Raw genomic sequence first — 72,089 nt, forward strand, 5'->3', positions numbered from 1 at the left:
TGTGTCCCTATCTCCGTCTACAAGAGAATCTTTCTTACTTTACATGCATTCCTAGTTCAATCATCCTATCTACATTCTTTACAAAAGAGGGTATCCTTGTTGTCTCAACCCTTGAAACTCATTTAGAATCCAGTCTTGCATTGTGTGAGATTGGATCTTGTGGGTTTCAACCCCTCTTTTGAATGTAAAGTCTCTCCTAGGTGAAAACCGTCAACCCTAGTGACCTCCTTTCTCTCTCTATGGAGTGGGGGAACATCTAGGGTTCGATTTTCCGCTTTACATTTTGGTGAACCCGACGTGAACATCCTAATTCTGATTATTCATGGTTAGATCTGAAAAATTTGCTTCCTTAATTACATTTCCATGTTTGATCTTTTGCAAATTTTAGAGGTTAATTGCATAAAAACCCTAAAATTTTCTTTTTAGTAATTGAGCTTGTGAAATGTTTAATTGTTAATGCTTGTTTTAGATCTACCCTTCTATTGCAAATTGTCAATTCATATTTGTGCTTTAATTCTGAAAATTAAGTGGTTAAGTGTCAAAACCCTAATTTTTAAAGCCCTCTTGATTCAACTTTTGGCTGATGATTTCACTGATCAAAACACCTCCAAATCGGCTGTAACTTTGGATTCCGCAACAACATCACAATATCTCTCATCCCTGAAAATTTTGAAAAAAGTTGCGAGGACCGTGTGCACCCCGAGCGCCATCGTCCCCGACATTTTTTTCTGGAATTTCGGGAGCTATATCTTACTATATTTTTCTGTTAAAATCTAGAATCTTGGCTGATTTTATCAATTCTAACACTTTCAAAATTAAAGTCAAAGTTGGTCTAGTGATTGCTTGGATTAGGGCTTATAATCATTCAAAAATTGTTGAAATTGAAATTTGTGTTAAAATTGTGTTTCTTATAGTCCTAAATCTGAAAAGTGTGTTGGCATTCATTCAAAATTTTAGTGTTTTATTTAAATTCTTGCAGTTTGTGACTTTTGAAATTAAGTGTTTAATTGCAACAACTTTGATTTCTGCTTTGAAATTTGAATTTTGCATGAAATCGAGTCAACTTTTAAATTTCAAAGCTTGCATTGCTTTCAGTATTCCCTCTAAAATCATAAAATTCAAAATTTCAGTTTCCCTCTCTTTTTCAAAATTCAAAATTTGCATTTTTCAACAATCTTGGTAGGGTTCAATTTTGAGATTGCAACTTTAATTTGGCTTATCTACAGATCGTAAAATCACTCAATTTTTTTAGATTAGCTTTAAAATCATCATAGCTTTCATCCCTGAAAATTTCGAAAAAAGTAGCGAGGACCGTGTGCACTCCGTTCGCCACGGTCACTGACATTTTTTTCGAAATTTCGGGAGATTGTCCTGATTGTATTTAACAGCTTAAATCTAGGAGATTGGCTGATTTTATTGAAATTTGCTACCTCTAAAATTCAAAATCTTCTCTCTCTCTCTCTTTAGTGCATGAGTTTTACAACAATAAGCCCTACTTACACTATTCCCGTTAGACGAAGCCTTAGAATTAAGTCTTTCCAAGGTTTAATTACTGAGGAGATGGAACCTAATTTGAATGGCCTTTTTAACGAGGACATGGGTTATTCCTCTAATCCTCTTAATGATGAAGAAGCTCTCCATGAGGTTTCCGTAGAACAACTTTCGAAATTGGATAACCAATTTGATGATTTTCGACAATGGATGTCTCAAGAATACCCTGATAGTTAAGCTCTTTCATTAATTGAGGGTCTAAAACGTATGGTTCAAAGTGATAAGAATGGAATTGATATTTTGCATAGTATTGCACACATTGTGGATTTGAATGTGATGCCTATGAAGAGTTGTGCCGAAACTTTAGGTTATACACAACCTCCTACTCAAGTTAATCATTCTATTCCTTTGACAACTTCTATTGCTAGTATACCTACTTTTACATCAAACATAATGACTACTTCAATATTCCACCTATGATCACCAGTCATGGGGGCAATCTACTTCTTCATTCATTCCTTCAATGAGTGTTCCTATTTCATCTCCACAAATGAACATGACGCAAGGGGGCAATTCATTTAACCATTCCATTCCTCCTTGTAGTGTTCCTTCTTTCCAATCATCTCCTATGACTAACTATCATAGTGTCCCACCACCTTACTCTCAATCAATACCTTCTTTCAATAACATGATACCTCCATCACAATCTAACACGTCTAATATGAACTCTTCGACTGAAGTGACCATTAACAATCTTGCACAAACTGTCTCTTCTTTACAACAGCAAATTGCCTCTATGAATCAATCTAAGTTTAGTGTGCCCACATTTGATGTTGCGAGCCCACTTTCTCTTGACATTGTTCGAGCTATCCCCCCTAAACATGTTGAAATCCTGCAATTGGAGCTTTATAATGTTTAAGGTGATCCTCTAACACATGTTAAGACCTTTCAAACAATATGTACTGATTTTGCTCATGACCAAAGGTTGCTTGCAAAACTGTTTACTAGAACATTAAGGGATAAGGCTCTACAATGGTATTGCTCGTTGCCTTCCTATTCTATTACTTCTTTCCAACAACTTGCAAATGCTTTTATTCAACAATTTCAAAACAATATAAGTCCTAAAGTTACTTTGATTGATTTAATGCATTGTAAACAAGGTGTTAAAGAAAAAGTGATTGATTTCATTGGTAGATATAAGCATTTGTATGCTCAAATTTCTTTTCCAGTACCTGACAATGATATTCAAAGAATCTTTATTTCTAATTTACAAAAAGATATTAGAGAAAAACTTTTGTTTTTTGAGTTTACTTCTTTCCAACAGTTGTGCGCAACTCTTCACAATTATCAACTGACTGTGAGCCAAATGGAACAAGCAAATCCTATGGCTCCGAGTGATAAGGGTGATAGTAGTCAACAACCATTTGGGAAGTTTAAACCGAACAGAGAGTCCATTAAATTCAATGAAAACATCATCAACAACAATGTGAATGCAGCATCAGGCGTGCCTCCTATTTCTAAGTTTTTCAAGAAAGAAAGAAAGTTTACTCCTTTGAATGAATCATTGCATAGTATTATGAATAAGTTATTGGAACAAAATGTGCTTACTCTTCCTCCTATAAAGAAAATAGACCCTACAAAGATTAATTCACCCTATTTTGATAACAAATCTTTTTGTCAATTTCATCGTCAACCTGGGCATGATACCGAAAAATGTTTCGCTTTAAAGGGTAAAATTCAAGATTTGATTGATAATAATACTATCTCTGTTTCTGGTGTGAATGATAAAGGCAACACATCTGTAGCTCCTCCTAACCAAAATCTTAAGATTTTTACTGATCCATTACCTTCTCATACCTCTAATGTGATTGAGACTAATGATTCCTCTTTCTCACCTGATAGTCTTGTGTCTATGACTCCGAATGTAATTAACTTTGTAGAGTAGCATAAAATCCCTAAAGAACCTTCCATCACATTTGATTCCAGTGAAACTATCAGGGCACCTGATGGTCCTTTATATATAGTTGCAAAAGTTAAGAATACACCTTGCCGTGGAGTGCTTATTGATCCTTCTTGTATGGTTGATGTCATTACTGAAGAATTTCTTTTTACTTTGCAATTGAATCACGTGATCTATGACGAAACAAATGTGGTTGTTAAATTATTTGATGCATTTTCTTCTCCTGCAATTGGTTCTATTACATTACCTATTGAGGTCCATAACAAATCTCTTGATGTGAGCTTTGCTATTATTCCATCGTCCGAACAATTTCGTGTGAAGCTAGGCTATCCTTGGCTATCTTCCATGAAAGCTATTGCTTCTCCTATTCACAAGTGTTTGAAATTTCCCCATAATGGTGAAATTGTTACTGTCAATCATAGTCTCTTTAAACCAGCTGAAAGAACTTCTAGCGTTCCTATTGATTATTTTTGGCCTAAACAATTCCAATCTCTTCCACCGCGGAGTGATCATCTTTTCAAATCTTATCAAAAGTGGAAAAAAGATATGATCCTATCTCTAAGTGAACCTAGAACACCCAAATTTGATATTCCTATCATTCTTGAGAAGGAAGTTCCTCCTTTGAAAGATAAAACTAATGTCTTTCCTCAAGAAGATTCCCAACCCATCCCTATGAATGTGACTATGTCTATATCTAATAAACTTCCTAAAGGTAGACCTATACCTCCTCGTCATGATGGACTTGGTCTCCTTCCTAAACCAAATATTCCTCCTTTATATGGAGCAGTTCCACCTCCTTCCTCTTATAGAGAGAAGAGACCTTCCTCTTCTCCTATTATTCAACCTAAGAGACCACAACCTAAACACCCAAGTGATAAGGATGAGAACATTCCTCCTCCTCACTCTTCTCAACTTCCTACTAAGACTAGACGAAATCGTTCTGCACGTGAACGCCGATGAAAGCGTCGTCTTAGAGCTCAGGCAGCTGCTTCTCAAACTTTGCAATCCCCAAAAACACCTTCAGCTAGCATTATTCCATTTTCTCCTCAGCCGAAAATTGAGCCAAAATCTCCTAAACATAAGATGCATGATGGTCTTGATCCTATGCGAGTTAAAGATCCTATTTTTATCCTAGCTCCTAGACAAGAACAACATGGCGTGGAACATGAACATAGCCCTTGTTTGGATCTTGTGATAGCTCCATCTGCTATGTTGGATGTTCCTCCTCTAGCGTGTTTCCTGCCTTCCCGAAATATTGATCAGCAAGATCGGGGGGTGGATGACGTGCTAGACTAGTAACATTAGCATAGTAGACTCTCTCCTCCTCTCTTGATCTCTTTTGTTACTTCTTCTATGTGTTACTCTCATTCTTCTATTTATTGTCCTTAGTGTTGTCTACTTGAGGACGATGCAAAGCATTGAGATCTCTTTTGGTCTCTCTCATGTTGACTCAAAAGACACATGTGTTCCCTTCTTCTAGGTGACCTTCCTTGATTGGGGAATGAAGAACAATTATGCATACATACATATGATATACATGAATTATCATACAACATACTGACCCCGAGGAAAGCGAAGTCACCTTGTGCTTTGTGTCTATTATCCTTGGGTTTATCTCACACTTGGGGGCTAAATCTTTGCGATAACGTGCTCCTTTCCCTTCTCATTTCTTATATGTATCACTACCTTAAAGCAATCACCCCCGATGAGGCGTGTACGATCGCTTTAACGTAGGGGGGCATACACCCCGTTCATATCTCTTCAAGATACTTGAAAATTTCTTGGCGAATTTAGCTTTGCCTTGAAAATTTTTGGTATTTTTGTTGCATGACTCATAGTGAGGGAACCTTACTACTGACAGTCATGGTTCTCCCTTGTGATCTTACCTTTTACTTTGTCAATCGAATTTGTAAGATCCTTAGTCCACTGGGGGCTTGGTGTATCTTGCCTCCTTGACGTGGTGAAAGTCTTTCAACATTGTTTCCTTGTACTTTACCGGAAGTATGGGCGTACGCTTATACTCCCGCTAAAGTGGGGGCTAAATGTAGCGTCCTAAAATTGTGACACTTGCAATTTCGACTGCATTTGGGTCTTTACGATGGCGGCGCAACGTTGAACCTGAATGGAGACCTCGAAACCTATTTGCGACATCAAAAACTGCATATTTCTGCACCTTAGCCTGATCCTTCCTTGCACCCTGCTGTCCCAGGAGGTGGGACCAGGGCGCTGGGCGCCCTGGTCCCTAGCCCTATTTTGGGCCCGGTCTCTTGTTGGGCATCGGGTCTTTAAGTTTGCAATTTGGAAAACAATGTTTCTAGGTCGGCCTAAGGTCGAAAAAATCAGTCTCTCAACCCTAATTGACAAGTATATAAACTACTTTTCCTCTCCTAGAAAGGGAGGAAGGAAATAAGCAAGAGCAAGAGGCGGAAGCGATATTCAAACATTCAAACATTCAAGCATTCTTTCACGCAATTGAGTATTCTAAGTCTCCATTCAAGGCTAGGTGTTGCATTCAAAGACAAGGATTCAACCATTGAAGAGGAGATCATTTACAATATACAACATACAACATCCTTACACCTTCGCATGTAAGAATACAAACATTCTTATAACAAGGTTGCAGGTACGCGGCTGTAATTGAAGATCTGGAATCCTTGTGCAGAGACGAACAGATCCCCCTTCGTTTCGTGGATTTTTCGGAGGACCGTGTGCGCTCCGGGCGCCATTGTCCCGTCAACTTTTGCTCAAATTTGTAGAACAACATCGTCTCGACATTTTACTGCTAATTTCAGGTCCGTAGCTTCATCCTATGTCCCTATCTCCGTCTACAAGAGAATCTTTCTTACTTTACATGCATTCCTAGTTCAATCATCCTATCTACATTCTTTACAAAAGAGGGTATCCTTGTTGTCTCAACCCTTGAAACTCATTTAGAATCCAGTCTTGCATTGTGTGAGATTGGATCTTGTGGGTTTCAACCCCTCTTTTGAATGTAAAGTCTCTCCTAAGTGAAAACCGTCAACCCTAGTGACCTCCTTTCTCTCTCTATGGAGTGGGGGAACATCTAGGGTTCGATTTTTTGCTTATTACAATCAGTCGAATCTAGGAGGATTAATGTTGAACTATGCTATTAAGTATATTATTTATGTCTATATATATATATATAGATAGATAGATAGATAGATAGATAGATAGATAGATAGATAGATGAGTAATCAAATCAAATCAAGGGGGATTGATCAAGTAGGAATCTGAATAAATAAATAATATTCATTCATACAATTCTTGTATTTTATAAGGGATTGGGTATGATGCATACTGCATAGACCATGATATTACTGATTTGCTATTTTGTCGTGCATATAGAAATGGATGTAATTAACATATTATTGTAAATATATATTTATCTCTCTCTCTCTCTCTCTCTCTCTCTCTCTCTCTGTCTCTCATTTCGTTATGGAGGGAAAATATGGGCATAAAGAGGGAAAGTAGCCTAAAGTTTTGTTCGAGTTAAGTAGGAGTCTGAATGACAGATTACTTCTGTGACCTTGAACTTGAAGGATAGGCTCAAGGCATCTTGTATGATCTCCCATGGGTTTCATAAGGTGGATGAATTATTGAGAATGCCAAACAAGAATCCACATGCACATTGTGTAAGTTACAATGATGATTAAGATAATGTTCCTAACCCTAGTAGGAAAGGTTGATCTTATATCGAACGTGATTAAGGGGTCTCAATCAAGATCTATTTGGTAAATTTACACCTCTAACAATCATACATCTCTTAGTTCAATGAAAATTGTGATTATAGTGAAAAAACTAGGGCATTTACAAAATGGGACATTACAAATGGGATCAGAGCATGATCCTGCGATTTTGCAGGGTAAAGATGAATCAATGAATTATTCTACTCAATAAGAAGGAATCTAACAATACATGTATTCACGTGTATGCTCCATGTTTGCATATATCCATGTGTATGCATCATGTTTTTATGTGTGCGCCCCATGTTTGGTTCATATCTGATGTGTTTGTCTACTCCATGAGTGTCTATAGTCTATAGACATTTATTTAGGAACATTGCATTTTAGGTCATAGATATGTGTTATGCTTCTAGTCCTCATCTAGATATACAAGTTCTTTCTTTAATGTCAAGAGATATCAATGATATGATGCAAACATTGGGACAATCAAATCTAAGTGACGAGAAACAAGGATGAGGGAAACTTAAACCCCTTGCCAACTCTAGATATTGTTACGCGTCTTAGTTAAATTAGGATAACAACAGAGTTGCACATCAGAAGCTAATTACACCACAAGCTCTAAAGGTTGGTTTGGATTATGAAACTAACTTTTCTTGAGGACAAGTAATCTCAGGAAGGGAGGATTGTCATGTCCTAGCGTAGAGAAGATATCAATAATCAAGAAAACTGTTTTATTTATAAGACTTAATGAGTTTTTGTAGAAAGCCAAAGATTATCAGAAAAATGAGACAACTGATGAGATGTTTTAAGAAGAAAAGCATTGCATCTAATCATCTAAAGGAAAAACAAATAACTCCTGTCTTGGCCTGCCCCCTTTCTTAACATGCAAGATAACTAATGAAGATTAATATTGATACAAGTACATATTAATTGCCTATGATAATAGTGTTCAAGTCTAACGAATACACAACAATTATTATGAGTGATGAGTCTAATGTAGGCAAAAATCATGTTTAAAATAAACATCAATAGAGATCAATACAAGGTAACAACTGTAATGCAACATTTGACTTCATTGGAAAGAGTGCTATGCATTGACTATAATACGGTATTTGGCTATTGGGAGTGATTATATTATAATCACCAAATGATGTGATTTAATGTACATATCAATAGCTGCAAATTAATTATAATTAGTAATGCTGCTTTATAAGGTGTGGTTTAAGTTAAGTAAAGGGAATAAGAAGATACGTCTCATAAATGCTCAAAGGGTATGACTCTTTGATGTAAAGATTACAAATGGATGAATATAATTAGTAATGCTGCTTTATAAGGTGTGGTTTAAGTTAAGTAAAGGGAATAAGAAGATACGTCTCATAAATGCTCAAAGGGTATGACTCTTTGATGTAAAGATTACAAATGGATGAATATGAAAAGGGGAGATTAGATTTAGATAAGCATTAGAAGGTATCCGATATGTTGTAAGAAAATAAGGACAAAGATTTTTCTTATTACCATCAACCAAATCTAGGAGGATTAATGTGGATTTATGATGTATTAAGTATATTATTTATGTTTGCTGAAATACTCTCTCTCTCTCTCTCTCACACACACACACATGCACACACATGTTGAAAGAACAAAAGAATAAGAACTTAATCAAATCAAGGGGGATTGACCAAGTAGGAATTTGAATAAATAAATAATATTCAGTCATACAATCCTTGTGCATTTTATAAGTGATTGGGTCTAATGCACAATGCATAAACCATGATATTGCTGATTTGTTGTTGTCATCCATATAGAAATGGATGTAATTTTTTTAATGGTTAATATATATATTAATTAATGATGATGAAGATTTCTTTAAAGCTTCATCTAATTTTTTCGTGTCTTTATGGAGGGGAGATGTGGGCATATAAGGAGAGAAAGTAGCTTGAAATTTCATCCAAGTTAAGTAGGAGGCCGAATGATGGATGTACTTTCGTGCCCCTTAGGAGGCCGAATGACAGATGTACTTTTGTGCCCCTGTACTTGAATAAATGATAGGCTCAAGATGCCTTGTATGATCCCCTGTGGCTTCATAACATGAATGAGTCATTGGGAAATCCAAACAGGAATACACATGCACATTATTTAAACTACAATGATGATTAAAATATGCTCCTAATTCTAGTAGGAAAGTTTGATCCTATAACGAACATGATTAAGGAGTCTCAATCAAGATCTATCTGGTAAAGTTATGTCTCTAACCATCGTACATCTCTTAGTTGAATGAAAATTGTGATTATAGGGCCAAAAACTAGGGCACTTACAAAATACGACATTACAGTACATAAATGTAATAAAATGATAATTAGCGAGAATGTATTAAAATATATGTATCATGAGTAAAGCTGGGACAAATGATGAATTCAGGAATAGTTTGCACAAGAATGCACTATTTGCTGATATGTAGATGTATTAATTTATTCTCGTAAAGTGGGCCTAAAATTAAATGGGAACTAGCATCTAGGTATGCATATTTCACCATTACAATAATAAATCATTTTTCAGTAGAGGTTGGATAAAGATAGGGGAGGTCAGAGTAATGAACCCTCCAATGTGGACCTATATCAAGGACTTGGTATATCTTGATGCATGTTACGACAATATTAAGTTGGAAACACTACTTAAATTATGTATTATACATAAATATTTTTACTTACAACTTCAATAAATGTATTTTTATCCTAATTACTAAACTACACCATAAATGAATTGAACTTGTCCTAAATGATATCATGACTCTGGGGTAAAGGGATTCATCTAGTTAATATAATATTTGAGAAAGCAGACAATAAGATAATTGGGAAAGTGAAACTTTATGAATTAGAGAAATTTGTAAATCGAGAACTTATGATAATTGACTTGATTTAAAAGATCACTGAATAAATTTGTATATGTATTTCCGTTGTCTTAATGTGGACTTGCATGTTGATTAGTTATCATTCAAAGTCTTGAAGCTTTTCAACGTTTGTAAGGCTATGTTGAAAGTTGCATAAAGTTGAGGAAGCCTAACAACCTTGTGTATGTTAGGTTTCTATTGTATACCTAATAATTGCCTTACGAAGTATTTTCTTTACACTAGTACTTGATAATTTCACAATGTTTGCAAAAATAATAGTTTTTGATTGTATAATGCTTGTTCTAAAACACATGGCATTTGTTGATTAAATGCTTACATACCAAATTCTTGACATAAATTTGATAGAAATGTTTGTATTAATAAATATATGCAATCGAGTTGTTAAAGTTCCTACCTTCATAAATACTTGTTATGTTTTCGATAAAATGCAACATAATAGTGCATAATAGAAGGCTCTAAAATAGAGGATTTGAGTAATCTTGTGACTTTTGTTTGATAAAAAGGTTTTTTATTTTATTTTTGGGCCATATATAATAGGAATGGTAATTTTTTTTGGGATGTCAATTTGAGAGGTCATGTGACTAAATAGTCCTTATGATAAATGAAAATATTATATTAATTACTTTGCTTGTGGAGTTATAAATGAATTAAGTGGATGATTGTTGAAATTAAATTTACCTTATAAGATTGTACTATCTTATGTCTATGTGTGTAGCTATAAGCCACTTTTATGTGGTTATAATATGTTACTCATTGATAAACCAAACTTCAAAATTCTATAAGTCTAAAGTCATAGTTTAATTAATAATGTAGCAAGATCAATCAGTCCAAGGTGTGAACCCTTGTTATAATATTAGTTAGATTCCATTGACATGTACCATTTAGTTACTAGAAGTGAGAAAGATACCAAAGTTGACTTCTTGGGCATCAAAATTATGGTTGAGAGATAGACACTATAAGAGAATAGGTAGAAGACAATCATTCTCTTACAATGTATCTCATCTTACTCATCCCTAGGTGATCGAATAGATTGTGAAACACATGACTTGTCCATAGATAAGCTTATCATTGCTCTAATTTGATAAAAGTAATGAGTGTCTACTACCAAAAGATATATATATATATATATATATATATATATATATATATATATATATATATATATATATATATATATATATATATATATATATATATATATTGGATTTCACCAGCGACATGTAGGTGATGGATATCAAGATCTACACACTTTTATAATATTTAGTCAAGCTTTTGCCACTTACATCTAAGAAATTGATGCCACATGAGCTATATCTATGTCAAGAGTTTAGTATAAGGCTTGTGTATTAAAAGATGTGTGTGATGCTAGTGCTATCTCACGCTTGATGTATTTTTATTTATGTTCTAGTTATTAAACCCATTTGGGTGATTGATAGCATAACCAATAGTTCTAATTGCAGTAAAATAATAAAACATCAATAATTATGTTTTTCTAGCTATAAAATAATTTTATATGTTAGAATTGAGTCTGATACAAATATGATATAGTTCGGCTATCCTACAAAGATGCAAATAATAGATGATAAGAGAAATAACTATCATATCTTAGAATTTAGCTGATTTTCACTAGTAGGATATACAATTGATAGATGCATGTCAAGATCCAACAACTCAAGGTTCAAGGTGTTACATATATCTTATTGATAGCGAGATGTGTTGTTTGTTGTAACATTTATGTCTAAGTAGGTGGCTATGAACCAAGAAAATGATGGACCCATTGCTTCATATGAGATGCACTAGTTTTCTTTTCCCTTTTGTCATCTTATTTTAAAAGGCTTATGTGCTAGTGAACTAGGTAATGCAAATAAGCATGTAGTAAAATAACACATACCAACTATTTTCAATTAGTCACCATGTTTAAATGTGATGTATGAATGAGTTGGTCATTATGTGGTTTTGTGTTAGGATATTGCTGCTTGTGTCCTAACATTTATCTAAGACACACTTGTTGCCATACTATTGTGTATGATCTATATTGTAAGTATAAGCTCAATTAATGGTTGTGATTCAAAAGAGAGGCTAGAGATCTCATTTCCATTGCAAGAATTGAGTCTTTTTTATTATTGTGTGAAAACTACAGAGCCTCTAGTTGTCTTATGAATATGTAGGCAAGGCCCAAGAATTGGTCCCTCAAAGAATATTTCTAGGTCTAGGGATATGTCACGTGCTTACCCCTTTTAGTGTAAGAATGCAAGTTTACCCCTTTTAGTCTAAGAATGTAAGTCTTTGTCTTAAACTTATTGTCGTTTCCATATTTTGGTAAAAGTTTAATGAAATTATTTTTTGTGCAAAAATTAGTAACAAATGGTGATTATTACACTCAATATCCTCCTCATAGGAAGGGGGTGGACTCCTTCATTGCATGGTGATATTGTTTAGTATTTTAGGTTAGCATTAACATTGGTAGGCTCATGGGTGCACTATTTTGGAGGTTTTTGTACCTCTTATTGTCTAGGACTGAAGATGGTAGGTGGCTCCCCAAACTCACCTAGATAAAACTTTTCATTAACTCTTATAAATAAGAAAATTCACCATCTTCTCTTGATAAAATTATGTATATTTAGTTAGATGATAATATTTTATCTCTAATGTTTTTATGCTATTTACTTAAATTTCCTTAAATCATACATAATAAAAAATATTATAAACCTACATATATATTTTTTATATTTTCTTAATTAATATGTATATTTATAAAACACTTTTTATAAATATGTAAGTTACTAAATATACTTAGAAAATCGTATACAAATCAAATAAAGACAAAAAAAAATATTTTTAAAAAAATTGATAAAAAAGCTTGCCCATTACATGATTTAGATTCTAACTTTTCTTGTAAGTTTATTAAAGCATTCACAATCACAAGGAAACAGTCGAAAAACTGTTTGGAGCTGATCATATGGGTGGAGAACAGACCTTACGAAAGACTCTATAGACAGAATGTAAATCAGGTCCTTAGCGGTGCTGGAAATTCAAGACCTTTATACAAAAAGCAAACATAAATGCAAAGAAAAAAGTGAAGCCCAAAAGCACTACAGCTACAACACCCATAAAATCATTATCGAATCCATAATAGTCTGCTAAATACTGATTCAGCGGCGTTCCTGTCTTTTTTCCATCTACCTCTATGAGCTCGGTTATGTCTCCGTACTGTGAAATGATGAGTCCATAAATTGTCCATGATACTGGGCAGATCCAATAATACCAAACCCACCATTTTGGAAGTTTCTGTATCAATACAGAGGAAATCAATACGTTTTTCATGAGGCGACATCTTAAAAGCCAAATAAAAGATGAGATAAATCTTTAGTTTTGAATTTATTGAAGCCATAATAATATGAACATTTTAGAGCATGTATTTGTTTTCCTTATTATTTGAATTTTTTACTAGTGAAAGAAGTTGATTAACCTATTGAAAAAATAATTGATTACCTTTTTAGTAACGTAAAACCCTGAAAACAAAGCGAAGAGAATAAAGAAAAATCCAGAAACAATTGCAGCCGCTTGTGCGTTTGGTGTGATTGAGACACCCATCATCCCATAATAGGTAAAATAGAGAAATGTAATGAAATTGACGAAAAAAAACCACAGGAACTTCTGAACTGTCCATTCGAAACCAATCATGCTATAGAGTACAATGGCATAGACAAGTGTTTCGAAAATGGCGTATGGAATCTCAATGATCACCTGCACGGCCAAGATAAGCTTATTAACAAAGCCATATGTTGCTTAATTGTGAAATGTTCGATAAAGTGTAGAATGTGTTGCAAGATTTCGTGTTAACATAAGAAAAATCCCAAGAAAATTGACTTACTTGTCCCAAAGCATAGGCCATTGCGGAATACATTCCTGCAGCTCTTTCTCTGTAGAAAACAGTTCTCTCCACTGCAACCAAAGGCTGTACTGTTTGACAATTCATTACTCCTATGAACAACACTCCACAATACATGCCCCCTATGATATTAAAGAGGTCTATGTTGTTATCCCTGATGCAAACACATTTGCTGTTAATATCCTTGCAATTTCTTGAGAAGCTAGATTGCCTTTACAAATATACTTAATGTTCATATGTTGTACAACGGTGCACATACCGTTTTCCTCCAACCTTCCAAAATATAGCTCCAAATATCACACCAACCAAAAAACTAGTTAGTATTCTAACGCTGTTGTAACCTGGACTTCTCCAATACGACCAATTTTGCTTCCACAGACAAAATTTAAACTGTCCAAAGAAAGATTGCGAATACTGGGTTGGAAAATAAAGATCTTTTGCACCAGATGTTGGAACAGATAGCTCCTTTACTAATGATATATTCTTCCTGCATCATTAAGGCATCCATCGTCATTTGATTATATTGAAAAATCCATGTGTTACATAGAGGTCCTGAACTGAACTGGCACTTACTCATAGAGAGTTGAGTTCTTGTAGTATTCTGCAAAGTCCATTCCTTGAAAAAGCTCAACAGTAGTAGAGCTAACTTCTAACATCCATGTAGCAGGATTTTGCTTATCCTTTATCTTTGGTACTCCAGCAATAGCCTATAACAAACCATAAAGATAAAATATAAGACCTTGAAGTTATCTCTAATACATTTTATGTTGTTAAAATTCTAAAGACACCACAAATTCATTTCTACGTTTTTCTCATCCATACAAATTGATTTCTATTTGATCTTCATAATTTATCGCTTCTCTACTTAGTCATCTGAACTTTAAGTTCTCTTGTTTATTGTAAGACCTCAATACAATTGTTTTGCTAACTAGTTACCTTTTATTTATTAGATCTCAAATTCTAAAGGATTTATATGGCAAGATATATCGTCTCATATAAATATTTATATTACAATTTTTTAACAATTTAATGTACTTGTGAATTTTAAATTCCACTTGTGTTCCTCAACCGTTGATTCAATAGTATTCTCTCTTATACGAGATTTTATCTTCGATAACTTTAATAACAAAGTTAATTTAGTTTACTTACACCTATTTAAAAGTGCTCTAACATAGATGAACTCACCTCAAAATACTCAACAACGTCTCCAGAGTTTTGACCCAAGGGTCCTGAATAGATGACTTGACCACCTCTCTTCATTAGGAGCAACTGCACCGCAAATGGACCCGTTATCGATATCTAAGTATAATTAAAAATAGAAAAAAAGCGTCAAACAATCATTTCAGACTTTTTCTACCTCATCGAAAGATTCAAAAATGTCAATGCTAGGCTGGTGGATGGTACAGACAATGGTTCTTCCTGTATTAACTGTATTGCGTACAGTTCTCATGACAATAGCTGCTGATCTGGCATCTAGTCCTGAAGTTGGTTCATCCATGAAAATAACAGATGGATTGGCAACAAGCTCCACAGCAATTGTTAACCTTTTTCTTTGTTCTATTGACAAACCAGTTACACCAGGAAGACCCACCAATGCATCCCTTAAACCATCTAATTCTACCAGCTCCATAACCTCATCTACAAAGGCCTGTGGTAGTTCAAATGAGTCGATTCAGTGAGGGCTAAAGAACCGAATCATATCAAACCATGCAAGGATTGAAAATGCAAAACAAAATTTGAGCTTGGGACTTACAGTTTTGGTGTTGTTATCATCCTCTTTTGGAAGACGAAGAAATGCAGAATATAGTAAGGACTCTCTCACTGTCACTTGTGGAGAATGAATATCATTCTGCTCACAATAACCAGAGATACGAGCAAACGTTTCTTGCTTTTTGGGAAATCCAGAGATTCTAATATCTCCTTCAATATATCCTCCTGTTTTCCTTCCAGCCAAAACATCCATGAGTGTCGTCTTTCCAGCCCCACTAACCCCCATCAACGCAGTGAGAACTCCTGGCCTAAACGCCCCTGTTACATTACAAAGTAATTGAAGTTTATCCTCTGTTTCTCCGTGTTCTTTCATTTCCTGCAGAAGGTTCAATGGCAAAAGGTCAAATATTACTCAATATGAACCATCTTATCCATTAATTTAGGGATACATAAACAGATTTAGATACCTATAAATACTCAAATCAATGTTTCAAAACTCAAGCAAATACAGATAATTATCAACTTAATAAGTGGAGTAGAAGAGTTAAACGCGGGTTGTACCGGAGGCATGTCAACGAAGTAATTGACATTAGTAAAAGACATTGTCAATGGTTGGAAAGGAAGGACCATTCCTCGTTTTTCCAAACCACCCGTTTCTACATCGAAATCTGTTGAACTGATTCCTGTTTTGATTGACCGCCTGTTCATCTGATGCATCTGCATTTCTTCTGCATAAGCAAACACTGTTGAGCAAACCGGGAGAGATAAGATTTTACCTTGAAAGAAATATATAAATGCTGTACAAGGCAAATAAGAAAATCAGATTCTTTTATATTGCTTATCTTCTAGTTTTGAAGTTTCAAAATGCCAGATCATTTCTTAAAAGAGAAAAGTTAAAAACGTCTTACTTGTGCCTTTTCCATTTTTGTTGGGAGATGTTTTAGGTGGTCCTTTTTTAGATTTTGATTGACCACGCTGGGGCTCTTGGCCTTGTGCGAGCTTGTCTTTTGGTATTACAACCTGATGCTTGCCAAGAGCTTCTCAACACAAAAATCATTCTTAGCATGCAGAAAGGCCCAAATTTTGAATTGATTAAAAAAAAGGTATAGAATAGTGAGTGAACTCACGATTTAGATATGTAAGCGAAATTGTGAATAAAAAATTGAAGAGCACTAAAAACCCCAACAAAGCAGCAGCTCCTATCCAATACCAGTACGCTTCGCGCTTGATGTTACGCCTTTCAAGTACACCAAGGGCCAGGTTTGGTGAAGATTCTGTAGTCTGTAATTCAATATAAACCCAAAATCAACGAACTAATTTGAAAAATCCAAAAAGTAAATAACTAGTTAAGCTTTTCTTTTAATTACTAGTAACAGCTTCGTATTATAATCAATGCACGGCCGATTATGTTTACTGTCCCTTTGCATTCACCTCTTGAGTTGCTAATTTGTTATTCGTACAACTAAATTGCTACAGCATTTAATATATAATTAGATTAGTCTTTATCGATTGAAACTTACTTTATTCCATCTGGGATCAAGCATCTCATTCAAAACAATGGAAGTTTGCGCATACAATAGCGGAGAGCACCAATACCCCCATGCCAACCACTTGGGAATGCTATCTGCAGAGAAAATAAAATGTTCAAGAGAGATTGGGCAAACATTTTTCTTATTTTAGTAAGTTTGAGAAGGATGACGTACCTTTGGTGATAATGAATCCTCCAAGCAGTAAAATTACTATTAAAGTGAGTGATCCTCCGCTATTGGATACAGTCGTTGATCTACAAAGTCCTGCTAGAAATCTGAATAGGGAAGATGACATCTGATGTAGCAGAAATAGTATAAGGAATTGCCTGAAAAACCTGTATTGCCAGCGACACTATTAAATGTAAATATTCTGAAAAATACATTCTCACAAAGATAAAGACCCTAAAATTATTTTCAACTCAGTGGATACTTCTCATGAAACTTCCACTCTCCTAGAAGGAAGTTCTAAAAAAGATATTAGTAAAATGAAAACAGAGAGTGGTTAAGACTTGAGAGTGCTCAGCTATCAATGTTAATTCAATCTCCAACCCTACCTGACAACATCAGGAGCAAATCCCATTCCATAGTACGTCATGGCAACCCAAACACCTGATTCCAGAAATGATATTGGAATACTCAGCAATAAGGAGGAAAGAGAGAAAGCCCATGGAGGATATAGTAGAAGGTCTCGTTGTTTATAAAATACTGGTAGTCTAGCAATTGTGAATGGAAGCTCAGACATGCCATTGAACATATTTGTAATGATGTTAAAAAACATAGCATTAAGATAGGAATTTGCATCGTCTTCATTTCGTTGGTGCATTCGTGTTCTGAAGAATACTGTGGTTCCTACAAATGCTGTGAAAATAATCTGCATAATAAACAACTTTAATGAGGCCTATTTACAGTAAGATTGAGTCATTATAGTATAGAGCTTCTCAGTGCACATAAAGGCTTACTTGTACAGTCTTGAATATGTAGATGGGGGCATTGCGTTTGAGAAGGAGCCATTCTTTAGCAAAGCAGATTTTGAAGATCTCCATATTAGAAATTAGGTGTTTAGTAAATACCAGAGATTTTTTATGGCTAGTAAGCTTGTCGTATCGTACAGATAATTTTTTGGAGAGTTTTCTGCCTACCCGAAAACTCTTGTACATATCCACAAATTCCTTCACAGAGATATAATGATATGGTTTACTCCTGTCAGCCCAATATTGCTCTTGATCTTTCTTTGAAGTCACCTGCAAATCATAACCCAGTCACGTGTGCATTTTGGAAAAATACAATGAAGGTGAATATTATGCGATAAAAAATAGTGTGGTGCCTGGTAATGATTTATATGCTCGGAAAATGAGGGCGGTGTTCGTTGTTTTTGGGTGGCGCTGTTTCAGCATTATGCCCTGCAGAATCGATGGACTCTCAGGGAGACTTCCTTAGGTCGTTAAAGGGAATGTGGTCTTCCACTAGTATTACCATAGCTTAAACTTAAGTAATACCCACGCTTGAGAAGAAACTATACAAGCTGTTTACCTCTCTTTTAAAAGATTGAATTGCCAAATAGATAATAACTGTTAAAAAAGATTATCAAAATTATACACCTTTAGAATTTTACTAATCGCACAACAAAATTAGGAAAATAAAAATCCAATCTAGACAACAGTAAGTTAAAATTGATTATACAAGGATTTCAAAAATTTGTTTACCTCCTGCAAGTAATCTGCAGCACCCTTTCTTTCGGGGCATCTGAATCCACAGCTTTCGAAAAATTCAAGCACGTGTTTTCTGGCCCCGTGGTAGACAACTTGTCCTTCTGAAAGAAGTATTATGTCGTCAAACAATTCATATGTTTCTGGTGCAGGCTGAAGCAAAGACATGAGAATAGTTGCATTCATATGGGAACAAAATTGCTGCAGGCATTTAACAATTTGATACGTTGTAGAACTGTCCAGGCCCGTGGAAATGTCATCCATAAAAAGAGTAGTTTTCGGTCCAACAATTATCTCGCCTACAGCCAGACAAAAGAATCATTTACAAATTTTACAGTCGGCCCATAAAAGCGTGGGAAAAAATAGCATTTGAATGCATTATTTAATATCTATACCAGTTGTAAGACGTTTCTTCTGTCCACCCGAAATTCCTCTAATCATTTCATCTCCTGCTATTGTATCCGCACATATGTCTAAACCAAGAATCTGTTTCCAAATTGGAGTTAGTCAAGTCATTCTTCGATATATTTCCTCACAAAATGATATTTCTGTTACAGCAAGAAATTATAGGCTTTTCAATAAAGAAAAAGAAGGGAAAAGATGAATTTAAGTGATCTCTACTCATGAAGAATTAGTTTTGTTTGGAATTCCAAGACAAGAATACTCGTATTGAATTTGGTAGTACATGCAAAAAAAAATTATATTTACTTTTCTTGTTTCTATAATGCAACCTCATGATGAAAAACTCACCCACCTTCAGAGCGTAATCTGTTTGAAGGTTATTTTCTATATCTTCCACACATGTTGCCTGCAATCTCAACGTAGTATTATTAATATCAATATTGTAGATCTACCCTCGTCAAATACTAACCTTAAACCTTGAAAAATATGAAAATGCCAAGGAACTTTAGTATGCCTAGTTTTTGGATATAAGTGTTTAAATATATTTTGGATGCACTTGTTGGATAACTTAGGACGATATAGAAGAAGTTAATTTTCGGTTGTTTTTCTACAACTCAAATATTTGTCTTGATCAATAATAATATCCCTAACAAAGACTACGGAAAGAGAATAGGAAAAGCTCACTTTCATGAAAAGATCTACTTCAGGATCTGGCAAAATTCCAGCTTCTTTCTCCCTTTTATCCAGCTCGGAGAGCATTTCTATTAACATAGTCAATACAACAAAAGTATCAGTTGCGACTAAAAAGATAAAATGCAGGTGACTCTAAATTTAGGAAATGTCTTGTTTCATACCATATTTACTACCAACACCCTGACACTTTGCAGAGAAATTCATTGTCTCTCTAACAGTCATCACCCCTACATGCAGATCATTTTGACTTATATAGGCAGATGTCTTCTGAGGGACAAACTCGTCCATTGAATGCCCATTGTAAGTTATGGAACCGGTCGCCTGTTGTTATTATAATTGTGTAAGTAGAAAATCCAAAATTGTAGTATAATTTAAACTCCTGTAAATTACGTGAATGGTAGAATTTGTTCTGACCTTGAGTTCCTTGTCCAATCTTCCTGCCAAAGCTAAAAGTAGAGTAGACTTTCCAGATCCAGGCTGGCCTAATAACAAGGTAAGTCTGCAACAGATACATCCGGTCTGATCACAATCGCTGAAATTTCTAAATAGATCTGTATGTCAGGCTATAATGTTTTGAAAGATCTTAAGCAAATTTTACCTGGATGGCTTTATGATCCCGCAAACGTCGTTAAGAATAGTTAGTTTTGTCTTCTTAGTCGATGATAATCCAACCATTCCCAACATGCCCTGCATTCATTCATTGTCCAATCCTAAATTGTCAACCACTAATTAAATCCTTTTCCGAGAACTAAATACCATTGACATTCAAAAATCTAGGAACATGAAAAACAGCGATAGCCAGTCCTCAGCTGAGCTTTTCTGCCTTAGAAAAGCTCAGGCAGAAAAGCTCATTATGAATAGGAAATAAGCAATATTGTATGTTTCTTAAAATTTTGAACTATAATAGACATGGGTTTTATTTAGAAACAACTATAATAAAATCATATAAACATTTCAGTGTATTCTCCACCAATTTGATTAAAATCTATTCTTTAGTTCTATATTGCACTTTCTATTACATGGGTTATGTTTTTTAATATGTGACTTATCATATGATAATATTTATAATCTTCTATGAAAATGAAAATAAACTAGCAATCACATTTTGGTGTGCAATAGGTACATTGAAGAGGTGGGAAAGATCAATTAGGAAAAAATTTAGTCAACTTTTTGCATGTGTTTGTGTAGTACATGAGGTCAATTGGTAGGGCATTTGGCAAATGATGTTTGTTAAAAAAAAAGTTCTGAATGGAGAAGTGATAGCTTCAAGTCAACTATGCATCCACTTACAAGGATCCTCAAACACAATTGAAACAAAACCTCTAAATGAAGAAGATAATCAAGATCCATTACCAGTACACTCATGTTATGTTTACAATAGTATTACTTCATGAAAACTACAACTAGCAAGTGCACCTTGGTGTGCAATGGGTATGCCGAAAGAGGTGAATTAGGAAAAACATTAGTCAATTTTTTTTGCATATAATTGGGCAATACATGAGGTCACTTGGTAGGTCATAATGTTGTTTGTGTAACAAAGTTCTCATTAGACAAGTGATAGCTTCAAATTAACTATGTATCCACTTACAACGATCCAATCATAATTGAAACAAAACCTTTAAATCGAGAAGAAAAACAAGTTTCATTACCGACAAAATATGGTGAGAGCAAGAGAGAGGTTGAGATAGTGCTAGAAGGAGGGAGAGATACAAGGGGGACGAGCGAGAGAGAGATGGGTAAAGAGATAAAGATAGAGATAGAGAAGAAGAAGAAGAAGAAGATAGAGATATAAATAGAGTTAGAGACAAAGATGGAGAATAAGGAGACGAATATGGAGAGGAGGAGAGATATATGTAGAGATAAAAGGGAGAGGGGAGAAGAATTGATAAAGATGAAAAAGAAAAATAAAAAGAGAGAAAGGGAGAGATTAAAAAGATAGAGATAGTAAGTGATATATAAAGAGGAAGAGATATAGTGGTAGAGATATATAAATATAACTCGACAAAGATAGAGGGATGATGAAAGAAGTGATAGAGAGAGATAGATATAGAGAGGGAAACAAATATGGACATATAAAGGTCTAAAAAGAGAGAGGACAGAGAGAGAGGGAGAGAGATGAATGGATAAAAGGAGGCATGTCTAGAGATCTATAAGGGAGAGAGGAAGATATAGGTAGAGATGAAGATAGAGTGAGAGAGGAAGAGGGAAAATGGATAGAGAGAGATTTGTAATGGAAGAGAGAGAGAGATACAGATAAATAGATGGTGAGATAGAGTGAGAGATAGATATCTAAGGACATATAGAGAGAGGGGCAGAGGGAGAGAGATAAAGAGATTGATAAACAAAGAGATCTAGGGATAAACAAATAGAGATGGAAAGAGGGCGAGAGAAATATGGGAGATAGAGGGAGAGATGCACATATATTGGAAGAGAAATAGAGAGATGTAGAGATATACATGAAGAGAAAGAGAGAGACAGATAGAGATAAAGAGATAGATAGGGAGAGAGGGAGTGAATGAAGAAGAGAGAGATGGGGAGAAATAGAGAGTAGGGGAAGATAGAGAGAGGGAGGTCTAGGGAAGAGAGAGAGAGAGAGAGAGAGAGAGAGAGAGAGAGAGAGAGAGAGAGAGAGAGAGAGAGAGAGAGAGAGAGAGAGAGAGAGAGAGAGAGAGAGAGAGAGAGAGAGAGAAGAGGGCAACAAAGACAAGTAATAGACAAAAACGTTTAGACCTTAGAAATAGGGAGTGATAAGGAGGAGGGAAAATAGAGAGATAAAATGATAGAGATAGGAAGTAAGAAATAAGGACTCTATGCGTATACATATTAGAAAGAGTAGAGATATAAAAAGAGGGCGCGATGGGGAGAGAGGAAGAGATAAGATAGGAAGAGGGAGAGAAGGATGTATAGGGATAGAAATATATGGAGACAGGGATAGAAAGATATGGAGATAGGGATAGAAAGGAGAGAGAGAGAATAGATAATTTGTAAAATATAAAGGTGGTGAGAGAGAGAGGAAGAGATGGAAGGAGATAGAAAGATGGCAACAATGAAAGAGGGGGAGATAGGAAATGATTGGATATAGAGAAAGAGAGTAGGAGAGATGAAGGAAGAATAGTTTATAAGATCTAGAGATAGAGATAGAGATAGAAAGGGAGAGGGAGAAATAGAAAGTATGTTTTTGTGTGAGTGAGAGAGATATAGAGATAGAGATAGGGAAGGAGAAATATGGAATGTGTGTGAGTGAAAGAGATATAGATAGAGGGAGAAAAACATATAAATAGATATAGTGAGGGAGAGATGGAGAAAGAGGATATAGAAGTAGAGATATATAAAAAGAGGGAGTGAGAGGGAGAGGGAGAGATACATAGATAGATATAGTGGGAATGATAGATGGGACAAAGAGAGAGATACAAGGAGAGGTAAGGAGCTATAGATAGCTCGAAGAGAGATATAGATGGAGATAATAATCAAACGACATGTTACCCTTAGTATAACTCTTCGAGGACACATCTATCTATAAATTACTGGGATGAAATGACTAATCAATACTTAGTTTCTGTCTCTTGCTCTCTTGTTCTAAACATCTAATTTAGGTTTTAAGTTGGAATTTATTTTATTATATAAATTAAAATAAATTTCAAATATTTAATTACTCTACAATAAACAAAATTTTAATAACACAAAAATACAAGTTAGATTAATTCTAATATCTTTTAATTATTATTTGTAATTCGAAGAAGATATAAATAATTAAAATTAAATTTTAACTTAATAAATAAATAATCTTGAAAAAAGAAAAGTAGAAGAATTAAAATAAATTAAAAATAGAATGTCTAGTAAAAGAAGGTAACATTAAAAATTTTCTCATAAAAGAAAATAGTAATAATATAAATATTTTAATTCGAAATATGATTATTATACAATAACTAGCTTTTTTTGACAAGAGAAATAATTAAAGATGAATTAGAATAAAGCTAGTTACCTTTTTTTAAATTATTTTTTTGTAGAAACTTAATAATATATTTATTTTCCTACATTTAAGTATCTGGTTGTGATCAATTCTATAGTCTTGCATCCTTCTCCTCAAATTTGAATCGTTGATTTGTGAGTGAAAAATTTCATATAGGGTATGCCTTCTGCATAATAATAATAAAATGGACATATCTCTCTTTTAAAATAAAAATCTAATATTAGATCAATAACAACTTTAAAAAAGTTACTTAAGCAAAAATTAAAATAACAATGTAATAATTTTCTAATTTGTTGAAAAAGAGAAATAAATTTTCTAAATTTTTAATAAGAAATTAGAAACACAACAAATATTGTGATAATGGCAAGAGAGATTTATGGTTGTCAAAAGATGAAAGTTTAATTTAAAAAATATGACAATTTTGAACTTTATCCACAATTTTCTATAAAATAGGAAATTTATCAAATTTTGTTTTTTTTATATAATTTTATAAATATAAAACTTTTTCAAAAAATTATAAGTAAATAGAATATATTTTAATCTATGATATTTGTTAAATGTTTTTAAAAATGAAAATATAAATGATTTTTTTAGTTTTAGAGTATTTTAAATATTATCTTATATATTTTTCAATATCAATATAGAGAATTATTTTTCAACTTAATAATAAATATAATATTTTATAATATTTATTAGAGAAATACATAAAAATTTTAGATTATAATGTTTTTTCTTTTTTAAGATATTTTAAATATTAGGTCATTATTATATTTTAATATCAAGTTAGAAAGTTATTTTTGAAATGATCTAATTTAATATGAATATAGAAAGAATATTTTAATTCAATAGTTAATTTAAGAATTTTGTTTTGTATGCAAGTTCTTTTATCATTTTAACATATTTATTAGGGAAATACATACTAATTTACAATATTTAATATCAATTTAGAATTGAATTCATGAAGTTTTGACAGTCTACGTTGCCAACATTTTGAATCAAATACCATGATCCATATTCCGCTCTCTTGCTCTTTCACTTGCTTTATTACCTTGATGATGGATCATGGTGTTTGATCCGAAATGTTAGCAACGTAAAAATCTACACAGTTGAATCCGAAAGAATAACAAACAAACCAATTTAAAAATTTATAATTGAAATAACTTGATGACTCTAGACATTGCAATTGTCTTGCAAGTCTGTCCATAAATATAAACCAATGTTCAAATCTACACGGTTGAATCCGAAAGAATAACAAACAAATCAATTTAAAAATTTATAATTGAAATAACTTGATGACTCTAGACATTGCAATCGTCTTGCAAGTCTGTCTATAAATATAAACCAATGTTCCACGAACGTTAAGCACGAGGAATGATGACTCTAGAGATTGCAATTGTCTTGTAAATCTGTCCATAATTATAAACCAATGTTCCACAGACGTAAGTTTTGGAGACAGGGGACGTGGGCCTGGAGGGAGATGCGTCCCCGTGGAACAATGATGTAAAATCACATAAATTAATTATGAATCACGATTTAATAAAAAAAATCACAAAATAAAAAACAAAACACATGATGAATTGAATGTGAGCCTTCTTAAGCTTCTTGAACCTCTAGAGATAGCAAGCTCTGCTGCCTATCTATGATGGATTAACTTTACTGAAATCTAACTTACCTCTAAGAAGTTCTTGGCTGAGTTCGTAAGTGTGGGAAGTGCTCTCCCACCAACTAAGCACTCGGCATTTACTGTCAGATTTTCGAACCGAACTTCTACAGTTGGGATCCTCATCCCTACTCTGTACATCATCATAAACATTTGTTAATCAGAAATATATCATTGTTAAGAGATTTTCACAATTCATCATACAAAAAGAACAGCATTTTTTAAATTTAATTGCATTCAATATTTTAAAATGTATTAAAAATACATCCGCAAACTAAAAAGAAGTTGGTCATCTTATGTATTAATAACTACATATTTGTTCGTCTTAGTAGTCTCACTGCTCGCACGAGTTATTTCTTATGCATCTGTTTGACGATTATGTATCGATAACGAGCCTATCCCATTTTTTAACAAAACAATTGAATAGTAACACTGAGCAAAAACAATTCACATGTGTTATTTCAAAGTTCCAGTGTCTGTAAAACCCACCTATCTATACGAGCTCTCAATTTTCTCAAGAACTGATCATTATCTTCTTCCACCACCTTGAAAACTTTCTCAATAAACTTCTGTCTTTGCTTGATTCCCATGTTCCGAACATCAACTTCTCTGATAATTTCCTTACGATGGCCTTCACCATCTTCACTAAAACTCTCAAACATGAGACCAGTTCTCAAACGGTGAAATGCTGGCAGCTGCTCAAGAGCTGCCATTTTTAAGGCAGCTTCATCATCCTCCACATCTCTTCTCTCAAATGGACTTGATCTGCCAGAAATACTCAATGGACTTGCCATTCCCCACATTCTGCTATTTGGGCTTCTCATTGCTCTGCTAATTTCTAATGATGCCATCCTTCTGAATTCAAATCTACTCTGTACCATGCAAGTTAATAATTAAACCATCTCCTTCCTATATAGCTACTCATGCTCTGTAACAATCGAAGAATAGAGAATTGCATGGTAGGAATCTCTAATCTCATTTCGGCACTTGTTTTATTTTACAGGAGGCATATTCGTAATCTTCCTCAAATTCTTAAGCTAAGATTTCATCAGTTTTCTACTTTGTATTTTATACTTGTCTTCTCCATAAAAATGTATACGATCAGAACATCAAAATGTTCAATTGTTTGGTTACAGGGTAACTTTTAATTTTTCTGCTCCATATAAATTAAATTTTGGGGATGTTTTTCTCCATTACAAACATAAATCAGAGATCCTTCTCAATATAAAATAATAATAATATAAATGGAAGCTGTTACTGCTCCTCCTCTGTTGATCATTCTTTTATTTGGACTTTCGTTTAATCCCGTGGCATTTGTTTTTTCTGTCTTGGTTTCAGCTAAACAATCTTAGGATTTTTCAGACTAAATGTTTTATCAATAGAGTGATGTATACATTTTAATAAATAATTTTATTTATAATTTTTCACTTATTATCAATTTGAATCATTCTCTTTTGTTTGAGAATTTGTTTATAAAAATGAATACAACCTTATTATAATAATGTATGTATTTGTTGATGTCATTACTATTAATTAAGTTGTTAGTAATCTTAAGAAAATGTGTAATTTCATTTTCAAAGTGTTTTTGAGTTTATTGCCTCCTTTCTAATAAATATTTATTAGATGTTTTATCAAATTTGTAATTGTTTGTACTTAATTTGTACAATAGAAAAATATAACTTGAAATGTGATAGAAATATATTGATGTCTCATTTCAAGAGGGAAACCTCCTAATCCATACCTCCAATAGTCTTCAATAATAAGACAATACTCAACATGATGATAATTAGCCACTAACTTCTATATATATATATATATAACAATGTCTTGGCCAATGATCGAGACCAACTTAGGTACTTAAGAGTAACTTCTAGGATGAGCTAAACACATATACATGATTATAATAATGATTATGTAACTTATGTAAGAAAAAAACCAATATATACTATAGGGTTACGACATAATATTCTCTTCTCAAGTTACAATAGTGTTGTCCTCAATGCTAATTGATTGTGGATGCGTTGATTTATATTATAAAATATATTTTTTAATAAATAATTATTTATAAATTTTGACTTAAGTTTTTAATATTAAAATTGATTGTGTATTATCAATTTGAATCATTCTCTTTTGTTTGAAAATTTGTTTAAAAAAATTAAATACAATAAACATTTATAATGTAGGCATTTATAGATGTCATTACTATTAAATGTGTTGTTAGAAATGATTGATACTAAGAAAATGTGCAATTTCATTCTCAAAGTATTTCATGAGTTAATCAAATTTCTAATGATCAGCTCATGAAATACTTTGATAATGAAATTGCACATTTTCTTAAGATCAGACATTTCTAACAACTCATTTAATAGTAATGACATCAATAAATACATACATTATGAATGTGGTTGTATTTATTTTTATAAACAAATTCTCAAATAAGAGAGAATAATTCAAACTGATCATTACACAATAAATTATATAATAAAAAAATGTAAGTCAAAATTTATAATTAAAATTATTTATCAAAAAATATATTTTATGATATAAATTTATATAAAACACCATTCTATTGGTAAAATATTTAGTTTGAAATATTTATTGGATATTGTATTAAATTTGTACTTAGTTTGTATTAAAACAACTTGTACAATAGAAAAATGTAACAAAAAATGTGATAGAAATATATTGTTTTGTCATTTCAAGAGGGCCACCTCCTAATCCATACCTCCAATAGTCTTCAATAATAACACAATACTAAACATGATGATAATTACCAATTGACTCCTATATATACCTTATTATGTCTTGGTCGTCATCCAGGCCAACTTGGAATGCCTTATTTCTATTTGCCACTTTTTGTGAAGACTACAAAGAAAAACTATTAGTGGATAATACAACCTCCATATATATTGTGATGTCCCCACTTTGAAAGAGAATTTATTGAATAATAATAATAATAAAATTAAAATTCGCAAGAATAAAAATAAAAATAAAATGTAAAAGATTATAATTAAATATAATCAAGTTAATGAATGATCAAAAGACATGGAATGAAAAGTTGTGTCTCCCTCAAACATGAGATATAAAAGGGAGAAGAGTACCTCATTTGAGGGGGGATAATTTGAAAACCAAGAAGTGCATATTTGGTTGTGAAAGGTTGTGTCCCTCTGAAATGACAAAAATAATGAAGAGTTGCACTGTTTCAAACGGTGCTAATGGTGAAAGGGTGTGTCTCTTTCCAAAGAGCATACATGAAGAAGAGGTATGACCTCTCCCTCTCATTAAGTCATACAAAGGAAATGAATCAAAAGCCTCCAGGGTATCACCATCGATCAGATCATATCATAATTGTTATTAAGTTACAGGCAGAAACATCCTTGTTTTTGGTGGTATGCATAGGGATGTGCTTAATATATGACGCCTGATTACATTTTTATGTAGGGGTAAAAGCACAATGTTATGTCACACTTTTATAAAGGAAGTGGCCAACACAACTAAAATTGTTTAATTTTGACCGCATAAAAGTGACATTTCTAAATTGAATTTCAAAATAATGTAAACTGATCAAATATAAAAATATTAATGAAATTTATGTCTGTTATTTTTCAAAAAAAAATTGTCATTTGTTTTATATATTCAAAAACAAATTTTTTATTGCTGAAAATTAGAGGTTCTAGTCGGCGTCACCAAACAAAATGAAAACGAACTTATTTGTTCTCTGATTTTAATTTTCCAAATAGAGGACATATATATTTAGTGTTAAAAAAAATAAAATTAATTTTTGATGTATATTTTTCTCGTAATAATATTTTAAAGTCCAACATAGTTGAATTTGGTAGTTTTCATTCAATGTCACCTTTTGTCTACTAAATTTATGATTATAAAAAAAAAATTATACCCATTTGGAGAAGATTCTTTCATCTAATGAAAAATATACATTTTCAAAATTTTTTAATATCATTTAACATTTTAAATTTTTTTTTCTAATCAGCTTCTTTTTGAGCTTAAAAACCTATTCACAATGTTTAATTAATGGAAAATATTAAAATTAATCAAAAAACACTAAAAAAATTATGTCTAGATTCGTGACTTCGAGCTCTACAAAAGGGTATTTTTTGTTTTTTGTAAAAAAATATTCTACCTGAAGAAAAATTGAGCAGAAGTGAAAAGTTATAGAAATAAAGACAAAATGGGTGATTTGGTTGCCACATCACCTGCCACATAGGTGAGTTTGGCCGAACTCTATCTGGTCGAACTGAGTTCCGACCAAACTATTTTGAATTTTCTTGAAAATTCTAAGCTCAACGCTCACAAAAAGCAGGATAATGTAGCCAAGAGTTCGACCGAACTCTTGGAGCCATTTAGGCGTCACACCAGCGACACGAGGCACCACGTGGATGGGTGGTAGTTCGGTTGGACTACCCCTAGTTAGCCCAAGTGCGACACAACTTCACACTTTTTCCCATAGTATTTAATAGTAACATTAGTATAGATTGTCATATCCCTGCCATGACACTAGACCAAAACAATAAACAAATCTTAACCGTAATATGAAATTATCTTATGCAAGTAAGACTTCACAATTTCATTGATCGTAGAACATGCTACAATTATCTATCCTCAATAGTCAGAGATATTGCAGGGCATATATGATTTAAGATTTGATATGTAGTAAATAATATTTATATGAAAGAACCGATCCTCTTCTCTTCTAGTAGCGATCTTCTCTAGGAAGGAATGAGGGATTAGTTAGAATAAACAATGATACATTAAAAAGAGCGATTATATCATGAAAAGACATAAAGTTAGTAGCAAAGGAACACATCCCATTCCAATGGTCACCACTTTGAAGGAAGGTTGTAACTCTCCAAGCCCGATGGAGGATTATAAGAAGACAACAACCATGTATTCAAGGCATCATCAGGTGAGATGAGATTTGGCATTTATAAGAAAGTAAATATACAACAATTCAATTCTATATAGTTGTTGTGGTATGAGTTTCCCATACATTAACACGATGAATACTATTTATATTTGCATACTATTTATTGATAACATATTATTATTTATGATCAATATTGTAGTGGTAATTAATTATTTATCAATGCTTAAGTATCGCATTGGTGTTTGGGGATCGAATAATCTCAAAAAAGAGGAGCATAAAGAGCATATCGAAACTACAACTATCAAGGAGATACGACAATACTCTGGGTTTTTTCTATTAAAGAGACAAAGATATTCCCTCTCTAATCCACCCTTTATAGTTAAGAATTACAACCTATTGTAGACTAGGGTATTTTATAAAAGGGGACATTACATATATCCCTCTAGCTGCCATGTACTATGATACCAATTTTTCAAGAAAGACAAAGTAGATCTAAAAGCCACAAATTTACAAGTTAATGCATGCTTCGATAAATAAAGAACATTTATGATGACTCTTGGATGAATAACCATAATGGGTCATTCCACACTCTTTTGTAAACATGCATTTGATCTAGAACAATTCTCCATTACGTGATTTGATGGTACCCACATTGTTGTAGGTTCCCCAAACCTAACCAAATTGGAGACAACAAATGGAGAAGGGAATTTGTGTTGCTAAAAGTAATCCACACAATCTTCGCAAGGGCTTGAAATCTCTTGCTATCGTTATTAAGATCTATGTTGTAGGTGCAGTAGTCTATTGTTACAAGAACAAGAATCTCAATTGTAGGAACACTAATCTTAGGCTACAGGGATTTGACAACATAGCACCAATGACAAGATAACCTCGATACTCACACACACATAAATAATTAAATTTCTAGGGTAGTAAGAACTCACAAAAAAATCACCTTTCATAAGAAAAATGTACATTCGTAAAAAAAAGAAAAGTTTTAAGAGATAGTATTTGATTCATTTTGTCTTAGATTGATATTCATTATCACACATTTACTTCCCTTTAGAATCCTAGGCCAAAATTAAGATTTCCCTATTTTTCCTTCCTCTTGAGTGTTGTTCTCTATTTACACCCTACTCTTTTTTTTTCCTTGGTTCCTTTTTCTTCTCTCTATTTTTCACTTTCTTTTTTTTCCCCTCTCACTAAAATCCCTCTAAAACTTGGAAGTTTTTGCATAATCTTGTCTAAATGGTTGCAACACACAAAGTCTCCTCATAAATGCTCAACACCTCATATTTCTTCTCCATTTTTTCTTTATCTTTATTCATTAATATACATATTTTACATACTCCTAAACATAATGCATAATTTACATGACAAAATTCACTACATTAACATGACCCAAGGTCAAACCTTAATCCATTCAAACAACATTTTAAAATGAAAAAATCAAAGCTTGAATCTGAAGCCATTCAAATAAAATCTTTAAATGAAGAAAATCAAAGATTGAACCTTAATCCATTTGAACAACATCTTTAAATGAATATTGATAACAAAAAAAATGTAAACAATTCCAATTATTAGTAAAACCCAAAATGAGTCCTCCCACATTCAAACACATACAGGTCAGCAACCACAAAAATCACCGGAGAAGTTCAAATGATCTTCCAAAAAAAAAATCATAGGGCTGAAATGCAGCGACATCAGAAAACGAGGCGAAGAAAAGAACACAGTGAGTTACATGCTTTGGGTTTTAAGTATTACATTAGGGGTTTACGTTTCAAGTTTAAAGAGCATAGAGAGCACGACACAAGGTAGTTTTTTGGGATCAAGTTAAGTCATAGGGAACACAACATAGGGAATAGAGAACACGTCGGGCACAGGGCACAGGGCACAAATAAGACACGTATAGGGCACACTGAGGACAAACATAGCAATGACAAGAAAAGAGGGACAAATAGACAAAGTTTCAGTGCTTAAGAGGTTTGTCGGCAACTTTCCAAGACAAAAGGGGGTCTGGGTTGTGGGGCCAAACCAAAGGCTATCAAACCCAATAAAGTTACCAGGGATTTTTAAAAATTCGGTCTACTTAAAAACATGGGAGGCCCCACCCAAGCAGGTTAAAATTTGTGGGTCCAAAATAGACAAGGATTCAAGGTGGGGTCTAGAGAAGACCATTGCATGTAAGTTTTGACATATTTCCTTTCTAGTGGTGGATTTTGTGAATATTTCAGTTTGTTTATATGCACTTTTTTCAAATCAAATCATTTCAAATTTCGGGCAACAACAACACAAACAAAAACTGAAAAATAAAACAAACAAACTCTGGCAACTATGTGGATAAACCCATAAAAATCAAAATCAGACAATATGGTGGAAAACATCACAAAGTAGGAGGTGGATCTACTAATAGATTTCTTAGAATATGTAGGGGATGAACACATTGTCTCATTGGAAGAGTTAGAGAAAAGTTATGTGAAGAGGATTGGGAATAATCATACGAGTGTGCCTTAGATAGGAAGTATGATGCCATACACTAGCAAGGAGTCTAGAATCTCATGGATGTGGTCAAAACAACATCCCGAATTTAAAAGGACTTACATTTGTCAATTCCAAGCAATATAAGAGGATTTTATAGCGAAGGCAAGCTGAATTAGCCAGGAAGTTAAGGTGGCTAGGGCATACCAAGTTTATCACTATCTTACCAATGATAGTAAACTTCAACCAAACAACAATCATTCATAAGGTGTAACAAGAGAAAGTAAATGCAGGGATGGAAATGCAAGCGGATCATGAAGTTCAGGTTGGAAGAGCACGCCAACAAGAGCATCAACTCAAGTGTATTGATGGAACAAAACAACAAATAGAAAAAATTGGAGAGGAGATGGAAGATGATTGTAAGATGGACCAATACAGCCCTAATTCAACACCTCTAACTTGTTCCTCAGATGTATACATTCACGAACTGGTGGAATTAAAGAGAAGGATTGAAGGCTTGGAAGCATTGGATCAACTAAAGTATAATAAATGACAAGAGGTAATGGAAACCAATCATAAAATAACTCAAGAAAAAAAGTTCCTTAAAGAGGAAATTGTCAAACTACAAGCTAATATGGAAATAGGGCAGTAAGAAATCATGGCCATGAAGGAGGAACTAAGGTAGATTAAAAATAAAATTTTTCCTACAACAATGGAGGAAAGAGTCACCTCACACCTACAAGAGCTCCAATCAGCAATAGAAAACATAGAGATAAAAGAAGCTAAGTTGAAGGAGCAACTAGAAGAGGCAAAATCGTGGGCACAAGTAACAAAGGGTTCAACAGAGAGTCAAAGGGAACTCATAGAGAAGGAGGTCAGAGTGCAAATAGGGGAAGAAAGACAACGAAAAGATGAGACAACAAATATAATAACAAAAGGTTTGAAGGATTATGGGGAAGGTGAGCATATCGATAGGTTAATAAAATACTTTCTAGCAAACAAGTTGGAGTGGATAAGGCATATTCATCAAGCAAGTAGAATTGGGAGTGTGTCATGAGATGGTAGAAATAGAAATGTAAGAGTACTATTGAAAAGTATTGAGGACAAGAATAAAAGTTTGAGGAACAAAAGGTTTCTCAAAGGAACACGTTTCTTCATAGATGAAGATTTAACACCTTTACAATTAGAAGAGATAAGGAAAGAATATAAAAAAGTCGTAGCAGCAAGAAGTGCAGGTAACGAAGCATAGATGTATAGAGGGAAAGCCCAATTCAACAACAAAACAACACATAGTGGTGGGAATGGGCGTGATTGTCCTCCTCAAAACACATGAGCATGAAGGATGTAGGGTTCCAAACTTTGATGGTTATATAAAGGTATCAGTATGGAATGATCTAACTGAAAGTGGAAAAGGCCATGGAGGAGTAACAATCTTAGTGAAAGATTCTTGGGAAAGAATTATACATGTGGAAAAAGAAGATTCAAATAAATAGTACATGTGGATAAAAATAGAGGATAAAAAGTGCACAATCTCCCTTGCAGCATGATATTTTACTCCTTGTGGCTCAAAATTTTATAAGAAGAGGAAATTAGACAAAGAGGACCTTTATGCAGCCCCAAAAAAAGATATATCAACATATAACCACAAAGGTGAAATCATCTTAATTGGAGACTTTAATGCTAGAACAACCAATAACCAATATCTTTGTTTTAATATTGAGGGAATAGGGGATAATCCTTTATGTTTAGAGAAAGAAGGGAGCCAAAAATGGGAAAGCATGTCTCAAGATGAAAAAGGAGCTATCACACATTATGGGGCAAAATTGCTAGGAGTTTGCAACTTTTATGATCTAATAATATCCAACGGTTTAAAGGCTTGGCTGAGCTTAGAAAATATTACGTGCCACACTTATGTGTAGTGGACTATGTTATAAGCTCAAAGAATCTTGTGACAAGTGTAAAAGATATTGAGGTGAAGGGTCGTCCCATAGAAATGAAATCAGATAACATCCTGAAATATGTTAAGATTAGCATGCAAAATGACAATCAACACCAAAAGAAGATGCAACAATTAGAAATGAAAGAGTTCACTCAAAGAGCTATCCTCTTGACACATGAAAACCAATAAGTCTTTCGAACAATGCTCAAAAAATAGTTGTATGAAGAGGGAGTCAACGGGCTGGTAAATTCAAACAAGGAAATGATAGGTAGCATAAAGTTGACATCTATAATCCTCAGGACCCTCAATTCATGCAAAAGGTCTAGACCTAAAAGGGGCAACAAGAATAGCTTCCCCGCAAACCCATGGTATGATGAAGAATGTAAGGCAACACATAAAATGGTCAAAATATGGGGTAACAACAAGGGATATACAAAACTAGTGAGAATGAAAAAAGAGAATTACATGCAAACACGAAGAAAAGAGTTGATTAAGCTTGGGAGGCACAATCCAAGAGGCTTTGGAAAGAGTTGCAGCAAAGAGACACATACAAAGAAAAAAATATCACAAATCTTCAATGACTAGAAGCAGCTATATGAGAGAGATCAAGACAAAGATAGCCCTTCGATGATCAGATCAAGAATTAAACTCTTCTCCTCAGACAATATTAAAGAAAGAATTAGAGTGCTTGTAGTGGGTAAAATTTGAGACATAGATGGCATACAAGTAGAACATTTAAGATGGAGATTAGAAATCCTCACGCGTCACATCAAAAGAATATTCAATGGAGTCATCCAAAATGGATTTCTAACAAATTGCTCAACTAGTGTTGTCATCCCCTTGCTCAAAAGTGGTGACGTCAATAATCCCTCAAATTACCATACTATAATGATCAATCCTCTCTTCGAGAAAACTTTTTGGGAACATGATAGAAAAGCAAATGAGTATTTGGGCTGAAAAGGAGGGAAAGAGAGAAAATGGGAAAGTAGGCTTTAGGCCAAAGTATTCTACCATTGATCATTGCATAACACTCAGACATTTGATTGAGATGGTATGAGATAAACAAGGAGGGGAAGTCTTTTGTCGTTTTGTGGATTTTAAAAGTGATTTTGACATAGTACCTAGAAGCAAATTGCGGAGTAGAATGGAAGAGTTGGAAATTCCAATACAATATAGAGCTCTTGTTCATAGATTGTATGACCAAATTTGGGCTAAGATATGAACCAAACAAGGATTATCAAAATGCTTTAGAAGTGACATTGGGGTCAAGCAGGGCTGCCTATAATCTCCTACCCTATTTGGGTTATACATTGACAAGTTAGAGGAATGGATAGAGAAGTTTGGGGGTGGGGTAGTTCATCTAGCCAACTATGTAATAAAGCTGAGCTTTTATATGTTGATGACCTTATTTTAATGGCAAAAACAACACAAGATTTGAAAGAACACTTGAAGGCTCTAGAACATTTTTTCTAGGAGGTGGGGATGTAGGTGAACACTAGCAAAACCAAGGTCATGATCTTTACCTTGAAGAGAAAGGTCCATAGAGAATTTGTTTTTGAGGGAAACACCTTATAAATGGTGAATGAATATAAGTACCGTGGCCTAGATTTCCACAATAAATTTAGTTGGGAGACATGTAGAGAAAAAATGATCCAAGGGGGATGGAAATCCTTATACTCACTCCAAAATAGATTCTGAAGTGTGGAATTATGGGATTGGAAAACTAAGAAAACTCTCTTTGGGCTTCTTGTGGTATTATACAAATGTGAAGTATGGGGCAACAACACTTCAACAAGGAATTGGAGACAAATAGAGAGATTGCAAAAACATTTAACTACAACTAGTCTCAAGATTAAATCATCTATCTCATATGAGGTTGCCCTAGTGAAAGCGGGGGCTTTCTTTATTGAGGCATCAACTATGTTTCAGCTGCTAAGTTACTTAAGGAGGTTAGAAAACATGGAGATACATCGTTGGCCAAAAATTGCAATTGGTGAGAAGCTAAACAAAAGGAAAAACACATGGATGAAACAAAACATTAAATGGGTGAATAAATGGACTATTAACCAAAGAGATTGCCCAAATAACAACAAAGAAATAAAAAAATACGTACAAGAAAAATTCAAAGAAAATGTGTGGGTAGGTCAAATAGGGAGGAAAAAGGAATACTATATCAAACACTTCAATCCTACATGACCATACACAAAAGAACCACATAGGAATGGACATAAAATGGAAGGCAAAAATATTAATTTCTCAATTAAGGACTAGCTCACATCAACTTAGATGTGAAACTGAGAGATGAATGATACCCAAAGAGGAATGGGAAGATAGAAGATGTAGATATTGCAGTCAAGGGGTGGTTGAGACTGAATGGCATTACATCATGGAGTGTCTAGCCTACGGTAACATCCAGATTAACTATGTTGAGACACTAAATGTAAACACCTTGAGTAATCTATTTGACAAAGAAATGATTTCAAGAATTGCATATTTCCTAATCAAGTGACACAACAAAAGATCCAAGATGCAGAAGGAGAAAGAGGTTTAACAATTATAAAATCTCATTTGGGCTTGTGTGGGATTTGCATGTCTTTTTTTGCTAGCTATTTGTGGGTCCCATAGGTTGCTTGGCCTCGTGGACGTTGTTGAAAACATTCATTTGTTCATTTAAAGTTGAAGCCAACATCACCATCCGCAGATAGAACTTGTAAGGAAGGATCAGTTACCTTTCCATATTATAACTTAAGTAGGGAAACCAAAATTGTAGTATATTTTTTTTCGCTCCTATAAATTATGGATATGGTAGAACTTGTTTTAACCTTTAGTTCGTTGTCCAATCTTCTTGCCAAAACTAAAGTAGAGCAGATTTTCCAGATAGATCGCTGAAATTTTTATATAGTACTATATGTACTTTAGGTCAAGATGTTTTAAAAAGTTTTAACCAAAATTTTCTTGTATGGCTTTAGGATCCCGCTAGCATGCTTAAGAGTAGTTAATTTTTGCCCTTTTAGACGATGATAATCCAACCATGTCCAACATTGCCTATGATTCATTCTTTGGCCAACCCTAATTTTTTACCCACTAAGAAAATTCTTTCTAAGAATGAAATACCATTGAGAAATCCAAAAACATGAAATAGAATGATAGCTACTCCTAGAATATTTTAATGGGAAGTTGTCTCTCTCTAGACTAAACAAACCAAACCATGAGATGGATGTTAAAGAAAAGTGAATTTGAGGGGCTATGTTGTGATCTCATCTATGATAATGGCTTCTTCTAGTTTTTCTTTTTCTTTTAAGAGGATTGCATTTGGACCTTCTCGATGGTCTTTGGTTCCTAGGTAAAATGGGGATATTCTTTAGTAAATGAAAGTCAGGTTTTAACTTAGAGGTGAGTTCTATTTTTAGGGTCTTTATTTGGGTCAAGTCCTTAGGTTTACATTTAGAATATTGGGAGATTGAGATTTTGGATGGTATTGTTAGATCTTTTGATTAGCTCACAATTATTAATGAGATTATTAAGTCTAGACCTTGTCTATATGCTATATTTTGCATGTATATACTAAGATGGATAAATCTCTTTTGACTTTTGTTGTTTTGTGTTTAAATTTTAGATTTTGGAGAGAACAAATTATTTTTGAAGAGCCATTTGCAATTTGCTAATTGTATCACAAAGCAACCATTATTTAGCTACTTACAAGTGCAAAATAGGGATATGAAATATTTGGAGAAGGGGGAATTGTAGCCCACTCCAATTATTAGATAGACATTGTGTAATGAGACTTGTCAAATTGTAGACAAGGAAAATGTGGTGGATTGTCTTGTAGAGATTAGGGATGGCTCTAGTGTTGCGAAGAAATCCAATATCACCATTCGAAAGTCTCATGACAGGGTTGTCTCCTTGTTTGATTTGGTTGTTAGACAAAGAGAAAAGAAAATTGGAGATGAGCATTGTTCCCTAAAGTTGGTAAGCTTGAAAAGGAATTTCATGTGCCCAACTCTTCACTTCACCTGGATGCTAGTTGGTTGTCCTCTCTTACTCCTTGCAAAGAGAAAATTAGACATTTTGTTGTTAGAAGTGCCTCAAAAAGATGCAAGAGTTCTATTGTTCTAGGATTAGTTGAGTTGAATGTATGTGACATTAGGATGAAATCTTGTACCAAAAACCACATATGGTTTTTAGATCTTGTTGAAACTCTTTAGCTTCAATCGACCTTGATTGGCTCAACGATTTGTGTGTTGAGTCTTAGCTACCTACATTTTGCACAGTCTTAGGATTATTTTTTTGTTTTTGTTTGGCTTTTAGCTATATGTTGTTGGATTTAAAATAATTTCATGATTGTTGGTTAGCCTCTAGTTGGAATTCTAATTGTAGAAGAGTTTAAGCTCTTTTAAAAATCTACCTTTACCCTCAATAAAAATAAATTATAAACAATTAAACGGAAAATCTAATGACTCAAGGAAATAATATAATAACAAACATAAGTTTTATTTAAAATCAACTTAACAAAATCATGCATGTATCACTCCATAAAACTTGATGTTAAATATGAAATATTTTACAGTTAATGTTTTCAGACAAAATATTTTCTTTCATTATATATTTGACTTTCCATTAACTATTAAAAGATTATTTTGATGAATATATAATTCATCATTAAAATAAAGACAAATAATCCCCACACACACATTTAATGTTTTCTGACAAAATATTTCATTATATATTTGACTTTCCATTAACTATTAAAAGATTATTTTGATGAATGTATAATTTACCATTAAAATACAATCTCTAGCGATGCAAACTGTGCTAACTATCTATGATGGATTAACTTTAGTAAAATGTAGCTTACCTCTCAAAAGTTCAGAAGCCCAGCAAGCAAGCACTCAGCGTTTACTGTCAATATTTTTCAACTGAATTTCTAATCCCCAGTCTGTACATTGCCATAAACATTCGTTAATCAGAAATACATGGACAATCTGAAAAGTTAATTACTATTTACAACATAATTACTAAGAACACTGGATGTACCAATGTATAAGTTATTCTTATACATTATAATTTATATGATCCATCCTAAAAAATTAGATAGTCGTTTCATTATCTTCTTTTCAACAATGATTAAAAAAATTCTATTCACTATACCATGCTTTACTTTCTCTCAATGAACTTTAGCCTTTGGCTGATTCCCAACTTCCAAACATCAACTTCCCTGAGAATTTCGTTATGATCCACTTCACCATTCTCCTCAAAGGTTTCACTGCTTCTCAAACGGTTACATTTTGGCAGCCTCTGAATAGCTGCCCATCTCAAGGCTGCTTCATCATCCACATCTTCTTTTTCAAATGATCTTTGATCCAGTGAAAACATCTGTCATTAATATTAGTAGATTTCGACAATCTATTAGTATGTTTGTATGAGCTTTTGGATTTGATTGTGTAAGTTTTTTTGCATCACTGTTTCAGATCACACTCTGTGATCCATCATAGAATGAAAGAGAGAGCACAAAGAAACAAATTCAAACGTTGATGCAGAAAAACTCACACAATCAAATCCAGAAACTCATACAAACACACCTGCCATTACCCACATTTTGTTATTTGAACTTCGCCCTTCTTTTTAAAGCTCCCATCCTTCTGAATTCAAACACTCTTTTTAATTTTATCAATCATCTTCCCACTATTTTACTACTGCTCTACTTCTTAAATGTAAAAACCTTTTTCTTCAGTCTTCTTTGATGAAATGTCTCACATTTTTCTTCTCTCTTAATACTGAATCTTTGTGTGCATCTAAAGGAAGATGATTGAATGGTGCAATCTCTATGTGCATCTAATGGAAGATGATTGATTGGTGCAATCTTTATGTGCATGTAAAGGAATATATAATTACGATGGCATCTTTAATGTCTTCTTGTCTTCACAATATGGAAAATAAGGTCTGTCATATTTCCCATTATTTTATCCCTTCCTTTACGGATTTTATATTTGTTTTTCTCCCTTAAAAATATAAATCTTAAAAATATAAATCTGAAAGTGTTGTCAATTTTAAAAAAAACATATAAATGAAAGTTGTTAGGAATCCCCGGCAGGCCGTCCGTGCAAGTACAAGCAAACCAACCTAAAATTATATATATTTATATATTTTGATATATTGCTTATCTGTCTCCTCAATAAAAAGTATATAATATAAATTAGGCCGTCCGTGCATGGACAAGCAAGCCAACCTAGAATTTCATTTATTGCAGAGTTTGATGCTTGCATTTTATATGTTTCCTTGTATTCTTGTTTTGCCTCTGAACTTTACTATGTATTTATTATTAAAACAATAGAATTTAGAGTTTCACCTAAGACCTTTCAAATGTTAATTTAAAAAATTGAGCGATATGTTTCATATAATTTGTCTGTGGAATATATATATATATATATTTGTTTGATATTAATAATTTTATTGATAATTTTTATGTAGTTAATTTAATATAATTCAATTGATAATTATATTAATATCAATATTCTAAATGTATCTATCTAAAAAATGTTTAGTAATATCAGTTTTCAAGTTTTTTTTTAATTTGAAAGTTATTTTGTTTTAATTTATAATTAATATAAATATCAATTAAGGAAGGATAGGTCGTAGGAGAGCATGGTGCTCAGAGTCAAATAGAGATGGTTGGAGACCTGTTGGAAGATTTCAGGGCTCAAGTAGGGATAAGGGCTTTAGACAGAGTGGTAGAGTTTTCTACTCTCCTCACCTTCCAAGCTAGAAACTTAGACAATATTTTGGAAGAAGAAATCCAAGTTTCAATGAAAGAATCAACCTTAGGAAGTTGGAAAGAGGAAACATCAATTCCTTCCTTGGACAAAGATCTTCTTCTGAGAAGATCCAATCTCTTTTCCTAATAAAATTCCAATTTTTCCCCTATGGCATTTCGGGATTCTAGTTAATCTCCCCTTGTCAAAGAAACCCTGAGCAACTAAACATTGGAATGTTTTTAATAGAAGAATTTTAGTCTTAAGGTCTCCAAGAGGGAAATTGAATTGGGCAAATCCTAAGTTGGGGAAATATATCAATATTCCACCTGTAGATATCAAAGTGGGGGGATTTGGAGATCTCTCCCTTATTTCTTCCTTCCCTAAAAACATTCCTCTATTTCAGAAGACTATCCCATATTTTCAAAAAAGAGATGGAGGAAGGAAAAGATTTTAGAGGGATAACTTTAGTAAGGGTTTTCCAAAGGGGAATCATTCAAAGAAATTTTAGAATTGAAGGATTTGGACACATAAGAATCAAAACCACACTATGAAGCAAGTTGAAGATGAAAATGCTCTATTGTAGTCTATCCCTCTGGATAAAGGGAAATCAAAGGTTGGAGAACCAAATGTGATTACTTTCTCACATATAGAAAATCAATCAGATTTTGGAAAAAAGGAAATGATTAAGGAACCGATGGCAGGGGGTTTGGAAAAAAGAAAAGAGTTGAGTATCACCTAATTAGAATCTTCTCTTTCTCCTCAGATCTCGGACTTTCATCAACAAGCTTTAATATAATTTAAGTTCTGGCTATTTTCTATAGATAAGAAAAGTCTCTTCTAATGGGTTTCTAAAAATTGATCTAGTGTATCTGAAGTCTTTTTTATAGATCAAGGAAATGGATTTTGCATATCTTTATTTGAATATAAAGAAAGTAGAGATATTGTTTTTATATCTAAATCTTGGTTTTATAAAAGCTCTGGTCTCCATATGCAAATTTGGCATCCTAACTACAAATTTGGTCTCCATATTTTGATCTCTCCCTCTTTTTGCTCTAATGATGGATCATGGTGCTCGATTTGAAACGTTCACAATGCAAAAATATACACGATCGAATCCAGAAGAATAAAATAAAATCATTATGGACTGTGGAAGCTTCATGAATTCAATCCTAACTTCAATCTAAGCTCATCCACTATAAAATTTATATCCATTTGGGTTCAGCTCCATAGTTTTCCTCTTCAATACAGAGAGATTGAGATTCTAGAGGAAATTGGAAATAAAGTGGGAAAATTTGTCAAGAATGATCTAATCTTCTTTGATAATTTGAATCTTCCAATTAGACTCTGCTTACTTATGGATGCTACTAGGAAATTCCCCTCTTCCATGTAGATAAATTCAAAAAATGGATGTTGGACTCAAGAGTTGTTCTTCGAAGAGCCTTTTCTAGTGCGCAATTATTGTCATTTGTCTGATCACCTAACTTCTTCTTGCCCATATTTTGAATGCTCTACCGGCCTTGATATCATTCAGTCTATCCCAATGATTTCTTCTTTTTTTGCTATTAGTCCTCTTGTAACGGAAAGGCCAAAAAATTCAGACCTCTTCCCCAAAATCTCCTCCTCTTGTTCTCCTATGTCCTCTTTTGAGACTCTCTCTAAAAGCTTGGGGCTCTGAAGGAGGAAGGATCTTTTGAGCGACTTAGAGGTATATGTTCAAAGGTAGGATGAGGAAATACAAGACAAGCTTATAGAGGAAATAGAAAATCAAGTGATTGGTGAAGATTGAGGTAGTGATTGACTCAACAAGTTCTCATGGGAATTATCTTGTCCTCTCACAAAAGGTAGGATGGAAAAACAAGGTTCCACTATGTAAAATCAGTAGTGAAGAGGTGTGGCAATCAATTTATAATCCATATCCAATTTTTTTAAACTGGAGGGACCTCCTATGGAACTTCCTAGGTTTCAAAACTAATGAGGAATGTTCTAAAAAGCCCATGGACATTTCAATTAATAATCAAAATCTCCCCTTAAAATTGATGGGAGATAGTAAAAATCTTGAGATTATTGGATTCAAGGGTACATATGCTACTCTAAGGAAAGGACAAGATAGTATCAAGGAATAGATCATTTAATTTGGAGATGTAGAGATTTACATCTTCAGTTTGGTATAAAATGCAAAGAAGAGAATTTACATAAGAACTGGTGGTCTCCTAAGAAAGAGAAAGAAAACAAAAACATTCTAAGGATAGATATGAGCCCATTTTCTTGATAGCAGGTAAAGCAATTTTTAGAGAGTTATTTTGAAAATCTAATTGTCCCTTATTCCCAATCTAATAGAGTGATAATCTCCCAAGTTAAATAAAATGAATTGTGAGTAATTGGGATTGATATTTCTAGTCCAATAAGAGTCAAAAGAGGGAGAGCTCTAGGCAGCCCAAACAAGCTGAAAGAAAAGCCAAGTGTTTCTACAAATTCAAAATTATATGCAGCTCGGAGTCTAAAATCAAATAAAAGAAGGTCCCGGAGATTGTTGGGGAAGAAATATAGAAAAGCATCTCAATTAGTGCCTGCGAGGAATTCAACCTCATTGTCCTCTTCGACACTCTTGAAAAATGGAGAGTCCATCCTCTCCTATTCAATAGATCCAATGCAGATGGAGAATATGGTTTCCAAAGATATTGGAGCTCTTCCTATATTTCCAAGCCTATCTTCCCCACAATGCAAGGAGTTTGAAATAATAGAGGAAGTATCCCTGCTCTCCTTGGATTTGGCCGTGGTTTGTTATTTCCTAGGAATCTCACACTCCTAGATAGAAGAAAGCGAAGAATCATGGATTGAAAAGCAAATCTCATTCAAAAAATTTTAAATCTCAAGGAACCATATGAGAAAGAGTTTGGAATGTAAGGCAATGACATAGACCCCCTAGAAGAGTCTAATTGCTCGAAATAAACTGATCCCTTGGGATTACAAGGAAAAATTTCTATGAAATCAAAACTAGATTGTGGACAATCCACTGGAAGTTGGAGAGGAAGAAAATATGTGGCAAATATTAGGAAACTAGATGGAGAAGCCAAGAACCAATGAAACTTTCATGCCTATGGAGCCCAGGGAAGGGGAAGATTCCCCCCTTGGATGAATGAAGATACTTTCATGGAGCATGAGGGGGTTGAATGCCCTTAACAAGCAACACTTGGTAAAGCATTGTAAAAATTTCTCTAAATTAGATGTAGTTTTGCTTCAAGAAACTAAATTTATTGGAGAGAAAATGAAATCATTTAAAAATAAGTTGGAGCTTTGGGAGGTATAATTTATTGGAGCAATGGGTTCAGTTGGTGGCTTGGCTCTTTTTTGGAACCCTAGAAGAGTTTCTTTCATGAAAATATCCAATAGCAGACACTAGATAGGAGGTTCTTTAAGTAGCAACCATGGAGATGTAATATAACAATCATAAATGTATATGGACCAATTTATAACAATTATAAGCAAGCATTATGGAGGGATTTGGACAAGGTTCTTCAAATAGTTCCTTAGGAATATATGGTGTTAGGAGATGATTTTAATGCAATCCTTCACCTTTCAAAAAGGAGTGGAGGAATCCAAAAGGAATCTCAATCTCAAATTGATTTTAGGGATTGGGAAGCTAGAAATAACTTAATGGAAATAGCATTAGAAAATGACATTTTCACTTGGAACAACATGAGATTGGGCTTCAATTATCTAACAGAGAAGTTGGACAGATTTTTCTTTACAGGAGACCCCTCAAGAAAAATAGTCTCCTACTTCTCTAAAATCTTAAATAATTGGGAAGGCTTTGATTTAGTTTCTCAAGAAGAGTTATTGAAGAATATTCCTAAGATGATATTATAAGAGCATAATATGTTTCTTATATATAGATTTTCAATCCAAGAAGTTGAAACAACTCTAAAGAAACTCCATTTAGATAAATCTATAGGTCTAGATGGATTTCCAACGATCTTTTAAAAAAAGATTTGGCATATCCTAGGGGAAGAGTTGACAAAGGCCTTAGAAATTGTGCTGGATTGAGGTAGATATCTTAAGGAGATCAATAATACCTTCATAGCTCTTATCCCAAAGAAAGAAAAGTCTTTAAAGTTGAATGAATTCAAACCAATTTCCCTCTGTGAAACTATTTATAAGGTTCTGTTTAAATTCCTAGCAAATAGATTGAAGAAAGTTCTATCTTTTATTATATCAGAAGAACAAATTGGGTTTGTTTTGGGAAGATCTATTTTGGATGGAGTTATTATAGATTGAGAATAAATACATGCAATTCAAATAAATAGGAATCCAAGTATGTTCATCAAACAATATATCAAGAAAGCATATGACAAAGTAGACTAGAGTTTCTTATGCAAATATTTAGAAGGATTTATCTTTTCTAAAGAATGGGTCGATCTAATCTTTAACTACATTTCAACTCCTAGATTTTCAGTCTTAGTCAATGGCTCTTAGGACACAATATGACCCAAAGCAACCCAATATGCTATCATTAGGGGACACCATATGACCCCTATGGACACCATATGACCCCTAACGACATCATAGGACACCATACGACTCGTTATGACACCATATTGGGTTGCTTTGGGTTCTATGATGTCTTAATCTCTCTCTCTCTCTCTCCCCCTCTCCCCTAATCTATCTCTCTCTCTCTTCTAATCTCTCTCCCCCTAATATCTCTCTCTCTCTCTCTCTCTCTCTCTCTCTCTCTCTCTCTCTCTCTCTCTCTCTCTCTCTCTCTCTCTCTCTCTCTCTCTCTCTCTCTCTAATCCGATATCGGATTTAATCGGATATCCGATTTCTGCCATCGCCATTAATGTGGCAGTTCAGTAAATAAAAGGTGGCAACGAGAAAATTTTTGGGGACCACAAATTTATACATTAAAATCAGATATCTGATTTTTGTACAAAAAAAAGAAAAAAAGCCTTGTGGGCCATTTTGTGGATTCCAAAGGCCAATAGTCTACATATTCTGTTTTTTGTCGAGGATCACGGGTTTTCAGACAGGTTGAGACAAATTTGTTCTTTTGGGAGATTCTTAAAGTCAAAACTTACATTGTCAATCACATAGGAGCATATGAGTGGAGGGAAATGGGGAGTAGTAGTCATCGAAAGTCTAAATGCAAAAGAAAACTTTCAAATGACCAAATTGAAGTGTATAGAGAAAGAGATAGAGAATGTCATAGGAGGAGAAGACAAGGTATGTTAAATATTACTAATGTTACTTCAAGTGAAGAGAAAATTGAATTTGAAAATGTGCCACAAGTTATTGAAAATGAAAATGTAGATTTTAAAAGTGAAATATTGAAAATTTTGAAAATGTTGAAAATGATAATGAAAATGCTCAACATGTGGAAAATTTTGACATAGGAGGTGAAAATGTGGAAAACTTTAACATTGAAGGTGGAATTGCTCAACCAAGTGAACCATATGTAACACCTAATTACTTTAGAAATGAAGACCCTCTCATGGATGAAAGACAAATTCCAAATCCAAGACCTTCAAGAACCCCAAAATGGTTATTTGAAATCGATGAGAACATTATTGTGAATCTTGAAGGCAAGAGGTCAACAAGAACTGTTCGGTTGTGGGCTACACAACTTTTCAACCAAAATTTTAGCAATAAGAATCGACCGAGCAATGCCAACTCTTTGTTCAATTGCTAAAGATGATAAAGATGAGACCATTGCTAAACAAATTGAAGATTCGTATGAACAAGAAGATGGAGATAAATTCTTTTATTGCAAAAAATCTATTTGACGCTCTCAATTCTATTGGAAAGAATACCAAAGAAAGAGATAAGAGAGCCGCTCAAAGAGTGATTATAACCTCCTTAGTAAGCCATCAATTGAGGAAGGCTCGTCAAATGAGACAAACTTGTGTTGACTTTAACATAAATCGTAAAACTTTGGATTGAGCACTTGCACAAAGACAAAGACTTGACGATCCACTTCAACAAGATACATGGGCATTTGGTGGGAGGCTTCCACGTGTTGATAGAAAGTTGACTGACAATGTGAAGGAGAAGATTCAACAATTTAGGCACTCTAATTCTAGAGTGTCACCCAATGTAAAGGACGTTTTGCAATTAAGAATTGGCAACCGAGACCGCACACCGCATCCCAAACATTTCTTGGAATCAAGCCAAACAATGTTGTACAATTTTTTTTGTGAATTACATCCAACTTTGCAAATATCACAAAGGGCCTTTGAATCTTTGAAACCATTTTATTATGTTCTTCTTAAGATTCACAATACCTATTGTTGCAAGTACCATTTGGAGTTTTCAATGTACCATGAACTTTTATGTCATATTCATTCTATGATGCATACTAATGAGATGTTGTTGAAGTGTGGTGCAATGCTATTTCCAAGATCATCAAGAGACTTGCAAGATCTATTTTTATGCCCTAGAGATGATGGCTGCTATTTCTATAGAAATGATTGTTTGAATGAGAAGTGCTCAAAATGTGGTGGGTTGTCAAAGTTTGTTTCATGTTTTCATGAGGGAAGCGAACACGAGTTTGGAAAGAATTATGTTGAGAAAAAAAGATATTGCAATTGAACACGAGTTTGGAAAGAATTTTTTAAGTTCTTGCATGAGAAAGATATTGCAATTGACCGACATATAATATGGTTAGATAACTATACGGGCCAATTCAAGAATGCCCGTATGTTTTATTGGTTGAGTAGAATGCATGTAGAGAGGCGTATACCTCATATTTTATGTTTTTTTGAGGCAGGGCATGGGAAGGGAGAGCATGATGGAGTAGGTGCATGTTTGAAGAGAGCTCTAGTTAAGGAGCAATTGAGAATTTCAGGTGCATTTTTCTCCGATGCACGTTCTATTGTTGATTGGTGTAGTTCAACATTGTCACATGGAGGTACTCTTGATTCAGCAGTAAGCAGATTCTTTTGGTTGGTTGAGGAGGGAACAGTGGGAGATAGATTCGATTGTCAAACAATTAAAGATTCTTCAAAGATGCATTCATTTCTCAGCTCAGATGCAAGTACATGGACCATTTGGACACGAGTGTTGGCTTGTTTTTGTCAGACTTGTGTTCGGTGTGATTGGGGTCAGTGCAAGTCAAGTGAGTGGGTTGATACGCGGGTTCCCCACTATCTAACTCCTTTATCTCAAACACTATCCTTGTCAAACGATGACATGGAAAGTTCACTTGAGTATGACCGTCTATTAGATCTTGTACAACCAGGACATGTTTTTGCAGTTGTCACATCGCAAGGGAATGAAGAGAGATCAGAATATTGGTTGGCACGATGTGTACAGGAAAAACAAAAGCTAACACAACCAGTGACAGATGATGACGGGTTCACATATCCTATAGGTTCAGTTGTTGTTGTGGGAACTTGGTTGCGAACATACATGATTAGAAAGAATGGTATACTTGCATTTGAAGACTATGAGAGACACAAAACCATTATAATGTATTCACACCTTATTATAGCTACAAATGTCAATCAAGCAAAACCGAAGACCAAAGAGCTATGGACAGTGACTACTGTTGATCATGAAGCAATACTGGATACTCTTAAGCAAAGAGATGACCCTTCAGGCACACTTGAGTAGTAGGTCTTTAATGGTGCCTTATTTTTTATCATGCATTTCATTTCAAACAATGATCATTAAACCTTAATGTTCAAGTTTGTTAAGTGTATATTAAGGATGTGTTGAAAATGCAGGTCTATTGATGAACGTTTTTTTTTTGGCAACACGGTTTTTGCATGCACATAGCGGGTACACTCGATATAATCAGAAGGGACGTATTTTTGCAACATGACTTATTATCATGCATTTGATGAGCTTTACAATTTTTGTTATTAGAGAACATTATTTGACAATTTTTGATGATATAATTATCGCAAAACCTTTATGCTCATGCAGGTCTTTTTTGATGATATGCAATAGTATCACATTATGATTTTTGCATCAACATAGTGGGTTTTGTTGATATAATTCAAAGGGACACATTTTTGTGGTATATAATCCCACCTTTTCATTTATTATCATGCATTTCAATTGAAGTGATTATCATGAAGCCTTTATGTTCATCCATGCATTTTATGTGTAGACTAACAATTCTTAAAAATACAGGTTCATGCTAAATCATTCGCCATTGACAAGACCCTCTCTTGGTGATGGTACATATTCCTTTGTGCATTAATGAGATAAAATTTTGTGCATAAACATTAAGTCAAGTGAATGTATTGCTATTTAGAAATGACCATATCTACCATCATCTTTAACCATGCAGAGAAATGCAGTGAGTGATAAGTTGAGACTTTGTCATGTTTTTATCATAAAAAATCTTAGGTTTTTGACATCTTTTGGTTTGCATAGTAGTAGTGATGTATTATAAATTGACTATATGCATTCCATGTGTTAAACTTGAACTTATGAAATCATGTTTGATCTTTGCCAGTCTATTCCTGCATCCATGCCATTTATTCCTGCAACCATGTGATTTGTTCCTGTTAATATGCAAATTATTTAGGGTAATATCATATGTGAATTAATAGATGTGTTAATTAAATAAAATGCGTATGTATGTCCTTGTATGTTGTATTTGTTGTAGTGCAGGTAATAAATGATGCTGCAATGGATATTCTCCTTTTGCGCATGAAGAAGGAAAGATCACACAAGAGATAACTGAAGATCAAATTGAAGAGGAGTTGAGCGAGCACAAGGTACGACATAGGCGGAGTAGCCAAGCAAAACTACTGAAGTTTAACTTTAATAGGAATTGAATTTGCTAAACACCGCCACGGCATGCAAAGACTGTGGTTCAGTTTAGATCCACGTTTCCTACAGCCAAGCTTTAGTTATCTTCTTTATCAGTCAATCATCCGCCTCTTCTTCTGGGTGTGATTTGTGTTGTCTATTGTAGTTGATCTTTTCTTTATTAATAAGATCTTCCTTTTTCTCAAAGAGGAGACAAAAGAGAAAGGAATAGAGCAGAGAATTTTTAATAAGCATTTTTAAGTTTCTTTTCAAAAACTTGTAATCACTTTCCAGAAGCAATGAATAAAAATCATGTTGTTCTGATCCGTTAAAGGTAGTTTTCTGGAAGCTTGCTATCACTCATCCAAGGGGGCCCACTTGGTGAGTGATCCTGTGTGTGCTCATTTAAATTAGTTTTTCTTTAGTTGCTATAGAAGTTTTTGCTTTGACTGTTCTTGCAGCCACTGGAAACAGATCCACTGACTGTTCCTGCAGCCAAGCCAGAATAGAGTAATTTCTGTTATCTATATTAAATCTTTCCAACATTGTTTTTATGTTTTTCCTGTAGCCTTTCATAATTTCCATTCTTGCCTTTCCTTTTCACATAATGTTAGTTGTTGCAGTAATGTAGAATAGCCATTGAAGGAACTTAGTGCATATATAGTGCAGACCCATTTCAAGTACTACGTCCCTGGGTTGATAACTAAATGAGCACTAGACATCAAAATAGTAACTTTACTAGATGAATTTCCAAACTTTAGGTTGAAACTTCAATTAGAGTTATTATTATTATTATTGTTATAGTAGACATTTTTGGCGTCGTTGTCGGGGATGGTGTCAAACTAAGAACCTCTTATGGTTACTATTCTTTTCAGTTTTTAGTTAATTATTTTTGGTATACCTAATCATTTAAAAAATTTCATGAATCTTCATGCATAAAAGAAGAAGACACCCTAGAGGTAGATTCCTGCCCACTTATTCTTATCATGTAGAAGATAATTTCCCAGATATAAATCCATTTGTTGAAATTTACCAAGCTCCACAAAATTTGAACCATCCTGACTCTGAATTTTCGACAGGTAGTCTTCAGTTCCTTTTTGGTCTTCAAGAAGAAGAATTTCCTATAGTAACAACTCCCACAAGTCCAATGCAAGGGAACCCACCTCCTGGTGGGAATAATTCACCACCACCACCAAGTCCAACATTTGAGTTTCCCATATCTGATCAGCATGATAATGCTAATCTCAAGAACATTCCAACATCTTCACTCCCTAAATTCTATGGATTGGTGACAGAGGATCCGAACACATTTCTGTTTGAGTTTGATGTTCTCTGTAGGAGTTTTGACTATACTACCATAGACTCAAAAATTTTCCTACCACTTTGAAGGAGTCATCCTTGAGATGGTTTATGAGCTTGGGTAGTAGCACAATCAATACATAGGATGAGATGAAACGGTTGTTTCTTGCAAAATACAAAGATTATTGTAGAGGTACTGATCGTCATGGTGATGATATCTTTAGAATGACACAGACTGAAGAGGAGAATCTTGAAGATTATCTAGAAAGGTTCATGTTTAGTGTCAAAAAGTCCAAGCATAGTACTCTCAATGAAGATTCCCTCAATTTGATATTGTTTATGGTGAAAATGGATAACAATAATAACGATATTGAAAGGCTAAATGAATTCAACCACAAAACCCTAGCCTAACAACAACAAAGATCCACCATAACATATGAAGATTACCTAAGACAATGCAAATCAAATGAAATCACAAAGATTATACCATCACATGTCCAATAGGGTTTGGATCTCCATTCTTCTTATCTCCATTGATCTTGCTTGATATATTTGCTCTCAGATTTTATGTGCATAAGAGCTCAACAAAGAACAGAATGTGGTTGCAAGTAGGATCGCCTATGTTCAAAAGCGTAGTGTAGTCAAGTAGTCAACGGGGGGTTTGATAATGAAGGAAGCATCTCCTTATATAGAAGACACTATATGAAATGGAGGGATAAGATTGAGAGGTGTAAAAGGAGGTCGACTATGATTAGAGGGTAGGTAAAAGAAATAATAAAATAATGAAAAGGGTAGGTAGTGTATGAATTAAGAAATGAATGACATGTGTCATGGGTAGAAAAGGTTAATGAATTAATTAAATAAATAAAGATTTATTTAATTAATAGAAGAAGTGGGATAATTAAATAAATAAGATATTTATTTAATTTAGAAAAAGGAAAATTTAAATAAATAAATGTATTTATCTAAATGAGAAATAAGGCTAGAAGAGAATAAATAAATAAATAAATAAAATTAATAAGGATTTATTTAATTAATAGAAGAATTAGGCTAAAATAATTAAATAAATAAAGATATTTATTTAATTAGACATGACAATTTTAGGTGTCTACATTTTGCCCCTCTTTGAGACAATGCGGCTTGTCGCATTGTTTCAAAGAAGATAATATGAACTGATACAAAGTTGCCCCAAGATGGGAATGATATGCCCCCTTGAGAGATTGGAGGACAATGTCTGGAAAGATCGCAGACAATTTCTCGATAAGAAAGAAAGGCTAGAATGGACTGACTGAATAGAGTGACAGAGTCACGGGATAAAGAAGACTGACTCGGGAGACGAGAGCTATGGCTAAGGTAGTCTATAAGATAGACTACGAGGGGAAAACATCCTCATTGTCATCCACACATCCAAGAGATCAGAGTGCAGAGAGAGAATAGAGCAACAATAGTCAGCAGCGATGGCATTGGTTCACAGATTCAATCGCGTTCACCAATTTCAGAGGCCAGCAGATGTAGGAGAGCTGGTGAGTACCGCAAAACCTCTTTGTACTTTGATGCATTTATTGTTGTCATTAATGCATGCTAGGTAATGTAATAAATGCGCATTTATGTCAGGAAAACGTGTTTGTGTCCAAAAATGTGAATTTGTGTCTTCTAGGTCAAATCGACAGTTTTGTGATGAACATACGTTGTCGATTGGATAAGCTGCTGAGAGGATACACTCAAGCAGGTCCTCTAGGGAAAACGAGGATAACAAATAGGGCTAGGATTGACAATTCTGTGATAGAACATACGTTGCCAATTAGGAAGCTACTCAAGAGGATTCACTCAAGCATAGGCCCTAGGATAGGATAGATCAAGGCACTTTGTGATGAACAGTGAGTACCAAGATATAGTACTTTGTGATGAACAGGGAGTACTAAAATATGAGCAACACTTTGTGATGAAGAGTGAGTGCAAATGTGAGCAGCACTTTGTGATGAACAGTGAGTGCAAAACACGTAGTACTTTGTGATGAACAGGGAGTACCACTAGGATAGAAGCAACACTTTGTGATGAACAGTGAGTGTCACTAGGACTGAGATGATTGATTTGTGTGACTGCAGGAGTATTTGCCTATGCTAGAGTCACGCGAGAGATTCCCATCGATTCAAAGGTTGCGACCTGAGTTGACAGCCGAGGACCGAGCTGCGATTGAGGCTATGAGATTGAGACATATCCTGTATGTGCCTGAGTTTCAGGCGAACATGAGATTGCTGACTGTGTTAGCTGAGAGATGGCACTCAGAGACTTGCAGTTTCCATTTGCCGATGGGTGAGATGACAGTCACCTTAGAGGACGTATATAGGATTCTGAGGATACCGATCGATGGGGAGTTGATTCCTTATGATCGAGAGGGAGACAGGGATGCACTGAGACGAGTGTTCTAGGATCCGGAACTGGAGATGAGGGCTAGACAAGTGGCATGGGACACAATGACAGTGACAGGACTGACACTACTAGCAGTGCTAGGAGGAGTGATCAGTGGGTTCCTATGTATCAGTTTTGTACCATTTTGTATGATGATGTAGACACCTTCGAGTGATTGTAGCCATATGTATTTTGACATCAATGTATCATGACACTTATGATTATATATATGTATGAGATGATTCATCTTTTGTAGCAGCTATATGCATGTGTACCTATGTGATGTATGTTCTTATGTGATGCTTATGATATGGATGCAAATATGTACATGATGGAATGCAATATTTTTGTTCTTTTATGTTTATAAATGTTATGCCAATGCAAATGTGAATGTATGAAATGCAGATGGATATGACAATGCAAATAACTATTTACATGATGAAAATGTAAAATGTGCTAATATGTGTTGTGTCCAGGATGTGATGCAATTGTGATATCTATATGTATATATGAAATGCTTAATATGGGATAATGTAGGTGCAACTACATGAGATGCGAATATTTTTGGCGTGTCATTATACTCAGTCATGTGATAGCAGGCTACACGGACTCAAGAAGGATGATGGAAGTCAATCAAGAAAGGGGGATGGAAGACAGAAGATATGAAAGTGAAAGAGCCTCTGGTGCTTTATCATCATTGAGCTTTATTATGGCAAAATAGGTTATGACAATCGAGGCATATGTTCGACCCAGAAAGTCATTGTACCCGTTTGCATGGAGATAAGATAGTTGTAAACAAGGAATGCCCCAGTTCACACTAGACTCTCAGTGTCCTCATATCCATGGACAAGTCATAGCATTACTAAAAGACAATCCACAGACAACAAATACAAATAGGTGATGATATCCCATCCTCGCCTTTCTAGTCAAAGACATCCTGGAGATAGAATCTCTAGTCAGAGACATCCTGAAAAAGCTAAAAGACATGTCACCAAAAGATAAAATCAAAAGAAAACCAAGACTCGACACCAACATCCACTATAGTCCTCAAGTTTAGCGTCTCTTGTCACTTGTATAAGTCTTATTTGATTGTGGTCACAATGTTTACTTTCACAAAAAGGATAGATAGCACAAAACCATAATGTTGTTTGAGTCTGTTGAAAGATTTGATTTGTTGAAGCCCATTGTTGCTGCTGTGTCTCATCTAATACTGACTAAATCCATGCAACTAATACTTTATTGCAAAGAAGACAAAACTTTATTGCGGATTGGCGATGTAAATGTTGCTTTATTGCGGATTGTGCACGGCTAGACTGAAGAAGGTTGGAAGAAACTGTACTCCTCGAAACATGTGATGCTCTTAGTTCCACACTCATTACTAGATGTAGGATTTGACTTAGACATAGATAGGAGCTGATTTATTATGGATGGAAAATGGGTGAAAAAGGAATGTTTATTATGAATGGCTAACCAATCTTAGGTAGATCAATAACAAGCCATGATGGAAATGGGTAAGTTTATTATGAATGGATAGGTTGTGAGTGTGTGCAAAAGTGAAAGATGAAATGGAATCCTGAAGGAGGGAGGAGTAATGTCTCTACACATGGCGCTGGTGACCCAGTTTTCACCATGGTACTTGCCCAAGGCGCCACCGAAGTGGTTTTTACCGTTGGACGAAATTATTTCTCTTTACTTTTTTTGATTTTTCAATGTTTTTTGTGTCACAAGGCACCTATTTGCCAGGTTTTCACCAAGTAACGATTTTTTTTGTTTTATATTTTTTTTTGTATTTTTGATTTTTTTTGTATTTTTGAAATTTTTTTATTTTTTTGCATTTTTTGAATTAGGATATTCCAAAGAGCTATGTGTAGAACCTGCGAAGGTGCATGCTGTTGATAGGATCCTCCAAAGGTTCACCTTCTGTAGTTGAGAGCTTATATGCCCCATATCCATATGTTGTTGTAATGATGTAAGGACCAAGCCAATTTGGTTCGAACTTGCCCTTCTTCTCTCTGTCTTGCTGATTTTTGGGGTTTTCTCTGAGAACCAAATCACCTACCTCAAATGTGCAAGGCTTGACTTTGTGATTGTAGCTACATTGTTCTTTGATTGAATGATGTGTAGCTCGAGTGATTGTCTTCCTTGATGAAGGAACTGAGATAGAATTACTAGTGTGTGGATTACATAAGCCCGTATATGTGTCACCTGAAGAAGTTTGGGCATTCCTGATAACAAAGTCCTTCAAGGAAGCTCCATTAAAGGTCCATGATGTATCGCCGGAAGGGAAAGGATGTATGGAACAAGTAGATGATTGATGAAGACTTATGATTGTGAAAAGAAGTGAAAGTAAGATGACATGATGGAGACTTAGGATCAACAAGTATGCATTTTGATTTGAAATTTTAGAACTTTTGCCCCCAGTTATTTTGATATTAGGGGAGATCAACTTTTGTTCTTTTTTCTTCATAGGATTTTTATCCTTGACTTTGATTTTTGTAGAGTCCAATAGCTTTTGATTTTGATTTGGACTAAAGAACTTCTCTTTACTTTTGACTTTTAGATTTTTCTTTTCAAAGCTTAATTTTTCATCCCCAATTAGTAAGGGCTTTTGTAATTCTTGTTGATCCAAGTCTGGAAGTGGAGTGGAAATGGAATGAGTGGATGATATGGTAAAGCTATGTGATTTCTCAAGAGGGCTGGTGATACGCTCAATATATTCTTTGTTGGAACCACTCTTAGGACTATTAATATCAAGAGATGCTTGCACCACTAGAGGAGATTTGCATTCAAACTTAGTAGCCACAACACTAGGTAGTTCACCCCCAATTCCTTGGCATTGCAAATTGTTTGTAGGATGTTCTTGTCGACTAAATGTCTTAGGAGATAATGGTGGTTGATCAACATGAAAGATATACTCACCACATCCCAAGTCTTTAACCTTGAATTTTCTTTGAGCTCTGCTTATTTCGATGTAGAAGCTTTCAAGGAATCTGGATCCACATATGCTGATGAAGGAATAGCCTCTCGATTGGATGGAATCGTTATTTCTGATCTAGGGCGCAGATTGTTGCAATATATGAATGGATTTGGGTCAGCTTTGACAGTCACTTCAACTCCATTGTGAGGAAACTTGATGCATCGATGATATGTAGATGGGACTGCGCTCATCTCATGAATCCATGGACGTCCTAGCAATATGTTGTATGTGAGATCAAGGTCTAGGACTTGACAAGCCACATCCTTTGTAACTGGCCCAACTCTGAGAGGTAAGGTGACTGTACCCTTGGATGAACGCTCTTCATCATCATATGCTTTGATAGTAATTTTGTTTGTAGAATTCACAGCTTTGTCGGAATGTCCCAATTATTTAATAGTGTGACCTGAGTTGACCTCCTTGTACTTTGTCGCAATAATTGTTGTCATAAATGCATGCTAGGTAGTGTAATAAATGCGCTTTTATGTCAGGAAAACGCGTTTGTGTCCAAAAATGTGAATTTGTGTCTTCTAGGTCAAATCGGCAGTTTTGTGATGAACATATGCTGTCGATTGGATAAGCTACTGAGAGGATACACTCAAGCAGGTCCTCTAGGGAAAACTAGGATAGAAAATAGGGCTAGGATTGACAATTTTGTGATAGAACATACGTTGCTAATTAGGAAACTACTCAAGAGGATTCACTCAAGCATAGGCCCTAGGATAAGATAGATCAAGGCACTTTGTGATGAACAGTGAGTACCAAGATATAGTACTTTGTGATGAACAAGGAGTACTAAAATATGAGCAGCACTTTGTGATGAACAGGGAGTACTAAAATATGAGCAACACTTTGTGATGAACAGTGAGTGCAAATGTGAGCAACACTTTGTGATGAACAGGGAGTGCCAAACACGTAGTACTTTGTGATGAACAGGGAGTAACACTAGGATAGAAGCAATACTTTGTGATGAACAATGAGTGTCACTAGGACTGAGATGATTGATTTGTGTGACTGCAGGAGTATTTGTCTATGCTAGAGTCACAGGAGAGATTCCCATCGATTCAGAGGTTGCGACCTGAGTTGACAGTCGAGGACCAAGCTGCGATTGAGGCTATGGGTCTGAGATACATTATGTATGTGCCTGAATTTCGAGCGAACATGGGTTTGCTGACTGCATTAACGGAGAGGTGGCACTCTGAGACTTTTCATTTACCGATGGGGGAGATGACAATCACCTTAGAGGATGTATACAGGATACTATGGATACCGATCGATGGGGAGCTGATTCCGTACGATCGAGACGGAGACAGGGATGCCCTTAGATGAGTGTTCTAGGATCTGGGACTGGAGATGAGGGTGGGACATGTGGCATGGGATACCATGACATGGACAGGATTAGCACTACCAATAGTGTTGGTAGGAGTTATCAATGGGTTCCTCTGTCCGGATAGGGCGACACGAGGGGTGGTTGCAGAGGACATAGGGGCCAGGAGAGATGATCTTGGGGCGGGTCCTTCTAGGGCTCAGACTCCGTCGAGGCCAGCCGACTCTGAGGGAGGGAATTCATCATAGTCATAGAGGGCTCCCTATGTATCAATATTGTACCATTTTTGTATGATGATGTAGACACCTGTGGGTGATTGTAGCCATATGATTTTGACATCATTGTATCATGACACTTTATATATATATATATATATATATATATATGAGATGATTCATCTTTGCGACAACTATATGCATGTGTACCTATGTGATGAGATGTTCTTATGTGATGCTTATGATATGGATGCAAATATGCATATGATTCAATGCAATATTTTTTTTTTGCAGATTTTTCTAACCCTATATTGCTATTTTGTAAAACAATTTGGAGAATAACCTTGTGCAGCTAGGGTTTTGGACACAAAATCAAGATCTTGGAGAGATTTGATCATATCTCACAAACGGCTTGGAAATTTTGAACCAAATTGTTTTTGTAGGTTGAAAAAAGTATCAGGAGCACTCAATACAAAATTCAGAATTTTTGGAGCACATTTTCATTTTCTATGAATTTTTTATGATTTTTCATAAAATATTAATTTTGAGAGCAAATGAGAGAATTTTTTGGATTTTCTTACAGTTTTGGAAATCACGCAGAATTATACATAGGATCCGTTCTCTGTGATTTTAATTTTGATGCAAAATATTTCCCTAAAAAATCGGATCTTTAAAAATTAGGGTTTTTCCTTATTTTGATCGGATCTCACAAACGGCTTCGAATTTTGGCATCAAATTTTTTGTGCAGGTCAGTAAAAGTATTAGAAGGATTTACTAAAAATTTCAGATTTTTTGGATCACTTGTTCAATTTATATGAATTTTTTATGAGTTTTCATAAAAACTTAATTTTGAGAGCAATTTAGCGAATGTTTCAGATTTTCTTACAATTTTGGAAATCTCTCATAATTATATATAGGATATGTTCTTTGTGATTTTAAATTTTATGCAAAATCATTCCTCAAAAATCAGATCTTTGAAAATTAGGGTTTTTCATTATTTTACTCATATCTCACAAATTGCTTAGATTTGTTGCAGAAATTTTTTTATTCAGGTTTGGAAGATCATCAGGACTCTCTAGTAAAAATTTCAGATTTTTTGGATCCATTTTGCATTTTATATGAATTTTTTATGATGTTTCATAAAAAATTAATTTTTGGAGCAAATTAGCAAATTTTTTGGACTTTCTTACATTTCTGGAAATCTCTTGAAATTTTACAGGTGATATTTTTTTTATGATGAATCAGATCTTTGAATTGGTCAACAAAATGCATTGTTGAAGGCCCCTATTTCACAAAGTCTTTTGGATCTAAAATTTACCTAACTTGTGTGCTTGCAAGAAGGGGTGATTATTTCAAACAATCCAAACTACTAATAAATCTTTGTTGCAGGTCCTTGGCAAGGGTTTTTGGATTTTTATTGTGTGTCTTGTTTTCATAGACTAGCAAACACTTCAATTGGTGCATTAAAATTGAATCATTGTCTTTTGTGTCTTGAGCAATAGACTCTTTTTGTTTAATCTTTAGAGGGCCTGTCTTCCCATGTGGTCATTAGGACTAATAGTGAGAAGAGAATGACCCAAGTGGTAGCGAGGAAAACCCACCTCTTCCGAACCACTATAAACAACTGTATTCATGGTGAAAACTATGGATAACGTGTGCTGATTAGTTCACACCGACACTATGTCTCCCCATAAACCCGTTTGATCAAATTTATTTGATCAGTTGTAGGGCGTAACCCCTACCGGCTGGGAGCCTTCTGTATTTATAGAGCTGAAAGTGCCGCATGTATGGCCACACGAGCGGATGCCCTTACTAGCACCTTTTTGTTTTAGAAGCCAAAATCCTTCTAGTTGTTGAGGCAGGAGGTCGGACCTCTGGTAGCGGCCCACACACATACTGTTCTTAGTAGAGATACAAAGTTCACCACGGGGAGTTTTCATGAGGACTGATGCTTGGCTGACCCGAGAAGTGAGTGCCGAGGGTGGAGCTAGTGAGGTCAAGCATCTAAGTATCCACTCTGAAAAGCGTAGCCTCGGGGGTAAAACCTCATGTGGGATCAACAACTATTGTCTTGGCCAGCCATAAGAATTGTGCTTGACTTATTTTAAACATTCAAAACATTCAAGACCAAACAACAAAACATTGTGTCTTTTGTGTCTTCAAATGTATGCAAAACATTTTTACATCAAACAACACACTTTTCTTGGAGTCATTTTGAGTCTAAACACTTGCAAACATTGAGTCCTCATCAACATTGTGTCCTCTTGTCACAAAAAACAGTCAAACATTCAGATTTGGTCACAACCAATAACTTCACAAATTGGAAAAATTTTACAGTCCAGCAAACAAGAGCAATCAGTTTCGGAATTCTTAAGATTCCTAGGTTGTTTCTCCAGGTTTTCATCGAGCATTCAACTTGTCTTTGGGTCTCACAAAGTCCATCATTGCTTTACATCTTGCATTAAATTTATATTTGTCTAAACTTGAGTCAAAAGATCACTTGCTTGTCCTCATCATACTTTGTCAACATACTACATACAACAACATTTTGCTATGTGGTCCCTCATCAAGGTCTATCACCTTTGGGTCTCATTTGGTCTTACTTAGAGTCAAGGTCAACTTACCTCATCAAGAGAAACTATCCTCTCTTTGGAAGCCACACCTACTCTACTACATACATACTTGGTCTTACACTTTGGGCATTGCAAGTACACCTCAGATTCATTTACATTCCATCCAACTCTTAGTCTTCCATACTCTTTCCATTTTCATCTAGTCTCACACATCTCGGTCAATACCTAGTTCATGGTTGAAACCCGTCTTCAAAAATCTAGGAGAGAAACTAAAGAGGCTCAAGAGTCCGCAAACATGAGTTCTTATGAGTATGACAATGATATCTTTTTCAATTCTGATCATACTACATTATCTGACATGGATGCCTATAGAAACATTCCAAATGTTGAGAACATGGACACTACAAACAATAATGATACACACAATGATGATATGGACAACTTTTCAGTACATTCAGCAGATGTGGAAGAATCCATTATGGATCCCCATTTCAGTCGATTGGTTGAGGAAATAATGAGGAGGGATAGACAATACATCTTACAAATGATGGCACAAAGTGGAGCCAAGATACCTCATGATTTTGACATGTCTCAAATAATGGAAAATCGACCTTTGCAACAACCTCACTCCAACATGGATCAAAGGAGGCCTAATAGTGGAGGCAATAGAAGACCACATCTTGTGCCTGAATCACCATCATCTTTGTTTCAAAAACCAGAGGTCCCACATACACATGGTCAAGCATATGATACTCACCTTCGCAGACCATTATGGAAGTCTTATGCAGCGAAATATGCTCAATCACATATCAATGCTACGGATCAACCACCAAAGCAATTGGATATTCAAAGGCATGCTCAAAATTTTGACACAAGGAAACCCCGTGTCAAATTTGGGGGCAACACATTAGAACATGGCATGCCTGTAGAGTATGGTATACATGGACAAAATAGATATTTTGTTCCTCAACATGAATCTATACCAAGTGGTCCATATATGCAGCATCACTATAGACCTCCTCCATATGAACATGTGTATGATCAATATCATCCATATATGCAACATGCTCCTCCTCCAATTGGTGCCTCAAGCATAGGGTATGGTCCAAGAAGTCGATCTCCACCTAAGAACAATTTGGAGCAACAAATCAGGGACTTACAAAAGAAAATGTAGGACATAAATACACCGAAGCCAACATACACAATGAGAGACATATGTCCTTATCCATTTGACAAGAGCATTCCAATGTTTTCTTTTCCTACATACTTTGTGACACCTAAGTTTGATAAGTATAGAGGAAAAGGGGATCCTAAGGCACACATAAGATAGTTTTTCACAGCTTCCATTGAGATAGTAGCAGAAGAGACATATTTGATGAGATTATTCCCACAAAGCCTAGGCGATCAAGCTATGGAATGGTTCTCCCAACTTCCACCTGGAATTAAGTCATGGGGTGACTTAGCAGGATGCTCTTGTGAAATTCCATAAAAACAAATGGTAGAAATGTTCACCCAAAATGTTAACAAAGAGATTGGTTATGACTTAAGGAAAGCTTGTTTGTCCACCTTCAAGGACGTCATTGAAAAAGGCTTAGCAGCGAAGAAGGTCCTAATTGAACAAGGAGTCATTAAGATATTCAAGGAAAATAAAGATGACTTTAAAGGAAAAGACAAGCCAAGATTTTGCAATAAAAACAAGAACACAGTCAATGATGGTGTTGTTGATGCCAATACAGTGCGACCCAAATTCATTTTTTCTGGATCAAATCAGGTGAATACTCAAACAACTTCTCAAACACGAAGGAAGTACACTCCATTGGGAGAACCACTTGAGTCAGTTTTCAAAAAGCTAGTGGCAAACAAGGTAATCACTATTCCAAATTTTCCTCCATATGAACCAAAGGTTAAATCAAATTGGTGGAATGATGATGAATATTGTGAATTTCATAAGAGCAAAGGTCATAAAATAGGAAATTGTCATCGACTAAAGAACATCATACAAGATCTCATTGATAGAGGTGACATTGAGATTGAAGGACACTCATCCAATCAAGAACATGAAATTTTTAAGGAACCATTCCCAAAGCATGACAAGGGAAAAGTTGCAACCACAGATGACCAAACCAACTATACCAGAGCATCTTATAACTATGATTCAACCATCAATCACATCTTGATGGACAATTATGTCTCTACCATTATCATCAAGGACAAAACCCCTGAGAATTCTACCCAAAGACCCAAGATCGTTCTGAAAGGTGTTGGATCTTCTTCCAAACCTACCTCTGAATGTCATGTTATAACCCACCAAGGTAAATTCACTTTGCAAGGTGCTCCAGCTAAAGACACTGCTTCCTCATCAACCAAACCTGAGTATGACCTTGTAGAACAGTTAGGGAAGACACCCGCGCTCATCTCCATACTTGAACTCTTGCGCATATCCCCCGCACATAAATCCATTCTTGACAAAATCTTGAGAGAAACTGTTGTTCGTACTGATCTGAACGTGGACCAGTTTCAAGCCATGGTGGGATACCTTTCCATTCCACACTCCCTTACATTCATAGAGGCCGATGACGCCTCCGTAAGTCAGCCACATAATGCACCTTTACACATTGAAGCCTTCATACACAAACATAGAATCAAACGAGTCCTGATAGATGGAGGAGCAGGTCTAAACATTTGTACATTGAGCACTATTAAACAATTGGGATATTCCGACAAAGCTGTGAATTCTACAAACAAAATTACTATCAAAGCATATGATGATGAAGAGCGTTCATCCAAGGGTACAGTCACCTTACCTCTCAGAGTTGGGCTAGTTACAAAGGATGTGGTTTGTCAAGTACTTGATCTTGATCTCACATACAATATATTACTAGGACATCCTTGGATTCATGAAATGAGGGCAGTCCCATCTACATATCACCAATGCATTAAGTTTCCTCACAATGGAGTTGAAGTGACCGTCAAAGCTGACCCAAATCCATTCATATATTGCAACAATCTGCGACCTAGATCAGAAATAACAATTCTAGCCAATCGAGAGGCTATTCCTTCATCGGCATATGTGGATCCAGAATCCTTGAAAGCTTCTACATCAACACAAGAAGAGCTCAAAGAAAAATTCAAGATTAAAGATCTGGGATGTGGTGAGTATATCTTTCATGTTGATCAACTCCCACTATCTCCTAAGGTATTCAATCAACAAGAACAACTTACAAACAATTTTCAACGCCAAGGAATCAGGTGTGAACCACCTAGTGTTGTGGCTACTAAGTCTGAATGCAAATCTCCTCTAGTGGTGCAAGCATCTCTTGATATCAATAGTCCTAAGAGTGGTTCCGACGAAGAATCTATTGAGTGTATCGCTACCCCTCTTGAGAAATCATATAGCTTTACCATTTCATCCACTCATTCCATTTCCACTCCACTTCCAGACTTGGATCAACAAGAATTACAAAATCCCTTACTCATTGGGGATCAAAAATCAATATTTGAAAAGAAAAATCTAAAAGTCAATAATAAAGAAAAGTCCTTTAGTCCAAATCAAAATCAAAAGCTATTGGACTCCACAAAAATCAAAGTCAAGGATAAAAATCCTATGAATGAGAAAGAACAAGAGTTGATCTCCCCTAATATCACAATAACTGGGGGCAAAAGTTCTAAAATTTCAAGTCAAAAAGCATACTTGTTGATCCTATGTCTCCATCATGTTATCCTACTTTCACTTCTTTTCACAATCATAATCCTTCATCACTCATCCACTTTTTCCGCACATCCATCCCCTTTTGGTGATACATCATGGACCTTTAATGGAGCTTCCTCGAAGGACTTTGTTATTAGGGATGCCCAAACTTCTTTAGGTGACATGCATACGGGCCTATGTAGTCCACACACTAGTAATTCTATCTCAATTCCTTTATCAAGGAAGACAGTCACTCGAGCTACACATCATTCAGTCAAGGAACAATGCAGCTACAATCACAAGGTAAAGCCTCACACATTTGAGGTAGGTGATTTGGTTCTCAGAGAAAATCCCAAAAATCAGCAAGACAGAGAGAAGAAGGGAAAAGTTCAAACCAAATTGGCTTGGTCCTTACATCATCACAACAACATATGGATATGGGGCATACCAGCTCTCAACTGCAGAAGGTAAACCTTTGGAGGATCCTATCAACAACATGCACCTTCGCAGGTTTTACACATAGTTCTTCAGAGTATCCTAATTCCAAAAAATACAAAAAAAATCAAAAAATTCAAAAATACAAAAAAAAATTATAAAACAAAAAAAAAACAATGAAAAATCAAAAAAAATAAAGAGAAATAATTTCGTCCAATGGTGAGAACCACTTCGGTGGCACCCTGGGAAAGTACCATGGTGAAAACTGGGTCACCAGCGCCATGCGTAGAGACATTGCTCCTCCCTCCTTCAGGATTCACTTTCATCCTTTCACTTTGCACACACTCACAACCTATTCGTTCATAATAAACTTACCCATTCCCATCATGGCTTGTTATTGATCTACCCAAGATTGGTTAGCCATTCATAATAATCTTTCCTTTTCATCCCTTTCCATCCATAATAAATCAGATCCTATCTATGGCTAGGGCAGATCCTACGTCTAGTGATGGGTGTGGAACTGAGAGCATCACATGTTTCAAGGATTACAATTTCTTCCAGTTTTCTTGAGTCTATCCGTGCATAATCCGCAATAAAGCAACATTTGCATCATAGATCTGCAATAAAGTTTCATCTTCTTCGCAATAAAGTATCAATTTCATGGATTCAGTCAGTTTCAGATGAGACACAACAACAACAATGGGCTTCAACAAATCAAATCTTTCAACAGACTCAAACAACATATGGTTCAATGCTATCTATCCTTTATGTGAAAGTAAACATTGTGACCACAATCAAATAAGACTTATACAAGTGACAAGAGACACTAAATTTGAGGACTACAGTGGATGTTGGTGTCAAGTCTTGGTTTTCTTTTGATTTTATCTTTTGGTGACATGTCTTTTAGCTTTTCCAGGATGTCTCTGACTAGAGATTCTATCTCCAGGATGTCTTTGACTAGAAAGGCAAGGATGGGGTATCGTCACCTATTTGTATTTTCTCTCTATGGATTGTCTTTTAGTAATGTTATGACTTGTCCATGGATATGAGGACATTGAGAGTCTAGTGTGAATTGGGGCATTCCTTGTTTGCAACTATCTTATCTCCATGCAAATGGGTACAAAGACTTTCTGGGTCGAACATATGCCTCGATTGTCATAACCTATTTTGCCATAATAAAGCTCAATGATGATAAAGCACAAGAAGCTCTTTCACTTTCATATCTTCTATCTTCCATCCCCCTTTCTTGATTGACTTCCATCATCCTTCTCGAGTCCGCATAGCTTACTATCACATGACCGAGTATAATGACACACCAAAAACATTTGCATTTCATGTAGTTGCACCTGCATTACCACATATAAACATTTCATACATACATATAGATATCACAACTACATCACATCCTGCACACAACACATGTTAGCACAATTTACATTTGCATTATCATATTCATCTGCATTACATACATTCACATTTGCATCATGCATACACATATAAAACATAAAATAACAAAAAAAAATATTGCATTGCATCATATACATATTTGCATCCATATCATAAGCATCACATAGAAACATACATCACATAGGTACGCATGCATATAGCTATCGCAAAGATGAATCATCTCATATATATAATCATAAGTGTCATGATACAATGATGTCAAAATCATATGGCTACAATCACCTGAAGGTGTCTACATCATCATAAAAAATAGTACAAAATTGATACATAGGGAGCCCTCTACGGCTACGATGAACTCCCTCCCTTGGAGCTGGCTGGCCTCGACGGAGTCTGAGCCCTGGAAGGACCCACCCCATGATCATCTCTCCTGTCCCCTCTGTCTGCTGAGCCTAGTTGTCTCATCCTCCTCCTCCCCGATCCCGTAGCCAATCCTCATGTCGCCCTATTCAGACAGAGGAACCCACTGATCACTCCTGCCAATACTACTGGTAGTGCTAATCCTGTTTGTGTCATTGTGTCCCATGCCACGTGTCCCGCCCTCATCTCTAGTCCTGGATCCTGAAACACTCATCTCAGGGCCTCCCTATCTCCATCGCGATCATACGGAATCAGCTCCCCATCGATTGGTATCCGTAGAATCCTGTATACATCCTCCAGGGTGACTGTCATCTCCCCCATCGACAAATGAAAAGTGCAAGTCACAGAGTGCCACCTCTCCGCTAGTGCAGTCAGTAATCCCATGTTCACCCAAAACTCAGGCACATACAAAATATGTCTCAATCCCATAGCCTCAATCGCAGCTCGGTCCTCGGCTGTCAACTCAGGTCGCAACCTCTGAGTCGATGGGAATCAGTGATGAATGCACTGATTCCTTGGATCTTATCGGAGGAGGTGACATTACACAATCCACTTGGGATGAAATAGGACAAATTTGCAAGAAGTATTCCAGATCTGCTTCTAAGAAGAATAGGAGATTTAAACCAAGAGCACCATTATCAACATCTGGAACTGGAGTTTCTAGATTGAAACTTAGTCATCTATTGAAGGAATTCAAGGAGGACATTATAAACAATATGGCTACCCAGTTGGATACAATGGCAGCTAAGAAGAAGCATGAGGAAGCTCATGCATTTCTTGCAGAATTTTGTCCTCATTGTAAACAGCGAAAGAAGGATTGCAGATGTAAAATGGTTGCAAATATGGAGGTACCTAACTTCAAGCCAATTCAAGGTGAGGACGAGCAAGTCTTCTATGTTGCTCAAAGAAGACCAAATTTCCAATGACAAGGTATGCCTCCAGATCCACTTTCTTTTTATGGTTATAGTGGAAATTCTTATGTACCAAATAACCAATGACAATCGCCATATTCTCAAAATTTTGGTAATTATCAAAATTGGTATGGTTCTCAAGGCCAAGGGCAGCATTTTGGTAATCAAATATCACAGTGGTAACAGCCACAAGGGAACTGGTACCCACCTCAGGGCCAAGGAAACCAATTTCAAGGGAATTGGCAACCTACTTCTCAATGGAGGGGGAGTCAGCCATAGAATGCCAAATCTTCTGGTTATTAGCCACCTATCCAGCAACCACAACCTTCTACACTAATGCCTCCTCCTGCATCCACTGTTGTACCTCCTAAACCAACATAGTTGCCAAATCCTAATATTAAGTCTCAGCAACAACCACAAGCTTATTTAGCTGATCTGAATCAATACCCAGCCTATTCTTTATCTCTAAATGATATGCACCTCTGGTCTGGGACAACTTTGCCTAATCCCTCTCATCCAATTATCACTGAGGTACAAGAGGAGCAAGAAATCTTTCATCCAACAGATACAATACTTTAGAACCAATTATTGCCACCATTCCCCCATAGTTTGCAAGAAAAGGAAGTTCCCACAGAACAACACAAAGCTTTGATATTATTGATCAACTGAAGCATATTTGTGTTAAAATTCCATTATTGCAAGCAATAAAAGATGTTCCCATATATGGTAAGGCACTGAGAGAAGCATGTCTTAAAAAACCTGGCAGGAAGAAAAATGATCCACAAACAGTGCATGTTATGGGTCAACTGGCAGATATTATGTTAGGCAAAATTGCCATTCCAAAGTATTATGATCCAGGTAGTCTTGTTGTGAGTATAGTCATTAATGGCAGTCAAATAAAAAATGGTTTTATTGATTTAGGGGCAGCCATTAATGTAATGACAAGGGAAGTAATGAAACAACTTGAGATCAATAATTTAAGGCCTACACCTACAGTTCTACAGCTTGCTGATAGCTCTACAGTGAGACCTGATGGTATCATTGAAGATGTAGTAGCTATTTTGGATTCCTGGGCCTACAGACTTTATGATTTGATCTCCAAAAGCAACATTGGGAGGATATCCAGTGATTTTAGGTAGACCCTGACTTGTCACAACTGATGCATATATTGGATGTAGATCAGGGGATATGACTATTTCAGATGAGAGTTCTACAAAAACATTAGCCTTGTATTCTTCAACACAACCCCAGCTTGAACAACAACAAGCCATTTGCCTATTTTGGGAGAAGAAACTGAGGAAGTTGACTCTATTATGATGATTAATCGAGGGCCATTCATGCAGTTACATAACGAGGAATCAATTCTTTATAAAATTCTGATAAATGAATTAATAGAAGACCAAGAATTGCAGGAATTGGTTCTGCATGTTGCAGGTTTGGACTTTCCTGCAACCACTGATATACTGCATACTTTGTTGCCGCAAGAATTATCATCTTCTCATTTTTTTGAGATGAACCAGATTGATCTTACTATTAAGATAGAAGTGGAGTTGAATAAATGTTTGAATATCAATAGAGATCTATCAGATACTCAAAAAGCGGGCCTTGTGGACTTGCTGAAACTTCATAAAAATGCTTTTGCATGGGATTACAAGGATATGCATGGGATAGATCCAGCAGTTTGCACCCATCGTATTTATATAAAGATCCCACAACAACTCATCAGCTTCCTGCTGCAGTTAAGCAAAGTAATAAAGGTAAAGTTCCTGCAGCCTCTGCAGTGAACATGTTTGCCGCTTCATAATAAAAAATTTCCATATCCTATGGGAATATTCTTCTCTGTGAATAAAATTCTATCCATATCATTCCATCCCATGTTCTTACCTGTCATTTCACTTCATTTTGCCATCATTTTTCGTACAACTGTAGGTATGTGTATATTGTATTTTGTTTAATTATGCATTTATTAGTTCATTATGATTATATCCTTTTTAAATCCGCTTCACTCCCCGAAATCTTGTCAGCTTGTGTGGACACGTGCTAGGTTAAGTTGGGGGGGTGGTGCTTTATGGTTTAGTTTCCAAAGTGATTGATTATATGTCCTTTCTGGTACTCCGAATTGATTTCTTTCCATCATTGCTTATCATGCTATTATTTCACGTAAGGGAATAATAAATTATGTCGCCAGAATTGAGATATGTATGAGAATTTCAATTTAGCAAGTCTGTTAGATGTTCTGGTTTTTTGTTTCTCAGCCGCAGAGTAAAAAAATAGCAGAGTAAGAGATGGGTGGTGATCCCATTCACCATGAGCCAATGGTTCATGAAGTGTTGCTACAGGATGCTCTTTGTGAGCATTATTTTAGACACCACGGCTGGCTGGATTACTTCTTGAAAATTAGAGATTATAACAAAGAAATTGCTTCAGAATTTATGCATTCCTTTAATGAAGGAGAAGCTATAGTTAAAGGCTTGAGGGTTATTGCTACGGAGCAGCGAATAGCAGAGGTAACGGGGTTGCCGTAGGAAGGAGAACTATTTCCAGAATCAAAAGATGCAAGGAGCGCCAGGGTAGAGTTCACAATTCCCACAGATGGACTCCTAATGGTGGACAAACAAGGAACTAGAAGGGTTTCTCTGCCAATAGAGTGGCCTCAAGTAGCTTTGTATGTTATGAAATACATAACATGTGAGGGGCAATATTCAAATCTGCATTCACCTCATTTTAAATTACTTAGTCATCTATGGCATGGCCGGCAAGTGAATGATCCTAATTTATTATACCACCTCATTTTTACAAGCTCTAAGGAGACATGGAAAAATGGAAATCGCTCCATTAGCCATCATGGATTGGTTAAGATGCTTGTACAACTGTCCCTGAGAGATGTTTCACAAATAGAATGGGGCATATTTGAGGATATACTGTAGTTTATGGTTGAAGATGCCCCTCCTACAAAGAATCCGTCGGTTGAAGAAGAAAATGTTGCAGAACTCTGTTCCCCCGTAGTTGCTGAAGACGAGGATTTACTTGTTGCTGAAGGAGCCGTGGTTATTATGGAGGAAGAGACGACTGAAGCAAATAAGGAACAACCCTCTACTTCTCTTCAAAGAGATTCATCAGTTCCTCAAAGAAAAGGGAAGGAGTTGGAAAGGGATGAAACAAATCAAGAACCCATGGCCCAGCCACAGGTAATTCGGATTCCTCCTGCAGCCAAGAGGCGTAGGACAAAAAGAAAAACTCCTACAGTAACTGAAGCAACTCCTGCAGCCACTCCAAAGGTTTATGTGAGAAGAACACATAGTAAGACACGAAAGGTTCATTTTGAGGGTAATCCGACAGAGGTTATTATAGTGGAAACTTCAGAAGAAGGAAGCCCTGCAGATATTGAAATTCAAGAAGAAGGAAGCCCTGCAGATGATGAAATCCAAGTAAAAGTTGATGAGGATAGACTAGCAAATCTTGCTTTTGTGGCACAACAACTTGAAGAAACTGTTGGAAATATTTCTTAGCATCCTGAAGAAATTGTTTGAGATATTCCTAAGCAGTTTGAAGAGATTGTTAGAGACATTCTACAACAGCTTGAGGAAAATATTGAAGAGATGCTAGCACAAATTGAGGAGTTTATTGAGGAAATCTCACGTTCTAAGGTAGCACCTATTAGACCTCCTTCATCCCTAAGTAGTTTATCTATTGCTTTAACATTTATAGACAATGGGAAATAGAGAGGGCTAGGTTGCAAGGGATTATTGATAAGCAACAAAAAGAAATTGAAAAGAGAGATAACATAATTGAGGAATTAGAGGCTAAGGTAGAAATAATTGCTGGTATGATTCCTGAGTTGATGCAGTGTAGGTCACCTCCAAGGGTTTATGCAATGCACTTGAAGGAGTGTTATTTGAACTTCAAACTGAACCGCATTATTAGGGACCTTAGCCCTTCCTTAGAAACACTTGAAGAATTCTTTTATGCTTACCAAACCTCTCCACCGGCTGTGAAGA

The 72,089-nt window shown here is 35.1% G+C and overlaps 1 protein-coding gene across 1 annotated transcript; it reads right to left on the reverse strand.

Moving 5' to 3' along the window:
- Positions 1-13,078: 13,078 nt before the first annotated feature.
- On the reverse strand, positions 13,079-26,362 carry LOC131050464 (ABC transporter G family member 29-like). The gene is made up of 24 exons (XM_057984649.2): positions 26,115-26,362; positions 25,638-25,758; positions 20,594-20,682; positions 20,410-20,494; positions 20,157-20,316; positions 19,987-20,063; positions 19,655-19,708; positions 19,296-19,386; positions 18,898-19,199; positions 18,154-18,435; positions 17,749-18,065; positions 17,369-17,529; positions 17,182-17,289; positions 16,793-16,939; positions 16,640-16,702; positions 16,227-16,333; positions 15,709-16,041; positions 15,313-15,603; positions 15,141-15,224; positions 14,529-14,662; positions 14,215-14,442; positions 13,938-14,109; positions 13,556-13,810; positions 13,079-13,351 (listed from the first exon to the last, which is right to left on the reverse strand). The coding sequence occupies exons 1-24, from the start codon at positions 26,336-26,338 to the stop codon at positions 13,079-13,081; spliced, it is 4,158 nt and encodes a 1,385-aa protein (XP_057840632.2). The 5' UTR covers positions 26,339-26,362.
- Positions 26,363-72,089: the final 45,727 nt, after the last annotated feature.

This window comes from Cryptomeria japonica, chromosome 1 (genome assembly GCF_030272615.1).
Source record: "Cryptomeria japonica chromosome 1, Sugi_1.0, whole genome shotgun sequence".
In the NCBI taxonomy this organism is placed as follows: Eukaryota; Viridiplantae; Streptophyta; class Pinopsida; order Cupressales; family Cupressaceae; genus Cryptomeria; species Cryptomeria japonica.

Bases quoted from the DNA above. Each gene is read 5' to 3' on its own strand.
- LOC131050464 (XM_057984649.2), bottom strand. From the start codon at position 26,338: ATGGCAGCTCTTGAGCAGCTGCCAGCATTTCACCGTTTGAGAACTGGT. The intron at 25,759-26,114 runs GTGGGTTTTACA...GATGATGTACAG, and splicing joins TTGAGAGCTCGTATAGATAG to AGTAGGGATGAGGATCCCAA. The intron at 16,042-16,226 runs GTACAACCCGCG...AACCTTCTGCAG, and splicing joins ACTTCGTTGACATGCCTCCG to GAAATGAAAGAACACGGAGA.